Here is a 71,354-nt window from a genome sequence, read left to right as displayed (position 1 = left end):
GTTAAGCTAATTTCAATTCTATTATTACATTTCGAAGCTTAAACTTTCCGTCGGAATTTTAATTTCCATTAAATCGAGCGTGAACAAAATTTATTAATCTTGAGAGTTTTTATATGCTTATTTTTCATCCCTAAATTTTTGTATAACTTGTTTAGAATGATTTGTATGCAATCAAATTTTGGTAAATGAATTTTCAAATTGCACTGGGGCTACGACTTTGCATAGGGCATTGTTTGAAATGATGAAACACCCATTGGGTGTACTGGAAAATCAAGTTATTTCTTAAATTGTTTAAAATTTGTATTTGCATATATTGTGTTGACGTGAAAGAGACACTAATGTATGTATGACATCATTTTTCAAAAACCAGATTAAACCAGCTAATTCTATATGTTGAGAAAGAGCCATATCAACTCACCAATAGGTGTTTAGATGTAAAAATGATCAAGCAATCCTATCTACTCCAATATTAAAATATCAATGTGAAAAGACACATATTTTAACATTTAAATAAATGAAATCATTAATATTTTGTTTATATTCTTCAATTTCTTAAGATGAAGAGGGGAATTAAGACAAGATAAGGTACAAGTATATGATAGGGCTACTAGTCGTGAAATTTTGGTAAATAATAAAAATGTAATAATACTAATCCTTAAAAATTTAATTTACTCTTGCAATTGCACTTTCACTATCTTTCACCTATTAATTAAGTACAATTAATTATGCAACTTGCTCTTTCCATTTGATGGTTTGTAGATTGGATTTGGACCCCTCTCTTGGTCACGTACGTCATCAACTCATTTATTCAGTGGATGTCATTAATCAAAATTATCTTTTATTGCATATTTTCAACCATATGTGGATTTTAAACAAGAAAGATGACCACTTGCAGATTATGATGCTTCATTTTCTATTAACATTTTTTCTAAAAGGTCGATTATTATTATTATTACTAATATTATTATTATTATTAGTAGTATTCTTATTTATTATTAATATTCATTATTATTATTATTATTATTATTATTTATTACTACTATTTATTTTCTACTTAGCATCATGTGACAATTAAAACAGTAAATTGACCGTGTCTTTATATCAGCTTGAAAGGTTATTACTTATTATTTGACAACTTTAGTAGTGTGCTTGTTGAGGCTGCGCCACTATATTTAATAGTACTACATGATTATGTTTACGATAAAAGGTAAATTGTTTGCTACTAGTCTAAGTAGATATACCTTATCTCCTAATACATTTGTAACATTTCCTCCTTTTCGGCTGTGGCGACAATATTAGTAAATGTTTGATTTTTTATAGAATAATAATGCTTGAAATTTGTTTGATTGTAAACACGTTACTCATGTTTATGGAGTGGCCGAACGTCAATCAAGCAAAAAGTAGAGTAATAGAATGAGAATGATGTTGTAATTGTAATTTTATGAAATTAAATTTGAAGTTATAATATTTTAAATTAATTTTAAATTTTGTATATATGAATTAATTGATATAAAATTTTCATACACAAAATTTGATCAAAATTGAAATTAATTTTTAATTATGCATATTTTTAGTTTATTTTGTTTATATACATTATGTAGCTCTAAATTGTTTTTCTAGTAGTATTACATTTTATATTGCAGCGACTAGCGAGTGTGTGTGTGATGTGTGTGAATATCATTTTTTTGTGTGTAGTGTGTAACATTATTTTGTGTTCTGCGTGATTAATGTTTGGTGTGTGCAATATTGCGTTTCCTATATGTATGCAATGTGTTGTTGTGTGTATGTGTTTAGTGCTGTGTGTTGTGTGTTTATCTATATATGTGTGCGGTATGTTATCTAGTGTTTATGTGTGCAAGAAGTATATGTTTGAGAGATTATATACATTATAATTATTTTAAATTTTAATTTTGGTTACAAAATTTAATGGTAGAATTAATAAAGTTTAGAATTGAAATTAAAACACACACACGTTCATCAATTTCAAATATAATCCCCAATTTAATATTGTCCAGCACACTCTTGACACAAATTCTTATGATCTTGATGGTTATTCTCTTTAAAAGGAAATTTGGAGGAATAATATTTCGAAAAATGAGTGACGTTAATGTGTTTGGGTTAGGACTATTGTGGGTCTTGAGTTAGATGAAGGCGTAAGAAGATAGGTTGGCCTAAACTATTGTTAAATGTATGATATATGCCCCTTTATTAGTACTCCCTAGTTTAATAATAGTAGTATATATCTTTACGGAGACAAAATCGTTTAAATTAAATAACATTACAGTTTTTTTCAAATTATCATATTACAACTGTCTAAGTTGAATAATTAATGCCTTCATCTGATAGATGAAGGTATTATAGAATTAAAAGTATTATAGTAATCCATTAGTGTGAATAAAGTCTTGCGGCTAGACTCTCACCAACAGCCTTTGAATAATTGATTTTTTCGCAATAAATATATAAAACTAATTAATCAAGTTTTAAACAAAAAATATAATAAAATATCTATTCCCAACGAGATTTAGATTCACATGCTATATTAGTACTTTAGAAGAGATACGTTTATCTTATATTTTCGTGATCAAAGAGCCGACTACATATTCTTAATTATTTCTCATCAATATTTACAATTCTCAGGAACAGGATAGAATAACTCTTTTTTTCTTCTTCGAAATAATTAAAATAATAATAATTAAAACCATTGGACTTTAATTATTGCCACTACCTATATTTTTGGTATTGAATTTTATATTTCCTTGGACATTCCATTCCCTTGTTTGCGAATCAAGACTATCTATTGTATAAACAAATTCTACTAATTAATACTCCGTCCGTCTTGCAATAGGAGGAGTCCTATTTAGTTATGACATTAAAAAAAAATAAAAATAGATTGAATAAATTAATGAAATATTAGTCTCATTTATATATAATATTAATTTGATTGTGATCAAATGAGATTTATTAGGCTAAATGAGAAATGAGATGCAATATCAGCCACTCATTTTTATTAAATGAGTGGTCCAGATTTTGCCACACAAAAAATATTTTTAAATTAATTTATTATGAAAAGGTATAATGGTTTTTTGGTTTGGCATCTTGGGCGGTTTCTGTGATTAATCGTGGTAATTGATCGCGCAGGAAAGGTACTTCGATTTCGACCTCTCGTCGCCGGAATCCAAGTGATGCCGGTAGATTCCGTCGTAGATCTCTTTCAATTTCGCTATGGCTAGCTCAACGACGACGCCGGCGACGGCTCAGTCGTCGGAGAGGTTGAATCGGTTCCAATTGGATTTGAGGATATTCCGGCAATCGCTTAATCGGTTGGTTTCAGAGCAGAGGTCTTCTAATCTTCTAGAACTTTCTTCTTCGGCACATTTTGAAATTGGAACAACGATCGAGCGCGGCAGGAGACTCTGGCTTTGCTGCGGATTCGCTCGGATATGGGCGCTGCTTTTCCAGATTCAAGCCTTAAAGGTCCTTTATCGGAAGAGATTTCAAGGTAATTTGTTTTTTTGATTTGTTTTGAGCATCGATTTTATGTGGAAATGGCGGTTCTAGATCGGAATTCAGCTGAATTGTTGCGGTTTTTTGTCAATTTGTTGTTAATTTTAGCTAAAATTGAAGTTTAAAAGAGTAATCAATTTGATTGTAGTCTTCCTCAGCTACCTAATCTGGATCGTCTCATCTAAATCAGCCTTTATTGATGAGTTTCTGTGATTAATCGATGTGAAAAAGAAAAAGGAATAAGAGAAGTGAATTCGATTTGAATTTGATTGATGAATTTATACTACTACTAAATACCATTTGTTGTTTAATAAAAACATCATAAGGAAGCTATAAGAGCAATTACTATGAAGGTGTTCTTGCATTGCGAACAATAAGAAATGGAAGCACGTCAGAGGCTCTTAATGCACAGAGGTACAAAAATTACAACACATATATCATAGAAATTCATTTGTGAATAATTTGTTTCTGTGAATTCAGATTTGTTTATATGAATCATTTGTTTTTATTTGAAGAAAATTGCTTTATTTGGAAAAAAAAAATTGATTATTTTGTAATCTGTTTGCAATCTCAAGAATGTTGATTATTAGGATGGAGTAAATGTAGATCTATTGACATTTTATATAGCTATTGACATGCTGTTGACATTTTGTTTATGTGATTACTGTGGAAATTGCTAATTAGTTAAATTGGACCGGTCCAATTGTTGCTGTCTATCCATTCAACTCTGTTTTACTGTGATCACTTAGCATCACTTCTCTTTCTATTAGCTTTAATGCAACTTCCAGGGCAAAAGCTTCAGAGTCGAGATATCTTATCTTACTTTCAATATATTTTGGAATCAATCTATGATTTTAATTGGGTTGTTCCTATTGTTTTCGAAATTGTTTGCTTTGTTTGGATGTTCTATTTCTTTTCTCTAATTTTCATTAATTGATGAGTAGCATCTAAAATCAGCAAGAATTCGTGTGAAGCAGAGTATAGCCCACAATAGATATGAGTTTTGCATTCCACCTGTTCGACAAAAGTCCCAATAGATGTTGTATTGAGCCTGTACCTCTAATTCACTCCAAACCTAGTCCCCTGTTTTGCTTTATTTTGCTGTGGATAATAGTTTTTTCCACACCAAACCTAGTTGGATTTAGATACTTAGCATATACTAATAATACTTAGCTATTGTAAGTGTTATTTGTTAGTTGTTGACATTCGATATTCTGGTTATTGATATGTGAATTATAAGTGTTATTTGTTAGTTGTTAACGTTTTAATACGAGTTGTTGACATTCAATATTCTGGCTATTGATATGTCAATTATAAGTGTTATTTGTTAGTTGTTGACATTTTAATATGAGTTGTTGACATTCGATATTCTCGGTATTGATATGTGAATTATAAGTGTTATTTGTTAGTTGTTGACATTTTAATACGAGTTGTTGACATTCGATATTCTCGGTATTGATATGTGAATTATAAGTGTTATTTGTTAGTTGTTGACATTCGATATTCTCGCTATTGATATGTGAATTATAAGTGTTATTTTTTAGTTATTGGCATTCGCTAATCTCGCTATTGATATGTGAATTATAAGTGTTATTTTTTAGTTGTTGACATTCAATAATCTCGCTATTGATATGTGAATTATAAGTGTTATTTTAAGTTGTTGGCATGAAGATGTTTATTTTTTACATGAATTATATAGCTCGTTGACATAATAATGTTTGTTGTTGACATGAATTATATAGGTCGTTGGCATAAATTTTATGAAAAATGTTGTTGACATAAATTATATGTAAAACATTGTTGTTGACATGAATTATATGTAAAACGTTGTTGTTGACATAAATAAAATAGGTCGTTGACATGAAAATATTTGTTATTGACATTAATAATTTGTAAAATGTTGTTGTTGACATAATAGTTGACATAAATAACGTTTGTTGTTGACATCGTAGTTGACATGAATAATGTTTGCTGTTGACATCGTAGTTGACATGAATAATGTTTGCTGTTAACATCGTAGTTGATATGTGAATTATAAGTGTTATTTTTTAGTTGTTGACATTTTAATACGAGTTGTTGACATTGGATATTTTCGGTATTGATATGTGAATTATAAGTGTTATTTTTTAGTTGTTGACATTGGATATTCTCGGTATTGATATGTCAATTGTAAGTGTTATTTTTTAGTTGTTGACATTTTAATACGAGTTGTTGACATTCGATATTTTTGGTATTGATATGTGAATAGTAAGTGTTATTTGTTAGTTGTTGACATTTTAATACGAGTTGTTGACATTCGATATTCTCGGTATTGATATGTGAATAGTAAGTGTTATTTGTTAGTTGTTGACATTTTAATACGAGTTGTTGACATTCGATATTCTCGGTATTGATATGTGAATAGTAAGTGTTATTTGTTAGTTGTTGACATTTTAATACGAGTTGTTGACATTTGATATTCTCGGTATTGATATGTGAATTGTAAGTGTTATTTTAAGTTGTTGACATGAAGATGTTTATTTTTGACATGAATTATATAGCTCGTTGACATAATAATGTTTGTTGTTGACATGAATTATATAGGTCGTTGGCATAAATTTTATGAAAAATGTTGTTGACATAAATTATATGAAACATTGTTGTTGACATGAATTATATGTAAAACGTTATTGTTGACATAAATAAAATAGGTCGTTGACATGAAAATATTTGTTATTGACATTAATAATTTGTAAAATGTTGTTGTTGACATAATAGTTGACATAAATAACGTTTGTTGTTGACATCGTAGTTGACATGAATAATGTTTGCTGTTGACATCGTAGTTGACATGAATAATGTTTGCTGTTGACATCGTAGTTGATATGTGAATTATAAGTGTTATTTTTTAGTTGTTGACATTTTAATACGAGTTGTTGACATTAGATATTCTCGGTATTGATATGTGAATTATAAGTGTTATTTTTTAGTTGTTGACATTGGATATTCTCGGTATTGATATGTCAATTGTAAGTGTTAGTTTTTAGTTGTTGACATTTTAATACGAGTTGTTGACATTCGATATTTTTGGTATTGATATGTGAATAGTAAGTGTTATTTGTTAGTTGTTGACATTTTAATACGAGTTGTTGACATTCGATATTCCGGTATTGATATGTGAATAGTAAGTGTTATTTGTTAGTTGTTGACATTTTAATACGAGTTGTTGACATTCGATATTCTCGGTATTGATATGTGAATAATAAGTGTTATTTTTTAGTTGTTGACATTTTAAAACGTGTTGTTGACATTCGATATTCTCGGTATTGATATGCGAATTGTAAGTGTTATTTGTTAGTTGTTGATAGTTGTTGACATTTTAAAACGTGTTGTTGACATTCGATATTCTCGGTATTGATATGTGAATTGTTAGTGTTATTTGTTAGTTGTTGACATTTTAATACGAGTTGTTGACATTCGATATTCTCGGTATTGATATGTGAATTATAAGTGTTATTTTATTGAATGTTGAAGATTCGAAGATTTGAAGATTTGAATGTTGAAGATTCGAAGATTTGAAGATTTGAATGTTGGAGAGATTTGAAGATTCGAAGATTTGAACATTTGAATGTTGAAGATTTGAAGATTTGAAGATATGAATGTTGAGGATTTGAAGATTTGAAGATATGAATGTTGAAGATTTGAAGATATGAATGTTGAAGATTTGAAGATTTGAAGATTTAAATGTTGAAGATTTGAAGATTTGAATGTTCAAGATTTGAAGATTTGAATGTTGAAGAGATTTGAAGATTTGAAGATTTGAACATTTGAATGTTGAAGATTTGAAGATTTGAAGATATGAATGTTGAAGATTTGAAGATTTGAATGTTGAAGCTAGAGTTTTAGAGAGGATTTTAGAAAATGATTTCAAACACAATTTAATGAAAAGACAATTATACCCCCTTGTTGACATAATGTGGTATTTATTGACATTTTGTTAATCTTGTGGATTAGTGGCCCATATTGCATCTCATTTCTCAATTTAGCTAAATAATCTCAACCTAACAAGACCCATATTAATTTTATAAGAAAATGAGAGTAGAATAAGTTGGTAGAATGTGCGACCTACTTACCATTGAAAAAGTAAAAGTGAAATAAGACTCATATTGTAGGACGAATCGAAATGACAAAATATGATTTTTATTATGGAATGGACTGAAATGACAAAATTAGACTTTTATTGTGGAACGAAGTTAGTAGTAGTATATACACGAATTCAAATCAAATTAAATTAGGTCTAGTATTTTTTTATCCGACGATTTCTATGTTTCAAATTAATTAATCTGTTATATGTCCAACGTAAACTAAGAAAAATAAGAAGGTTCATAGTACATCAAATAAGTGGGCGCAGTAGAATATACTTATACTATTATATTTAGATAGAAGATTTAATTTGATTAATTACATCGAAATCAGGCAAATAAACGCCAGTTGCATACATCTCAGTTTCCAACATAGAACAATTCAACTTCTCTTTTTCCTTGATTCTTCAACCAACTTGCTACATAATCTCAATTCTCACATTCACAAACAATTCCTACAAAAATTTCACTTCACTAAAATTTTTGGTGTATGTTGAATATTGGAGTCGACATATACAAATTCAATGTTGCCACCTCCATAAATATAATTCAAAAATAGCCACCACAAAAATCAACATTCTCCAAGAAATTTGCGTGCTTAAATGACCTCTGCTTGAAACCAATGAAACATTCCCTAATCCCCCTCCTCCTATTGCCTCTCCACTTGATTTCTTGCTGCATATTCACCATCAATAATTTCGTTATTTATTAGTAAAAAAAATCATCATCCAACAATATAATTAGATTAATTGGTCCTTTATTTAAATCCAATTCGCAGAAAAGACACGCAAACAAACGATCTTGGACGGTGCCACTATTTTCAAGAATATTTATTTAAGCCATATAGAAAAATATACATTTGGTTAAAACCCATTTCCGATCTTAGCTAACTGTCCTATTTTGCATTTGAATATTAAACGTCAAACTTCAATTTCAAATTTCGATTTTAATACTATCTTAGATCATTCACACAAGTATAAATGCAAATACCATTTCAATGATTATGATTGTATCCTATTATATTTGACACCAATTAAACTACTATATTAAATCACATGACAACATATGACATATTCATAACCGCCCAAAATTGTGAAGGCATGAAAAGAGCGTGTAAGTAGGATATGTTTGGCAATAGCACATGGTCACAACTTAGATGCCAACATTTTGTTCACTACTTTTTTAAAAGTGAAGAATTTCTAAGTAGGGGTCGACAAAAAAATAGAACCATCGATATTAATTTATGAAAAAACTAATTAATATAGTACTAATTAGCTATTAAGTAGTGTACTATAATAAACAATAGCACATGTTACCCATCCAACACATTCGTCACTTTACGTAGTATCAAGTTTTAATTCATGTGGCAATGTTTGTATTACAAACATTTGCACAAATAAAAGACACTCAAAAGCCACTTTTCTATATGTGGATCAATGCAATTCATGTAGATTTATACTTTGACAAGTTGTTGAGTACTTAAGTTTATATTTGTGTCAAGTAGTGTGATAGTATTGATTAAATACATAAATAAAGGGTAAATTGCGGAAAAAATCATACCTGCGGGAAGGAGTTGGGCAGAAAGTGATAATATAATCGGCAGAAGCACACGTAAAAGTACTGGTTTTATCGTCATAAGCATAGCTATAAGCGCGGGGGCAGGCGTTCTTAAACACATGCGAATACTGGGTGGGCCCACAGGTTTCGGGCGTGGCGTACCCGCCAGAGCAGCAATACTTGGGATCGCCGAACGCCTCGCACGCGCTCCTGCAGGCCACGCATTCCGCTCCGCCGGCACCGCCAACCACCTTCAGCTCGGACGGGCACGACTCGTTGAGGTCGCCCACGCACCCCGTGCTCGAGCAGTTCCCTCCGCCCTGCGGGACCACGAGCATTGGCAGGTTGTACCCGTCCACCAGGCTGACGTCGTAGAAGTCGAGGCCGCCCGCGCCGTTGAGCGTGAACTCGGCCAACGTGGCGGGCGGCACCGCCCCGGCGCCGGAGCACTCCACCGTGCCGGAGCCGCAGTCGGCGGTGGCGCAGGCGAATTTTCCGGTGGCCGGATCCTGAGAACAGAGTGTCCTGCCCCAAATGCGGCCCGACCACGAGGCCGGGACGGACAAGGGGAAGGAGTCGCCGGAGCTGAGGGAGAATCCGGTGGTGGAGAGCGGCGGAGTTCCGGCGCCGGAGAGAATCCCCGGCCAGACTGTGTAGGTGCATTGATTTACCAATGTGAATGTCGCCGATAATGCAATCGGAGCTGTACTTATATTCAAACACACTATTGAATTAGAAAGTTATGTATATAGTAAATATCAAAATTGACAAAATTAAGAATCAAATATGTACCTATAAATATGAATGAAAGGATGAGAATGATGAGAGAAAAATGAGGTGGTCTGCCCATTTTACTAAATTGAAATTGACAAGACATTGAATGTATGATATTCAAATAGTAGTGTGTGTTTGTTTTTGGTAAGGAGGTGAAGAAAAAATGAGAGAACAGTTGGGATTAGGGGATCTACTTCAATTGTTAATGGTTGCAACACAAGTTAGTCAGTTTATATAGGTGAAAGAATGGGGCAGGGTGGTGGGGTGACCCCACATGATACTTATTGGTTATAAAAATCTTTTATTCACACTGCCTAAAATAATAGACAAAATCAACTCAAAAGACTATATATTCTTCAAAGTTGAAACATCATTTATATATATTCACAGTGGACTAATGTTTCTGTTAAATTTTGTTAGAGAAGTTGGTCATTTTTCCATCCTTAATCTACTTTTCATTTGTTTTTATTCTATACATATTTTTTTATATAGTGATGTCGAGGTAACAACATGGGTACTACGAGCTTTGTAAATGTATTGAATTTGTCTTATTTATGATGGTGATTTATGTGAATACGAATATTGGAAAAGCAAAAAAGAATAAAACACAGGTATAATATGGTGGCCCAAATGAAGTTTAGTTGTAGCCTGTAGCTAATGTGGGCCCAACTGTTTGCAATGGTTAAAACCTTTAATCCAATTGCAATGCTTATTTCCTAATTGACTATGTTCATAACTCATAGGAGTAAGTGATAATTTTGTCAAGCCCATTCAGTTCAGCCCTTTTTAATTTTCATAAATTTCCATTTTCATGTACTACTATTCTTTTCTATATCGTGAGTTTCAACTTTCAAGTATCGATTTCCATCAAAAGTTTTTCTTACAAAAATCATGAGTCGTCCTTTTCTATCCCTTTTTTCTAATGAGTTCTAGCACGTACTCCCTCCGTTCCATAGTAGTGGAGTTATTTTGACGTATGTTCCATAGTAGTGAAGTCATTTCTCAAGTCAACACAGTTCTTCTCCCTTACATCATTGTCTCTTCATCTCTCTACATTTTTCATTTTTAATCCACTTAATATAATTTTTCTTAAATCGCGTGCCGAAAAAAATGCCTCCACTACCACTCCTGTACAAAGGAACACTCGTTGCACTTTGAGTAAAGTATAGTTACATGCAATAGTTCGTAAATTATTGCATGTAATGGATAACAATCACGGGCTATGTATGACAGGTAAAGAATGAAAGTGAACCTAGAGTTATTGACTTCAAGCCAAATTTATAGAGTTTTTTTTGGCTCTCATGGACTGCCACCAATCTCACTTGGATCCACAATTGCATGTATGATGTTTGAAAGTGGCACAACATAAAGACAAAAACGGACCAAATTAGCTCCTTAAATCTAACACGTAGCATGAAAAAGCAATCACAAATAATCAAACATGTAAGAATTCAAAAACTTGTGCTCCTTCTGCGAACATATAGGGTTGCTGCCTTAAAGCAAGGTTCGCTTTTTCCGCATAAACTAAAGTTTGGAGCATTAGCCACAACAAATTAATACTGTTGTTAATGTTATTTTAGATTATTCCAAATCTCCCTCATAAAATTTGCCATCTGTCCCAACCCACATTTTTTACTTATGCTACTAATCCCAACTTTATAATTTATGCGGTTCTGAGATTAATTACGTATAAAGAAAATTTAAAGTATGGAGAAATATGACCAATCTGAACCTTCCAGAAATAAATGTGTTTTCTTATTAATAATTTGACATTTGAATAAATAATGCTAGTCAAAAATAAAATGTACTATGTATACTACTTTATGCAAAGCAAATGGGTGAAGTATTTAATAATGAAAACTTATGAGCATAGCATAAGCCCATAACTATTTAAGAATGCAAAACCAGATTTGCATATCCAATTTTGGATGAATAATGCGGTGGTTGGCTTTAAGGGAATTTATTTTGAATAAATAAAACAGTTGAAATTGAATGTGGATAGTCTACATACAGTTTCCTGGGCATTTTGTGAAAGGAATTTGGAAAGGATACCATGAATCTTAACATCTCAAAGACGTGGAAAGAGAGTGTATGATATACTCTTTTTGAGGCAAATAATAAGCAATTTCGCCACCTACTTATCACTGTTATTTACTTTTATCATTTTCAATATATTATCCTATATTTACATCTATTAATTTTCCATTCCAAATTTCCTCTCTTGTCCATCCTGAAATAATATTCAAATCGTTCTACATTATTTCCAACATGTAACGTATTGTTTATATTGAAACTGTAGGAGTATAAAGTGACTATGTACCAAATTTCAAATTATAATTTCCTTATAATTTAAAACGCAAGTCTTGCCGCTAAGCATGCCAACAATTCCTTGTACAAATTAATTTAGATATGCACAATTATACGTAAACACACCACACGATAACAAGGAAGCTTATGTATAACCAAATAATATGTCATGTGATTGGAGGCGAAAAATAGGAGATGTAGTGCTGCACTTAGGGCAAAGGCAGAGTTGCGATGGAGTCCGAGACATTTGGCAACTCTATTCCATGTTATGCAAACCAAACATATTTAACTAAGTTCGAGTACTTTATTCATTATATATCTAATCATTCAAAATTACATACTAGTATACTACTACTAGTTAATAATGAGAATGGATTTACCTTTTTTTTAAATTTTATAAAGAGATCTTCATTTTATTTATGTCTGTAGATTCTTTAATGTTTGGTGAATGATCAATTAGAGTTGATTTTGAATTTGGGCCTTTTCAATCCAGTAGTCATGTTGTATAGGAGCTGTTGGTAGGCTTAGGCCCATAAGTGATTTTCACTTTAATTTCTTTGTTATATTTAACATTTTCAATTAAGCAGGCAAAAAGATCGACAGGTCGACCGTCGATTTCACCGCTGTCCCATACGCCCTATGCATCGGACCGCTGATTGGCGCCATTGCAGGCATCATCCGCCAATCGGATGCCTCACTTTTTTTATTTATTTAAATTTATTCCTACATTTCACACGATAAATACTCTACGTCTCATCTCATTTCATTCACCGCTTCCAATCGTATATCTCTCTTTTTTCCACTCTATGCTCGAAATGAATCCCGACGGCGCCGACGAGCTTGTTGTTGCCGTAGAATGGGCCATGTTAGACTACGGTAAGCGTTATTACCAGCATATGATGTAGCAACAACGAAAACATCAGGAAGAACAGGTACTTAGGTCGATCTTCCATTGGGAGCCGGTCTTCCAAAAGAGCATGCCGTAGTCGCCGAACGGCTGATTGCGGACTACTTTGCCGACGAATCACGGTGGTGCATGACAGTTATTCACGGTGTTTTAGAATGCGGCGAAATCTTTTCTTGCGATTGCTAACACGTTGGAGGCACGTGATGAATACTTCCAGCTGCCTCCCGATGCTAGCGGTGGACCCAGACTGTCAATGCTACATAAGTGCATGGCTGTAATTAGACCGTTGACTTATGGAGGCGCGACAGATATATTTTTAAAAATTAATTCACTTTTATTAGATAAAAAAAATGATTTATTTGAGCGGGAAAAGGATAGTCAAATTTCTGTATGATCGTTGAATGGAAATGGTAATAGTTTGATCAAATCAAACCAATTGAAGTCTATTTACTAATAATGATGGTCAATTGACCGGTTTAGTCCCATTTACGAAACAATTATGCAATGATCCGTCAATAATCCAGTCGATCACATGTCCTATATTTTATGCATCAGAAGTTACAAGTATGAATTTAACCATGTTAAAAAAAAAGGTTATGATGAAAATGAACCTCAACATTTATACCTCCTCAAGTCTAATATGTACCCTTCCTTTTTAGTTCGTCCCACAAGAATATACACTTTTTAATTTTTTAAAAAAAATTTCTCTAATGAGGTGTCACTCATTCTCCACTAATAATACTTTAATTACTTTTTCTCTCTACTTCTATCTTGTTTTACCAATTTTACATTAAAACTTGTGCCGAACCCAAAATGCATATTCTTTGGGGACAGAGGGAGTAATATAAAATTGAGGTTTAAAAAAATTTATATCAAATTATTGAATAGCCTACTAAAAAACTAACAATCCGCAATGAATTGAAATACTATATATAAATTAAATGTTAAAACTAATCATATAAACTAAGGTGGATCAGTATTGAATCTTTAAAAAATACCAGTAATCACACAGTTAAAATGAAGCACTAGAGATTGAAATTGTAGATAGTTACAAACAATACACTACAAAATAATTGACAATGAAATACGAGTGAGACATGACATCAAATAGTGGAATTATTGATCTAATAAGTGGCTAAAAACCATATCAAGTGGTAACTTAGAGTAATAAAGACTTTAATAGGGATGTCAGTTCTATAAACGATTCGTTCCGTTTTGAATCGACCGTTATTATCTCAATTGTTAGTTTTGGGGAACCAATAGATTTGAACAATTTTTGTCCTTTTTTTTTCCAGCGATTTCCATGATTTTTACTCAGAGTTCCATGATATTTTTAGTGTGTCCGATTAATATTTTCGATTTTGGACTAAAAGCGACAGTTATCTATTGATTACTGTATCAAAGTTTTTGGAATCAATCAGATTCATCCCTTAGACAGTTAGAGTTCCAAAACCGAAACTGGCCATTAAATTTTAAACATGAGAACCAATTGTTCTGGTTTAACCTAAGACATGATATAGCATCAATAATCAATACACATTTCTCCCTTGAAGCTCATACTATTAAAATAAATCGCATATGAATACTCTGTATGCAATTATGTAATCCGAGATGAGCGAATATGATGAAATCTGTAATTAATGTGTGTATGTTTAATCTTTGATCAGATATGATAAAGATATAAATATAAATAGAATGAAAAAATTAGTACGTAATTTAAAACGGCCTTGTAATATGCTTGAAATCCGAAGACTCAACACACTCAATCCTACTCCTATACCCATTCAACACCTTCAACAACTCCGTGACCTTCTCCTTGGTCCCCTCATCGCTCCCAATCTGCAACACCAGCAACAGCTTCTGAAACGCCCCCGCTCGAAGCGCCTCCACCGCACTCTCCTCCTCCTCCCTCACAATCTTCAACAGAATCGAAACCGAAAACTCCGTTGCCATCTCCGAAACTCTCAGCACCTTCTTCACCAACAGCGGTATCATCAGCGCATTCTCCCTCGCCCTCTCCCTCACCTCCCCGTGCCCGCACATCCCCTCCAAAACGCCCAGCGCCTTCTCGGTAACGCTTTTATCCGACTCCACCGCCATTTCGAGAAGCTTCTCCACCATCCCCATCTCCATCAGAGCCACCGCGATCGCGCTACAATGTTCATGTGATTTGAGCAGATAGTAAATTGAAAGTAGAGACGCTTTCGTCGTCGTCGGGCAAATCGGCTCTTTGATCAGCCCGATCAACGCCTCTACCACGCCTTCCATCTCGACTGCAATTTGAAACGACAGAATCGATCTCAGCGCCAACACTGCATTTCTCCGCATAGACAAACTGCCAAATCTCATAAACCACACCAATTTCTGAACCGAATTCTCAGAGGAGAGGTTGCGGCTCGTTTCCTCATCCAGAACCGGCGTTAATGTAATCATCGCCGATAAGACCTCCGTTAAAACATCGGCGGATTCATCTGAATTCGAATTCGCTGCAAATGCGGCGGAGAGGATTTTACTGGATCCATTAGCGACGAAGCATCGTTTGTTTCTGTCGCTTTCCTTGGCCGATTGTTTGATTTTAGCGACGAATTCGATGCATCTCTTTTCGTCGGAGACTCTCGATAGCATCTCGGAGGCCTCGGCGGAGGTGATCGGGATGCGCGGGGTGGGGATCCGATCGACGCCGCGGGAGCGATTTTCGACGCACCATTCCTGGATGATTTTCCGGATGGCGTGGTTGGGGATTGGTTCAAGGTCTCTGAGGAGTTGATTCGTGACGGGGCAGGTTTTGTTGCCGGATTCGATCCAGGTCTCGATGCTGTGGCGGTCGTAGGTGGTGCCGGTGGACAATGTGACCGGATCTTTCATGAGGTGGAGAGAGATCGGGCAGAGGAAATGGTTGGGGATGGTGAGCTCCGGCGGCATGGCGACGGAGTTGCGGCGGCAGCGCCTTCTCCATGATTTGAGCATGGTGTTAGGTATTGTTTGGTTGTGTGATTTTGTCAAGAGCGTGTTTATTTATTTGTGTTGAGGGAGGAGACCGAGTCCAAACGCGCCTCAACTTTTTTTTTTTTCCAATGTGTGTTGCGTTTGTGAATGGATTAGAAAGTGTCAACCCAACCCAGGTAAATTATGGTACGAGGAAACATATCTCTCTCTCTATATATAGATTATTATAGAGAGATATTTGAATAATTTGAATGGGAAAGTTGGACTGGAAATCGTCAATGATCCGGCTGACTGCCTGACTGGACATGGAATAAAATATTATATTTATATTATTACAAATATATTTCCAAAAATTTAATGAAAAAAAAGAAGCTATGTTTTTCTATATAAAAATAGGGAGATCATTAATTTGACTAAAGATTGGGTCGCATCTTTTACTTGTATAAATTAGGAGGAGAAAGACCAGTCACTTTTAATGGGAATCAAATAATATGTAGAGTCCAAATTGGGATTATATAATTATAAAAAACGGAATATCTCATTTTGTTTTACTGGAATTAATCTTTAACTCTTTATGTTAGAATTACTTGAATTGCGTTTTTCTTCTTCTTCTTCTATAATTGATGACTTAATTTGATGATTCATTACATTATATAAGTACTAATTTTGTATTATTTTTCTTGTGACGTTTCAAATATTTAATGTTGGTTATTTATATGAAGCGAAGATGATGGGATGCAAAATTAGACATAGTGTGAACAAAACTTGAGTTGAAATGGTAAGTTGGTGAGAGTGACAACATGGAAAAATTGAAGAATGTAGGGCTTTGGTGTTTATTTCGTAGTGGCAAATGTGATGATTTTCATTACTATTAAATCTAACAATAATACAACAAATGAAGGCCAATAAATATTTCTGGAATAGACCGTTAAACATTTTGAATGTGAGCGGTGAATTGGAAATTAATGGATTACGATATTAGAGTAACGCGAATATTTGTAAATTTGATAAAGAGACAAAAGATTATGATTATGAAAGAGGAGAGTGGTATGCTATGACTTGAATATACAATGTGAATATATGTAGACACGTCACACGAGCCTAACGCGGAGGGCCAAGATTTCTAAACATTTTCAACACTATTATATTTTCTAGTTAGAAGCGTGTAACAAAATTTCTGGTGGGACCCCTGGATTTCTTAGCTGCGTTATTGAACAATTTTAGATATGAATAAATTTGACTCAACTCTACATCGTGGGTGGGTGTGGGTCACTCCCTCCTCCAAAACAAATGCAAATGATAAACACAACAAAAACAGGACAATTTTAGTATGTACTTATTCTTTTCTTTTAATTTTTTCATCGCTATGCATACTCTGTAAACTAATAAAAGCAAAATGGCCAGTAAATTACGGGAATTAGGGAACTATGACTGAAAATTAGCAGAAAGAAAGATATACGATTGAAAATCGAATTAAACACTATCTTATAGTAGTAATTCTATTTGCCTAGCTTAAAATTCGTGGGATGATATGAATAAATCGCTAATCTTGAAAGTAAGTGTTGAAATTTTTTAATCCGGTAAAATTTCATGCGCTCAATAAGCTCGTAATGCGAGTAGGGATGACCAAAATCTGATAGGCGATGGGCTAGTCCAATGGATTCCTAGATGCAATTATTATTTGTTCTCCTGTCTTATTTGGCAATTGATTTGAAATTTTAATGGTGATTTTGATAAAATGAATAACTACATAAAAATAAAATAAAATTATCCTTTATTTTATATTTAATATTATATGCTACATATATTTTTATTATTACTCCCTCTGTCTCTTAAAATTAACCTTCATTTTGGAATGCATCTTATACTATTTATTTATTTTAGAAAATAATTTATCCTTTTTTATATACATTCTCCTTTTAAAATTTAGTAGTACTCTTATTACTTTTTGGAAGGGTATATTTCCTTTTTGAGAAGGTAAATAGATCATTATATCTTTTCTATATACCTTATTCCCTTAACGATTCTCAAGTACAGTATATCACAATAAATAATAGTATTCCCTTAACCATGCTCAAGTACAGTATATCACAATAAATAATAGCACTCCCTTCGTCCCCCAATAAGAGTCACATTTTGTCATTTCAGATCATTACACAATAAGAGTCACATTTCATTTTTACAAATGGTAAATAGTTCCTACATTTCACTAACACACTTCACTCACACTTTATTACTATAAAAAAGTGGATCATATATTCAATACATAACTTAAATTTTTTATATTTTTTAAAACATGTGCCCACACCACCATTAAAGAATAATAAACAGAAATACTTAAACCAATCCAAAGATTTTAAAAAAAACATGCAAATAGTTATGAGAAAAAACCATACAAAAAACTAAAAGAATTTCATTTAATTTAGTATAATCAATTGATAGATTCGTATATACATACATGCAAGAGAGAAAAGATGGTCCAACAGCAGCAACAAACAATTTACAGCAAGAAACCACCTGTTGGTGTTAACGAGACCAACGCCCAAAACTATGCTGCAACTTAAGCCGAAACCATGCTCGTCAATACATCTTTTTTCGATGCTGATTACCTCTCGGGGTGACACTGGTCGAGCTCATACTCGCAGTTCTCAACAGCCTGCGGAATTCTGACAAGCTGATCTTCCCATCTTTGTCGATATCCGCTTCTTCTAGAAGCATGTCCATCGAACCCCTTAGCCCCGTGTGCTGTTGACAAACAAAGCAAGGGATCAGCATTATATATTGATTGCATAGGTGTATGGATTTCAACATCAACTAACCATTTTGATTTCCTCTGGTGTTATGTATCCATCTTTGTCAACATCGAATTTTTCAAAAGCGGCCTTGGACCTCATCTGCCATTTCTCTGAGTTGTGTTCCTCCAGCTGATTCACGTGAACGGTTGCAGCAACAAACTCCGAGAAATCTACTAGTCCATCGGTGTTACTATCAATCTGCTCACATCCAACACATGACATTCATCACTAGGAACTCACAACACTGCCACCAAGCAGACCATATGACTAAACATACCGCTTGAAGGATTTCAAGAACACGCGATTCTTTCAACTTCCAAGGGAGATCCTTCGCCAAGGCCTATGCCACGTAATATAAACACAAAAAAATGAATTTCCAACTTCACCAGGAACATTGAATGAAGTAAACACTAATTTATCAGTGAAGCCAAAACCTACCTGTCTCATTTCCTCGAGACTGATAGCTCCATTTTTATCCACATCTATGGCATCGAACTGATCTTGTAGATCAGCCAGCTCTTCCTTGTCAATTGTGCCAGCCAGTGCCTGGAGTATTAAATTAATCACAATGGACTAGTTTGAATAATTAAGGGCATTTACTTCGAGCGATATGATAGATTGATAAAACACAAGATTGGGTATTTTGAAAGAAAAAAAAAAAGAGTTACCCTAAGTGCAAACTGCTTCAATCTGCTGTACGTCACAAAGCGCCGCATGTTGGCTAGAACGGATATGTCTAGTGGAATATCTGAAGCTTCACCTCCTTCTCGTACCCATGGATGAGCTAGACAAGTTTGAAAATGAGTCTACTAATCCCATTATTAAGTATTTATTTCGCTCAAGAATCAGTATACATACATAAAGCTTGGGCGGCAGTAAGTCTTGCATGGGGATCTTTCACGAGCAACTTCCTCACAAAATCTTTAGCAGCATCGCTTATACTTGACCATGGTTTCCGCCGAAAATCAGGCTTGTTTCTGAGAACCTAAAAACATTAAATGAACATGTGTTCAAACCAATGCCGAAGGAAGCAATAAACACATGCATCATCAGTTTAAATAAGACAAATCATCTCTAAACACGCTACAGGGTAGCCAAAGAAAGAAACATCTTAACTCAAATACTACTATTAATTATCGTAAAATCTTTGCTGTGAGAAACTGAAAATCTTAGTATATTATAATAACAAATTATTAATGTAGATAACGGGGATCTAACCTCCTTAAATATGCCATCCTCAGTTTTATCCCAAAAGGGCCGACGGCCACAAAGCAAAATGTAAGTAATCACACCAATGCTCCATACATCTGATTCCGGGCCTGACCTGCGCTTCAATACCTCTGGAGCAACATAATATGCACTCCCAACAATGTCGTGGAACTTCTTTCCTACATTAATAATTAATTAGACAAATTACAAAACAATGAGCTTTGAATGAATGGCACAAGATAAAAGTATTCAACAAACAAAAACAGAGGATGAAATCTGCTAACCTGGTTTTATGAAGTCTGAAAGTCCAAAATCTGTAGCTTTCAATGGTGAATCCTCATTGGCCGACTTAAACAAGAAGTTCTGAGGAGAAGAACGGATCAGAAAATAAAGCAACATAGTACGTTACAATCTTAGCTATTTCCAAATACCTCGGGCTTCAAATCACGGTGTACCAAACCATGTAAGTGGCATTCCGCGGCAACTTTCAGCATCTGCCTTACAACAATAGCTGCATCTTTCTCTGCATAACGGTTATCTTTTCTGTTAAAGAGAATCGGGTTGAGTCTTAGAATAATGCTTTGCCAAGAACTTCCACATAACTCATATAACAACAGTTTAGGGCTTGGCTGTGCTTACTTAGATAATATACGGTCTAGTAACTCTCCACCCTCACATAACCTGAATGTGCAACCGCAAAAAAAAATAAAAATAAAAATTAATATAGTGATAACAAATTGATGCAGCAAAACAGTTATAGTAACAAACAAGCTACGAAAACTTACTCCATCACTATATATACATATGAATCATCGTCGAAAGCATTATGGAACTGAACCACGTTCTCGTGACCGTCTAATGCTTTCAATATCTCGACTTCTCTCTTCACATCCTCAACAGCAATTGGAAGAACCATCTGACATGATAAACATAAGCAAACTATTAACCAATATCAGATCATAACCAAAGCAACAAGTCCAACAAAAAGCTAAACTCTACAATCTTATTTCGAGATCAGCTTTACATAAAGGTGCACATGTCATACCGAGTCATCCATTCGTATCAATAAAAGTACCGTATTCTTGAAGCATGTTTAGAGAGCGCCTGTCCTTAGCTAAAAGGTCTTCTAAAGATGTGATCTTTACAGCCGAAAAATATATCTAAAGAAGCATCTAAACAAGTACATTGCTTGACAATCCACAATTATCAACGCAAAAACAGCACATTGTCGAAAACCTAATCCAACTATCACAATAGGCAAAACTAAACCATCACATTTTGATCAAAAGCATTACCACAAAAAGAATTGAGCATCAACAACAAATTCAGACAATGGGGGGAAAATTTCACCTTGTTCTTCTCTATTCTCTTGACAGCAACACGATCTCCATTGCTGTTATCAACCGCAACATAAGTATAGCCAAATTGGCCATGTCCCAGCAATTTCCCAATCGTATACCTCTCATTAAAATCCTTCTCGTACCCAAAATCGGTTCTTTTCCCACAAGGGATCGACAAATTCTGCCTTCTCGGGTTGTGCTTCACATTGTGCGGAGACTGCTTTTGCTTCTGCTTCTGCTTCTGCTTCTGCTGCTTATTCTTCTGATTATTATTATTATTATTATTATTATTATTATTATTATTATTATTATTATTATTATTATTATTATTATCCTTGGGTTTGTGATTGGAGCCCTCCTGCTTCTTCGACGTGAAGTGGGGGCGTAGCTTGGCGACGGGCCAGGCGGCGCTGCCTTTTTCGTGGTGGGCTTCTGCGGCGGCGGCGCTGCTGGAGGCGCTGTCCTTGGGGGTGGAATTGCAGATACCCATTTACAGATTTCCTATTCTTGGTCGGAAATCGAAGGATTGAAGGGAGATCGGCTGAATCATGTGGGAAAGAGAATGGGAAGAGGCGAAGATATATGAATAGAATAGAAGGGGGAAAAGGTTGTTGAATGATGAATTGAAATGAAATCCAGCGAGATGAGGAAGAAGGGAGGAAGGAGGTGAGGTGATGGTCAAAGAATGTTGTGGTAAAAGGGAGGGCAATTGTAATGAATCTCCTTCTCCGGTTCTTTCTTCCTAGTAATTTCTTTTTTTTTCTTCATTTGTCTTCAAATTTCCATTTTTGACGGCTCTATTTAAAACCTTTTGAGGGCTGTGTTTAATAAATTTTCAATTCGCCTACACCCACTGATTTAACTATGCTATAACAGTAATTTAACCTTTCATTTATTAATATTCATGACCAGTAGTGAGGCCAAGACTTTTACGATCAGAGCCCAATTTACCATTAATAGTAATAGGGTTTATTCGATGTAGGTGACATCGGAAGTTAAAAGAATTAATATTTTAAATTATTACAAAAATATAATGGATGAAAATGAACTTTTATAATGTTTAAATATCCACAATAACAAATTTAAAAATAAATAAAATAGAATATGATGTTTAAATGTCTAGCAAAGAAAATATAAATGAAAACATAAATTTTAACAAATAGAATAAAATACTAATTTTCCTTTAGTGTTTATTATAAGTATAATGATTAGCCAAATATTTTAAATTATCATAATTAATATGTAAAAAAGAACAAATATAAATTATGTTCTAAAAAATAGAAAGCAAAGAGAAACACAATAATGCATAAATAGTAGTAGTACTAGAAAAGTGAGAAAAGTTGCATAAAGCAAAGAGAAACACAATAAACACATTATATTGCATAAATAGTAGGAGCAGTAGAAAAGTTGTATCAAGAAGAATAAGAAGAAGAAGTCGCCAAAGGGATTCAGACTCAAGACATCTGTGTGACAAGACGACATCTGCAACCAACTGCACCACTGAAATCACGTGTAAATCAAAGTTTGCATATAAAATATATAACTAAACGGAAAAATGATGGGGACCATGACCCTTGGCCCAAACGTGGCTTCGTCACTGTTCATTACAATCTTTACAGTATTATAGGAGTATTATATCTGTTCACTATCAATAAATAGTTAAATATTGCATGTAGTAAAATATAAGGAAATGTAGTTCGAATATTATTACTATCTCCGTCCCTGAAAATTTGTCCCAGTTTACTATTTCGGTCCGTCCCTAAAAATTTATCCAATTTCACTTTTATCATTTTTGGTAGTGGACCTCATATTCCACTAATTCATTACTACTCACATTTTATTATAAAACTAATATATAAAAGTAGGACCCACAATCCACTAACTTTTTCAATCCACTTTTCATTACATTTCTTGAAATTCGTGCCCGGTCAAATCGGACGAATTTTCGTGGACGGAGGTAATAGTAAATTGTAGATAAATAGGAGAGGCGAGAAAAAATTACAGTATTAAATTGTGAAAGTGATATGATTCTCGTCTTTTGATTGATGAACAATAAGGAAACAATCTAAAAGTTTTGATACAGATCTTCTAAAACCGCGATTGAAGACTTGAAATGGATGGACGGATGACGCCACAAACAGATGGATGAACAATTTAATAAGTTGATGATAAAATGATTGACGACACAAACAAGTGAGAAAGTTCGTCCGATAAGTCAAGTCTCGATAAATTAAAATTTCAAGAAATAACTCAAAAGAGTATTAAAGATAAAAAGTCTAACTTTCATTCATCATAATGAAGTCTTTGTATAGTCACTAATTTTAAGATATAAGAATATAAAATTTAAAGAAAATAAAGAACCCTAGTATATAGATACAAGGAAATAGAAGTTAAAAGGAATTAATTTAGACAAAAAATTAACTAAAAAAAAATCATAATTGTAAACATAAAATAAAATATCAAAACTAATTAATATATTGGTCAATAGGGATGTGATCAAATGCAAACCATTAATATGATACAAACTCCAAACTCCAATCCTAGCCATTATTTTTTACAGATTTGTGGTTAAGATTGCGTAGATATTTGATGTCAACAAAACTCTTTAATTTGGCAACAAGGGTATTTTTGGGTATTTTTGTGAGATTATTTTTGAACGGTTTATGCTTCCTGATTTCTCTCCCACCTTCCAAAAGTGAAAATATTGAGATCTTAACACATAATTACTGCAAAACTTAAATTGATTTATACGCCAATGAATTGAAGAATTTAGTTTATGACTTTACCATCACCCCCGCCTGAATCTCATAGTATGGAGGTTTCCATAGCTGATAAAGGTAATGACTTCGCCGGATGTGATTTTGATTTTTCATTTCCAGATTCTTGTTTTCCATATGTTGAAGATTCCACATTCGTGATTCAAAATTCCCATACGTTGAAGATTGACACATTCGTGATAACATTGAAGATTGACACATTCGTGATTTCAATATATTGAAGATTTTTCATTTTCAGATCGCGTTTGTTGAAACTGTGTTAATAAAATTTCTGTTGAACCTGTGTTGAAACAACGTTGAAGTTTTTCATATGTTGAAGATTTTTTTAGTTGAACCTGTGTTGAAATTATTGGAATTTTTGTTGATATGTCGTATACTGATCCTATGTTGAAATTTGTAAGCTACGGTTGAATCCGCGTTGCAATTCTATTGACATTTTTGTTGATTCTATATTGATATATATTGTGTGAGTCCAAATTTTTTATTAACTGTTGACATTTGGCTGCTTTGTCTATCAGTCTCAATCATTTCAGAATGTAGATTATTCACAAAGAACTTAGTCGTTCTTTTAATCTTCGAAAGTTTTTTGGTCGGATGGTTTGTAGTGGTTGGGAGACGATCACCCTAATTGCCTTGAAAACGCACAATCTGTTGAAGGGTTTTTTTCATACTTGTCCCACCCGCATCAATAGATTTACCATTTCCTGCCAATATAACCATTTTCACAAAATCAACAAGCAATCAATAGAATTCCAGTACAAACTCAGCAAACCAAATTCAACACAAAATCAACGGGCAAGCAATAGAAATTCAGTACAAACTCAGCAAACCAAATTCAACACAAAATCAACATAAGTAATCCAACATAAAATCAACGGGAAATCAATAGAAATTCAGTACAAACTTAGCAAACCAAATTCAACACTAAATCAACATAAGTAATCCAACACAAAATCAACATAAGAATCAACAAAATTTCAGAAAAACCACACAATCGATTCAACACAATGTCAACAAAAAAAATTTCATAAAACTAAGACAGATTTTTGAATCAATATAGAATCTACAAGATTTCAACCCAAAATTCAACATCAACCCAGAATCAATGCAATTTCGGCGTAAAATTAAAGCAAGTTTTTGCGGAAAAAAAATTTAACTACTTGTTTGAACTAGGGTTTTGGCTGAAAAACTCACTCCTCGAGGACTCCTGCCTAGGTTTTCGTCCACCAGAACTCATTGCAACTTGATGCCGCTGCTGCAGAGACTATTACCACCGTCGTTGCTGCTTCACAAATAATCGTCGACACAGAGAGAACGGAGGGGGAGAATAGTCGAAAAGGATAGGGAATGAAAGGTTGGAATGAGGGAGAGTAATTGAAACGTTTAATTAACGTGAATTGTGGAACGATGAAATCGGAGTGGTGATTCACCCTATTACGAAATTGTCAAATATACCCTTTGTTGCCAAATTCATAGAACTTATTGAAATTTTAATCTAGCAGCTTAATAACTGTTGATCACTAATAATTAGTGGCTAGGATTAGAGTGTGGAGTTTGTATTAGATATATGGTTTTCATTATATCACTACCACCCTTGGTCAATAACTGTAATTCCATCTCTTTATTCGAATTAATTAGGAAAGCGTATAAATACCAAAACAACATACTTTAAAAATTTTAGAAATCAATTCATGGAAGAAAAATAAATCGAAGCTAATTAATGTCCAATCATATTTGCATTAGAAAGAAAGTGATAGTACCATATTACCAAGAATAAAAACAAACTAGTTGGTGAATGGAATAAAATAGAATGTATTAGTATTGGATTAAACGTATACTCTTTGACACGAATAACACGAAATTAGTGGATTTAGCTTAGACCTTACTGTGTCCGCATTCTTAACAGATTGAACCATTAGGTACCTGATAGTTTTGGGTTGAGTTCGAGATGTTTGGGTTGTGGCAGATTACCCATTAAAAGTAATACTACTATAGTTTTAATTATTTCTAAAAAAAATTTAAGTCTACATATATCCTCTAGATTTGTAAAAATAATATTTAAATCGTGTAAATTAGGATTTTTACTGTGATGTGCATGGTTATTATATCGTGTCGTGCGCCTCGTGTTTAGATCTGATGATTCCTAGAGGATAACAATTTTATCTTAAATCCACAAGCCACCTCTTTATAATTATACACAAAAGGGAATATATAAATATAATTTGAAGAAAATATTTCCATTTTAACCTAGAAAAGAGAGAAATTAACTTTGATTTCTTTTATCTTTCTTGATTGTTCACATGCCCAATGAACTTTTTCACACACAAAGTTGGACCACCTCAATTTATAATTAGTATGTGGTGAAAATTGTAAGAAGTAAAATATTAATATATGTTGCATCCACACAGACAGAAACAATAGTCAGTGAATTAATAAATATGTTCAATCACATATTGACTTTGACAAGAAAGTAGAGTCGAAGTGTCGTCTATTTGAATCTGTAATATAAACGCTTTTGGTCAATTCCAGCTGTACTTACGTCACAATAATTCATCGTCACATTTTACAGTTTATACCCTATAGGCTATAGCTTATTGGGCTTGGCTTTGTGGGTGAAAAGGGTTAGGGTTCAGGGTATCATATCAACTAATTGTTTCTTTTCATCATATATGGTGCTGCCATTATTTTATCAATCCAATCGATTTTTTTCGCTTGATACTTTTAGGTGTTATGTGAACATTTAGTTAAGACCGCAAATCGCAACACGACATGCGACTCGTTTGCACGGTGAATCGATTTCTCTGTACGGCTTTTTCCCCATTTTCAATCCCGACTTTTCCTTTTCGCCTTTTAAATTTGTTTTGGACCATTTTTTACATATTTTTCACAAAATGGTTAAAACCAATACTCCATAATACTAATGGAGAAGTAGTCACGCCAAATAATAAACTGAATAGGTTAAAACCATGCAAGACTATCCTCTAAAACCATGCAAATTCCAAGTATATCAGTGCGGCCGTCACATATGTTTTTTAATCTTTTAATATGAATTTGATTAAATTTTAGTGCATAATTTTATCTATATACCCTGACTATTCTCTTCAAGTCTTATTCCATTCCATTCTTACTTTCACTAAAATCTCCATGAGTTCGGACAAGAGCAATTCTACTTTGAAAGCGGAGGATAAGTTCATGGAATAGTATATCCAAAAGTACTACAAGGATACGAAAGTAAGGCTGCCTAGACAATTCCTTCACTGGGTGCGTGCACCGGGAGCATGTTAATTATGCCATTGAACGATTAGTCGCTGATTGTTTTATCGAGAAGCCATGGTGGGGCGCTGCAGTTACAGTATGCGTTCATACCTATTTCTACGCATTGCAAACACGTTGGTGGGACACACTATTCTGGAAGACCCGTGCTTTTGAAGCTGCAAAAGTTCACCGTGATAATTAGGCAGTTGTCTTATGGACGGGTGGCAAATCAATTTAATGAATACCTCCGTATTGCAAAGATCATTGATCGCACACATGTGAAGAAATTAGTTAGCTGCAATGCCAAAATATATTCATCTAAAACCCAGCCCATTATCAAGAAGAACCGATATCATTTTTTATTAAAACAGAATTTCAGATTTATACAGTAATTAGGGATGGGTGAGAGGAACAAGAAAGTATATGACAGGAGAATAGAGAGCACGAACGAAAAGAGATGCATCTATCATACATCCCCTCATCTGTGCTCTCTATCTTCTGTCAACAACACTTAGTCTCTCTCTCTCTCTCAAACACCTATATAAATACTACTTGTTGAAGAAAGCAATGACGACAAATACCAATAATGTACATAAAATATGTTTTGTATGTTAGGGAGTACATAACAATATTAAGAGTGGAATTACTTTGTATCAACATGCAAAAACTCTACGAAAATACACATGAAGGAGATAGAGAAGAATATACAGAAAGGAGACCATCCTTTACATATAAATAAACTAGAAATTGAAGTCCAATAATATAAAAACATGAAGTTTGGGATGGAGTAAGAGGGGTGATGAGAGAAGAATAGAGAGCACAAACGAAAGGCAAGATGCATCCATTATGCATCCCCTCATCTGTGCTCTCTATCTTCTGTCAACAACTCATCTCTTCTCCCTCCTCAAACACACACAAACAAACATTGATTATGTATATAATTTCATACAAAGTAATAGTATTAGATAATAGATTCAAGAGCAAGAATGTGATGGCAGAAGAAAAGAGAGCACAAAGATTGAGATACACCTATTTGTATTCTCATCATCTGTGCTCTCTCTCTTCTGTCAACACATCACCAATGCTATCATCACTCCTAAACAACATATGTTTATACATATAACCAAAAAATATACATAGCATCTTTAAACAAATAGCACTTAAAATATTGGACAAGCTGTTTAATTGGATCATAATAGAAGGGAGAAATGTTGATAGTATAGTAGAAGAAGAAGAGTGAACTAAGTTTGTAGTACGATTTAGAATGTTGAAGAAGCACCTCTATTTATAGTGCAAAACTGTAGCTTTGCTTACGTATGCGAAGATGTGTAGAATCAATCAAGCTCATGCAATTGGAGATTAAACCTTCATTTGTGTTGTATTAGCATTAGAGAAAATCCACTAGTTGCATATGAAATTCGTAGATGATTTGAGAAGAATATTTTGAATGTGGGGTGCGCGGGAAATATAATATAAAATGTATGACAATTGATATTTGGGGGCAGTGAGAATAAGAATAAATAACTTTCAAGTATATATTTTGGTGCATTAAAGAATCAACTTCATTGTGTCGATAGAGTTGGAAGCTTTATTTGTTTTATGTTAGACCACATCACATATTCCACACTTTATTCATTCAAGAGCCCAATGCATGTTACTAATAAATCACAAATACCATTATATATTTTGATTACGTTTAATTATTTTTTACAAGAAAAGTAGAAGCAGATGAAAGCCTTATTAATAACGTATATAGATGTAGTATGATTGAGAGAGGTTACTTGATTCCAAATTGAGGCAGAAAAAAATGTAGAAATGGTATGAGATTGGATTAGTAGTAAATATTTGGTGATGGGCGGAGAAGCACATATTCCTTATCAAGTATGAATGAGAGATGCTTCAATTTGGGGACTCATCTTCCACATGTCATCACCCCATATATTCACTTTAAATTTATTGATTCCATCCTCTATCCATCTTCATCTTACCACATTCAAACATTTTGCAGAATAATAAGATTGGATACTTATAGCTCAATTTGAAACTTGGGTTATGAGTACTACCACTACAAAAAACTGTCAGATTACCAGTGAAAATTAGTACCGGATATAGTATGTTGCTGTTAGTAGCGGATTGGCAGCGGAAGGTCCACTAGTAATTGTACCAGCGGAATTAGTAGCAAATTTATGATGAATTTTGATTTCACAATTACGGGTCATAATTAGCAGCGTATATAGCAACAAATTGATTGTCACCGGTATGTAGCAACGACCTTATGTCGCTAGTAATAAATTACCAACAATATTGCAACGGATTGATATTCACTAGTAAGTAGCAATAGACAAATGTCGTTGGCAATAAATTACCAATGGAATTACAACGAGCTACTTTTCGATGGTAAGTACCAACGAAAAAATGTTGTTGGTAATTTATTACCAACAATGTTGCAGCATATTGATTTTCACTAGTAAGTAGCAACAGACAAACGTCGTTGGTAATAAATTACCAACGGAATTACAACAAACTAATTTTCACTGGTAAGTACCAACGAACAAATATCGCTGGTAATAAATTACTAACAATATTGCAGCATATTGATTTTCATTAGTAAGTAGCAACAGACAAATGTTGTTGGTAATAAATTACCAACGAAATTACAACAGACTAATTTTCACTGGTATGTACCAACGAACAAATGTCGCTGGTAATAAATTACTAACAATATTGCAGTTGATTGATATTCACTAGTAAGTAGCAACAGACAAATTTCGTGGGCAATTTTATTACCAACGAGACTATAGCAGACTACGGGTAAGTAGCAACAGACAATGTCATTGGTAATAAATTACCAACAAATTAGCAACGGCGAATGATCTGCGACTAATTAACAACAAAAAATTCCACAGGTAATAACTATTTTAATAGAAAGTTACAAAATATTACTCCCTCCGTCCCAATAAGTATGAAACGTTTGCTTTTTGGCACGAGTTTTTATTTAGTGTTGTTTTTGTGAGTTTTAAAAAAGAAAGAGTAAAGTAAGAGAGAGGGAAAAGTAGAGATAATGTTATTTGAATTTTAGGAAACGTTTTATTTTTAATGAGACAACTCAAAAAGAAAAACGTTTAATTTTTAATGGGACGGAGGGAGTAATTAATAATAACTCTGACTTATATTATTATTATGTTTGTTCATTTTAATGTAAATTAATAATAATAAGAAGAAGACATTTTCAATCATACTCTCTCATTATACAAGTGATTGATTTCCCTTTTATGTTTGTCTAACCACCAATGATTGATTTTGATATTTCGCAAAAAAAAAAATACATTACTCTCTTTTAGTTATTTTATTCTTTTTTATCTCTACTACTTTTATTTTCTCTCATTTAATTGAATACGATTTTCTAAAATCCAGTCTCGAAGAGAAATCAATCAATTGTAATAGTCACAAGACATTTCTACTGTCGGTAATAAAATAATATTATGAAATCTATTAATACTCCCTTCGTCCTAGCTACTCCCTTCGTCCTAGCTCAAGTGATTGATTTCTTTTTTGCCGTTGTTTTGCGAAAATGATAATAAATAGTTAAAGTGCAGAGAAAGTAAAGCAAGAGAGAGAATAATATAGAAGAGAGTGGTATCTACATTATTCTCTTACTAACTTTACTTTCTCTCCACTTTAACTATTTATATCGTTTTCCCCAAACATGTGCCGAAAAGCAGTTAATCATTTGAGGTGAGACGGAGGGAAGTATTAGTTAATTATGAGTTTCTCTTTTCTTATTCTTTCTAGTTTTTGAAGCTTTTTGAAGCATTGGTAATATAATTAGACACACAAATTAGCATTAAAAAATGTCCTTATCTTATTGTAGTGAATTGATAAAATTTAAATATAATATAATGACAAAATAAACTAAAATCTTTTAATAAACCATTGTAAGGAAGAGAAGTGATTAATGTAATATACTTATAAAAGTAATTCGGTAGAAATTTGCCGGTGGAAATAAAATTGTATTAAAAAAATATTGTTTGCATTAAACTAATGATAGATAAATACAAAAATAATGTAAAATAATTTAGAAGCTAGTGAAAAACATATTTTGCAGAAGAAAACATTTTCTATTAGCTGATAAAAATACAGAAGAAATTTGAAAAATAGCAAAGTTATGTAGGCCTAAACAAAATAAAATAAAGTGTCCAAATTAATAAAATTAAATCCAATCAAGATGAGCCTAAGAGGGAGTATGTCTTGAGCCCAAAGACTCCTAATTATTTTTTATTTTCAGCGCCAGAGATCTTCTTCCTTCTCACGCAAATTTGCAGAATAATTGCCTACAATAGAATAAATCAATTTAAATGAATCAACAATTACTTCCCTAAATCACTCACGCTCCAAAACACGGTTTTGTACCCTAATTTGTTCCGCCTCCCTCACAAACACACACACACATACAATATTCTTTTTGCTTTTCACAATCACAAAAGAAGTAGAGAGAATCAAGATAGAGGCCAGAGAAGAGGAGACACTACTTTCAATTCTTTCTCCTGAAATTTTCAAGTTCCGCCAAAGGTAATCACTATCACACCATTTTTTTTCTCCCTTCCTTTTCACAACAATTAAAGGACTCCCCACTCCTTAGGATTTTCGAGAAGAACAAGCCTACTCCCTTTCGATCCTAAGTTCAATAAACTAGAGAAGGGAGAGAGTAAGAAGAAGATTACACTTTTTTTATACTAGTTAATAACATATGGACACATTGTGCTATAAAAACTACCGTATATCTGTGTTGGTTTGTTCGCATAAACTACAATCAATTTTAACTTTTTTTTGGCTATTATGCATTGATGGAACCAGCAAATAATGTGTATTAATTTTTTGTATTTATAATCGGTATTATGTTTGTATATTAATTACTAAATCTAGTTTATTTTACAATATCCTTGTAATTTATTTGTATTTGTATTAATTTATAAATGTACTAATCTATATTTACTTCGAATCTATAAATTGATAATCTTGAATACCTTTGGATAAAGGATGGCCTCTCCCAAAGATATGAATGCGGCATTTAAGGATGTCAATCTCACGAGTGATGATGGGAGGCTCATCATCTTCCGCAGCAAAAGCTCCGAAGTTGGTAAGTGATATATATAAAAATTCTCATAGTAGATTTATCATTTGTAGTAATGTTAGTCTTATTATATTTTGATAAATAGGCGGCAGAAAAAGGTGTTCCTGTTAGTGGCAGTGTGTATGAATCGTTCATGGCACAACACAAGAAGTGAAGACTATAACAGAGAGGATCGACCAATATATGCCCCAATAGTCCCAACACTCGAGTCACTCTAATGCTCGTCTAGTCGTGTTGATTCTACAGAATTAGAAGATTGATATTTTTTATTTTCACATCGTTACAATTTAAACTCGTAACAACATCAGACATCATGTTTTTTTGAATACATTATTATTTATCAATTACTATATTATTTTTGTCTACAAATTAATTTATTTATTTGATAATTTGTTGGTTTGTTGTAATCATTTTGTTGTAACTGGATTAGAAAGCAAATAATTGTAACAATAATGTGCAACTTAAGCTTTAGATGCCTATTTAGTGCCGAAAATTTTAGGACATATTAAGTGTGCTCCTAATCCGTTGCTAACAATTTTTAACGGAAAAAATTTGTTGCTACAGGTTTCGATCCCTTTTTAATGCCAATAATTTAGGAGCGGATTTGGTGCATTGTTAATCCGCTGCTAACAATTAGTAACAGACTGGATTTGTTGTTAAGTTTTCGATCCCTTTTTAATGCCAATAACTTAGGGGCAGATTAGTTGCGTTGCTAATCTGCTACTAACAATTAGTAACGAAATGGATTTGCTGTTAAATTTACGATCCCTTTTTGATGTCAACAATTTAGCAGCAGAGAAATGGCGTTGCTAATCGGCTACTAACAGTTAGTGATGAACTGAGTTTGTTGGTAAAATTTTTGATCCATTTTCGATGCCAACATTTACTAACGGACCCGTTATGTTGCTAGTTCGTTACTAAAATATTAGCAACACAATTTTGCCATTGCTAAAATTTAGCAGCGAAGTATTTAGCAGCGGGACAGATCTGTTGTTATTCCGTTGCTAATCAATTTTACCAGCGGAATTATGATAATTAACAACAAGATTTTTCGCTAGTAAACCGACAGTTTTTTGTAGTGTACAGACATATGTGTCTTTCTTGTAAGATGACTTTTTAGTTTGAGTCGTATTCAAATTTTGTTAGATAAGTTGTGCGATTATATATAATCTTTACACATTTGCCCACAAATTTTCGATTATATTACTCCCTCTGTATGCCATTTTTAGTCCATTTTGTAATTGGTACGAGTTTTAAGAATTGCAAAAGTGAATTGAAAAAGTTAGTGGAATGTAGGTTTCACTTTTAGGGCGTGTTCACTATAGAACATTTCCATATCTAACATTAGGAAGAATTAAATTTTCCAAGAATTGAGACATAATTAGCCACATAATTGATTCTTTACCCCATTGTTTAGTATCCTAGAATTGGCCCAAATATTCAGAAAAAATAAAGACTTTGACCTTTCTATTATGGAAGGGCAAATATACTCCTCCACTCCCAAAAAGGAGAGAGAAGATAATGAGGTGGAAGGGTGGGACAAATGAGTCATTCCAAGTCCAATTCTCGGTGGAGTCTTCAACGCAAACCCAATTCTTACCTATTTCGAAAGATTCAATTCTCCCCCAATTCTTTTCTACGGTGCGGGCCCTCTGCCATTTGGGAGGCCTCCAACAATTAATTGGTGTATTGTTAACAATCATAATACCAAGAATTGACCAATTGTTCCATAGTGAACACGCCCTTATATTATATTATTTGTATAATAAAATGCGAGTGAAATAAGTTAATAGAATGTGAGATCTATTTACCATTTATAATAAATCGAGCAATAAATGACAAAAGTGAACAATGAGTGAAAGTGAGCAATAAATGAAGGACGGATGAAAATGACAAAAGTGAACAATGAATCGTAAAAGCACCAAACAAACTGCAATTTAAAGAAAAATAAAAATCAACCAACGGGTCGCAGCACAGTTGGCAACGCGGAGCTGTCGTGACCTTATGGTCACGGGTTCAAACCTTGCCACTCGTTGGGAGACTTTTGGCTTTAATCCACAAATCCGGTCAGACAGGATTAGTCAGAATTTGCCAAAGGCGTGTTTGGTACGCCTGTTCAAATATATATATAAAAAAATCACAAATATATAAGTGCACAAATATACCTCATAAAAGTGTCCTTCATTTAGTTAGTTAGATATAGGCTAAGCCAATGTCATTCACAGAAGAGCTAGCTGGTATGTACAACAAAAGAACTAAACCATATCAACTCACAAAATAGTTACCATCAAGGCATCAACAATTTACGAAAGATATATCGTCGACAATTTTGAAACAGGATGTAGCCTACGACCTTTTAAAATGTTTGTATTCACCATGATCATTTTTGTCCGAGAACATAAAAAAATCAACTACTCTATTTTGTTGAAATTATTCATAACCATCTATTAAATTTTAATATTCATATTGAGCATTTTTAGGTTTGCCTCCATATATACATATTTCATATTCGCCTTTTAAAGTTTGTTTAGTATATCTGCGGTTCAAAGTGGAATGATGCTTAGCTTGTGCATAAATTGATGTGTATGTCATCTTTTCTTTGACTTGTATTCAACTCAAATCCAATAATTTAGCGTTAGCATCAATACATGAAAGGATCATGAATTCTGTGGAATATCCCACCTTTTCCCCATACAATTATCTAAGGAATAGAATAAAATTTAACACCACACTTTTAAGTTAATCTATAGATATGAAATAGGATTTGTCATTTCATGTCTATACTTTTTTGAATAATTAGTCATTCATAATTGCATATATGATGTATTCAAAGCAAATGCGATGTCATTGTCATTAATATTTGAAAAGCATGTAGTCTTATTTGTGTGCATCATACACAGGAGTAGTTAATCAAACTCTAAGGTCATTCACAATAAGGACGTGATTCCCGGCCTTCTTGCAAGACTCATTCTTTTCCAGCCGCATTCCCAGTGGTCTGCCCGGTATCTTGGTTGTTTTTCGGACCTTATTGCAAAATCCACAATATTATATATCAAATTAAATATCTTACCATGATATTTAATATACAAGGCATGGTATATTTTATTATGCATCAAATTGCTTGTATTGGAAAAATAAAAGAAAAAATGAATATGAGAAATTTGGATAAAAATTGAATTCCAAAATCTCTGAATAAGCCGCAATAAACTTCATTGAAAATAGAAAAAAAATTAGATAGATGAACTCTAGAAAATTACCATTTTTTTCTTGAATCACTACTTGAATCGTCATTCGTCACAATCTCCATTGTCATCGCTGTTAGTGTTTTTGCTATAGAATGAGAAGAAGTGAAAATTAGGAAGGTGGATTTTCTCACTATTATTTTTTAGATTTTGGCCCTACCCATATTTAATTCAATTGGATCATTTTATGTTTGACAGGAATGCACCTATAATGGGGACTTTGGCGTAAAATTCAATCTTTCGCATCCAATCTATGTACTACTAGTATAATTTCAAAATGGTGTATTAAGTCATTTGGATCTTTATATGTTAAATATAATAGGAAAATAGACTATTTAAGTATAATTAATTGTATGAAATCAGTAGCTTTTACAAAAAAAAGAAAGAAAAAGAAAAAAAGAACTCAGAAATGTTTCTGTAGTGAAATGGGAGCATCAATTTGAGATGCAACACCAATTTTACTAATCCTGTTTTCAAATTTATTAATAAAGCCCACTATGACTTTCGATAAACGGCCTTAAACCTTGTGAATTGTGATTCATGCAACTTAACTATTACCTGGATAAAACTTATTATTCATTACTTAAAAGTATAGTTACCTTCACGATTTCAAAAATAATTTATTAGTAGTAATATCCAAAACACCAGAGCACCCAAAAAATTTAAATAAAATATAGTAGATAAACTTAATGTTTTTCATTTTAAAGGTGTAAACCGCCGACGCTATGGAAATATTAGTGTGGCGGATTTTTTACAGGACTAGTTGCCTCCATTTTCAATTTTCACGCAACCTTCCCATTTCTTTTTATTTTACAATTTTTGGTCTCTGCCACATTAAATTTTAAAGATCTCCATTCTTTCAAAATAGACTACATTTATCAGTTAAAGAATTTTTTTTCTCATTAATGAGATGGATCTCATTCTCGTACTAACAATACTCCAATCACTTTTTCTTTTTCTCTCTTACTTTATCAATTGTGCATTAAATCCGTGTTGTTTAAAATGTTACTTATCTATATCATATTAAACTCGCTTCCATTTTAAATATTCATACTACCTTCCCAATTTTATTACTAGTACTTTATTTTTCAATTATTGGTTTTTGCCATATTAGTAAACTCGAACTTTATCGAGTACACGTTAATATTTTATCACATTTGCAGCAGTTGAATATCCATTAATTCCAGTATTTTTATTACAACGATATCCTTCATGATAAAGATAAAACACTAAGTTATAGATATTGATAAACATTTCACTATCTTGAAATAATAGCAAATCGGAACAGTGAAACATTTAAATTCTGTACAATATTTAAGGCATACCGAAAATAGAATGTCTGCCGTAAATCGTAATATACAAGGTGGTGGGCACATGAATGCATAATTGTGTATCTTGTACGTCATGAAAATAGTAATAAGAAGGAATATGATTTTCAGTTAAATAACAAAATCCCCCGACAGACACACGAGCCTAGTGTCATAATGCCGCAATCACCATCACACAATGCGGCAACAAACAACCATTTATGCAATTTCTCTCTATCTTTATCAAATTTTACTCAACATTCATATATGTCTCCTTCAAGGGATCGATCAACTACTATACATCTACTATAGCAACCAAAAAACAAACATTTTAAAGAATAAACAACTTATTGACAACTCTCACCAATCGCCCATGAAAATCTCAATGCTGCGGAGGTGCCACCATGAGGCGCTCCTCCTCGGTGAGAGAGTGGCGGAAGTGGCAGCGGTGGCCATAGGGGCAGACGTCTCCGGCAAGCACCATGCGACAGACCTCGGTCTTGTAGCGCGGGTGCCTTATCACCGGTCGCAGCTCGTTGATCCCGTGCGCGAATTGGCAGTTCTCTCCGTAGGGGCAGGCACCCGTCTCCTGCCACTTGTTGCAAAGCTCCGTTTTCGTCATTCCTTGGTTGTACACATCCAGCTCCTCCACATTTTCTGCTGTGGACCCACCCACATACACTCTTTGCTGCTCACGCTAATCACAACAACACCAACACCAACACATAGTCATACACTTAACTTAATTTCCGACCCTTAATCAATTTTCAATCTATTTTTCAGTCACAAAGAAATAGGAGATGACTTCAAGTTCAATAACACCGTAGGATTTCCGTAATACCAGCACATCACAAAACAGCTGAAATGATCGGATTTCGGCATTAGATCAGATTCAGCTTACGAGACATTTTAATTCAACACAATGAACATCGTTATACATTAAATTAGCCTGTGCATTTATTGATTTTTGCATATATGCGAAGAAAACGTTCACACATATCAACATTGAAAATATACATATAGAGCATCGATTTGTACCAATTTCGATTCCAATCCACTGTTACCAATCGTTGATTAGGTGTATACACAAAATGTGCCAGGTTTAAGATACTCCAAATCAAATATGAGACGATCGATTTTACACTATTTAACATAATGTGCTATTGATTGCGACTAATCAAAAAGTTGCGATTAATTAAAGTTGATGAGCGACTCACCAATTCAGGAGTGGGTTGACTCACTACTTTGTCGCCAGTTGTGTCTCGACCTGGCCGAGTCATCTTCAGGAAACCACTAGTGCGCACAGAAATGCTCTTCGGAAGCGTGACTCTCTCAATACTCCTCCGCTCGACACGATTGAGTTCGGCGAGAGGCTGAGTCAGGCTCAGATGAGCGGCGGCGGCCGAGGGAGAAGCGACGTTCAGGCGGTTGAAATCGGATAAGAGGCGACCGCGCGAGAATAGCAAGGCAATCCGGTGCGTCAGATCCGCATTGGAGAGGCGGAGAGAGTCGTTGTCGCGGCGGAGCGCGTCGGCCTCCTCGATCGCGTCGTGGAGCTGAGCGAGACAGAGCGTGTAGCGATTGTAGAGCTGCTGATACTCGACGACGCAGCTGGCGTCCTGGATGCGTCGATCGGCGTCGTCGCCGCCGTCGAAGGAGGCGGTATCGGAGGTGGTGCTCGACGAGTGATTCTGGAAGAGCGAGGAGTAGAAGGAGGCGTCTGAGTTCACGTAACTCGGCGACGTCGGAGGAAGGAACGGATTGGTGAAAGAGAATAGCAGCGACGCCGCCGCTGATTTATCGGCGGCGGAGGAGGCGAGAAGAGAATCGTATGAAACATCCTCTCTCTGCATTTTGAATTGAGATTCAAAGAGAAAGGGGAGAAGAGAATTGAAACTGTAGAGGAAACAGAATGCAGTTAAGCAGAAATATAAAGCAGGGGAAGGGAAATACTCGTGTGTGCGCGGGTGCAGGGGGTGTGTTGCGTGGAATTGAATTTTTGGCGGGGAAAAATTGCTGTTAGGAGGAGGGACACAAGGGTAGATGTGGAACCGTTAATAGGAAAAGCGTAACGAAAAGGAAAGGTGGTGACAGTGACATCACTGCCAAACTCTGCAGTTTGTTGGAATGAGTTTTTAACATATAAAACCATTATTTAAGTTCTTTTTTTTAATTTAATTCTATTTATTATTATTATTATTATATTTGAATAATGTGGCGTGGGATATAAGATTAGTAAGGTGAAGAAGCTGCTTTCCGACACTAGTCTTACTTAAATTGACGATAATTATGATTGAGAATATGAGGTTGATAAAAAAAGGCTTTCTTCGCTAATTTAAGCAACCACCTTTCAGTTACCATATTACTCTAATATGATTTTATTCAATTCTCTGTGTATGTACGCAAATGACTATCTTATGTAAAGATAAATTAGTTCGTTTTAAAAAATCAGTAATATTTTGTCTAGTCTAATTTAATTAGTGTTTGGATTTGGTTTTAATATTCATAGCTAAGGCCTAAGGGTATGTTGTGGTATTGACCTATTGTGTGTAGAGAGAGATAGTTGCTTGGTTAATACTACTCTAACTAATTCAACAGATTAACCTCCATATATCCCTATCCATATGCATGTATGAATTTGTGGTAGGGCCTTCTCCTTGTGGGCTTTGTCATGTTTGTTCTAAACTTCTATTAGAAAAAATTATTGTAATTTACTAATACCTCCAAAAGTCAAATCCACCAAATTTAGTTTGTCAAGGCCCCGCTTTTAATTCTCCAACTCCAACTAACTTTGTTCTCAAAGTACTAATCACTTCGTTCATAATAAATCACACAACAAATTTTAAGTTCAAATGTGACTCCTATTTTCATAAATTAATTTATACTATTAAAATAATAAAAGTAACTGAAAATTAATACAAGATGAATCTTACTTTTCTTTCTCTTTCCCAAGCTAAATATGCGTATTTTTTACTATGGCATCAAACTAGATGATACATTTCCACTCTTTGATCCTTAGTGTGGTTCATTTACATCTCATCGATTATAAAATTTCCGGTCATCTTTATCATAAACACTCCTTTATCACATTATTTTTATATCTAAAATGTGTTTTAAAGACTTTGGTACGCGTGGTTCATATATGAAAATTCAAACCACGCATAACAAAGTAGGATGAGCAAGGTCTGGGATGAGCAGGGAAGATTTAGTATGCGTGGTTTGTATCCAATAATTTTAACTTCTACATTTTTGTCCTCTTCACTTTCATCCTTATTTCTTTTTTCTGTACGTTTTAATTTTGTAAAGTTTTACCACTCGCACGTTTAATTACATTTCAATTTATGTTCTACGATTTTTGGTGACATGGAGATTCTTAGTTGCAGCCCAGCCACAATATATCGCAAGAAACCTAGTCCCACAAAAAAGCAGAATAAATAATCAATAATTTTATTGAAAGTTATGACTATTAATTTAACAACGTTGTCGGCTATCTAGGTTCTACTTTTGCACGAAAATTGCGTATATATGTTTTTAAATCATCTTAAGAGTCCCTTCTTTTTTTTATGTAACATATTTAATCTTATATCATTGAAATGCCACGTTGATCTACCTTTTTTTAGAAAAACAATAAACAGAAAAGAAAAGTCAAACAAAATGTTTACATCCTTGGATTAATAATTTGAATGTCTGAAACTTATACTATAAACTAGTCTCAATTTGAAGATCGTATTATTCTTCGAATAAGACATTAAATTTGCGTTACAGTATGATTAAATTTTCTGAACCAAAAAAATAAGTCTCATCATATTCATATTGGCCCAACCAATTTTGACTGTAGTTTAAAATTCACGTGTGGCCCAAAAAGAAAAAAAAAAGGTGCTGCCATCAAATGATTCAAATTCATATGTGGCCCAACCAATTTTGACAACTATACTTCGAAATTCATACGTGCCCAAATCACTAACGAATCTTAACTTCAAAACATATTTTATCTTGATATATACACGACCTCTGTAATTTTTATAGAAAATATATAAATTAAAATATAGGACAGGTGTATGTGCTTGCCCGAAACCATTAGTCCACGACCACAAGTATAGGTGTCAGTGTTTCAGTAACTATAATCATGATTAAAATAAATCTTATGGAATATATGAATCCTGATTAATATTTTCCACTACAAATTAAAGCTTAAAATTATTAACAAAACTATTAAATTTTAATTCTAAAAATAGTCATACATTTGGTTATAATGAATCCTACGTCATAGTTGTTATAGTATTAGACTAAATTCATTCCAGAGTAATAATTTTCGTGGAGCGAGGTGTTTTTTTCTTCATAAAAATTTATTATTGGAAAAAATGTAAAATGAGTCACACATTGATTAAACCTTCTAGGAGCTAGATGAGTAATAGTCAACAATCATAATGAATTTGAAATTAATTCCATGAAAGCAACTATACTCATTTCGATTTGCAACATATCGCAGGCTATGTTTGAAAATTGCATCCTAAAGAAAAAGATAGAAAAGTATATTACATGAAGTGATGAATGAATTCTTACCTTATTTAATAGCGCTAGTTAAACGTTGCTTGAGCATGTGATTAGGTTAGGTAGACTTAGAGTAGTGCCAACACTAATTGAGGTATACATGATAATTGAGTAGATGATAGAGGACTTCTTATTTATCTACTCGGACAAAGGAGATGAGAGATTTTCTACAATCTTCTTAGAAATATTCGGGGCATATGCGACATGAATTGATGTAGTGGTGTGGCATGTGTATATCGAGCCTAATTCGGCCATGAATTATTTGGCAAGATGCAGGTCGTTGGTACAATAGTTGAGACATGATGCAAGCATAAGGAGCCATCATATATCGAGGTAAAAAAATTGTTATTTTATCTAAAATTATATACAATGAATGTCAATGAATATATTGCAATTTATATCTCCAGAACTATAAATATGTTACCTAATGCAATAAGTCACACAATTCCAATATAAAAATACAAAATAAATGTATACCTACAACGGTTGGGTGGCTCCAAGAAACAATACCTTTATTATGAAGAAGCATTAAAAAAACCAATTTAATTATTAATATAACCACTGCACATCCTACCTATAATCAAGTCACTCCAACAATCACATCCCTCAACAAATTAATCAAATCCCCCAACAAAAGTCACTTGCAAGAAAACAGTAAAAATAGTCATATCCATGATACAAATCAGATATTCAATCCCATTAAGATGATAGTAGTAGAAAACATGATTTTAACATGACAAAATATTTGCAAATTAATTAAAGGTAGAAGGTGTGAGTGACTACTTGTTGTAGCCGAGTTCAAGCGAAGCCACCATGGACTTATAAATCTCGAGCACGAGGCGGTTCTCGAACTCGGTCCTCGAATACGCCATGGGAGCATCCCGGATCCGCTTGGCGCCGAAGGCCGTGTCGGCTGCGCCCGAGGTGCCTGCGATGTTGGCGAATTTAAGCATCATCTTCATGTACGCGTTCTTGAATCTGCACCACAGCTTCATCGGCGACGCCAGCCTCACCAGCCGCAGCTTTGGGGTCAGCCGCAGCCGCCATGACCGCTTTGAGCTGTTCAGCCTCACCACTTTCAGGCTTCTCCGGTTTGGCGGGGAGAGCCGGTTGTATCCTCTCTTCCTCCACCTCCTCGTCACCGGGCTCCCGTTGAACGCCGTTATTTCCATTGCTTTAATTTGTTTAGAGAGAGAGAGAGAGAGTTTGGTGAAGATGAAGGTGAAGTTTGAGGAGGGATTTATCTTGTTTATATGGGAAGGGAAATTGTTGTAGGGTTGGTCTAAGGTTTTAAGTCAAATAAAGCCGGTATAATTTATGGCTGAATTATTGTTTTTAATATAGATTATATTTATATTGTTGCGTACCAATATTTGTGGAAGGTCTAATTCTAGAATTGGGTTTACCAATTACATAAAAGTACTTCGTCCTTTTAAGCATGAGGTCCTTCTGTCCATGTGAATGAAGCAAACTATTTGGCCAGTTCCCGACCGCTTATTGCATTGACTGTTGGGATGCGCGAAGAATTAGTCATCTGGTTGTTGGCAAGAGGGTTACTTTGGGGATACCGAAAGATGAAGAATTGGATTCAATATAAAGAATTAAGTTTTCTTACAGTTTTAATTTGGAAAATTATTGGCTTTACAAGTTCAGACTGAATAGGTTTTCTTGAGTCGTTCATTAAGTATTTGCATCTTATTTTAGTCAAGAAACAAAAGCATGATATTTTTTGGTGGCGTGGAGAAGTTGAAGGGTGGAAGTAGAATTTTCAATTATTCTATATTAATTTAGTTCAACTCCTAATAATAAAATTAGAAAGATCGCATAAATTTTGGTTTTAGAAAAATTCAGAAGCCCAGAAAAAATGTAACGGGAACACGTGGGTGTGAAAACTTGCTATGTAAAGTTTTGAGGTTGAATATTTTCTATTCAGCATTTATTTTATTTCTCATTTTGATTTGTACAAGTGCAGTCAAATTAAGCATATAGTATCATCCCCCATTCAAACATTTATACAACGAATCATGAAAAACATAATAAAATAAACAAATTACAAACGGCGAGGATTTTCCGGATGAAATGGGTCGCGATCACCATACGGAAGTCAAGTTACGGTGGTCAGAGCAAATTATTATTGTATTATTGCTTACTTATCCTTTATATATTTTGTTTCTATTGTGTAGTCACCCATGACGTTCTGAAAAACACGTATATATCTACATTATATGGGTCTAGAATAAATTATAATTTTTTGTCAGCATCTTATAATTGAGTGTAATTAAGAAATTAGTTTGATGAATTTAAACTGAAAATAACCAACCACCTAAAGCTTTAGACCACTCTTATTTTAAAGTAATTAACTACAATCAATGACCAAATTTTTTAATAATAACGAGGCACATATTGAATACTTTAATTTCATATGATTATAGAAAGGTTTCAGATACTTAGTACATAAATATAGTTTCAAAAAATTGTTCTAGATGAGATGCAAACGGTACTTCTAGCTAGCCTATTGTTGAGTAGATTAATTCATCTTTACATCATCTAAATTAGTAACTTTTATGATCATATAGCCATTTCTCAATCAGTTTATACCTCCTGAACTATGAACTAGTTTTCTTGTGCAAAATACCTTAAATAATGGAATATGAAGTGTATACAACAAAATATTATTGTTGTTTGCTTTAACATTAATCAAGAACTATTATACTAGGGATAAGATAGTGGTTGTATTCACCTAATATTAGATATATCTATATTTATAGATGGTGGTAAAGCAATAATGAATTACGCGGCTTTATTTTAATTACATGCCCTGCAACTACTAGAAGTTATTATAAGTATAAAAGGAAATAAATGCGGATATATATTTAAATGGAGCTTCTCGAATCTGGAGCATCAAATTAGATACGGAATGAATTACTAGCTGGAGAATAAAATCACAAGTCGGCAAAGAAGTAGGAGCACACCAATAATCAACAATAGTATTATCCCAAAATGAAAATGGCGAATAAAGATTAAAGAGGACAAAATTACTTTTAAAGGTAAGAATGGAAAAGAAATAAGAGTGAGAATTTCTTATCCATCATTATCCCTCATATGTTACTACTAGCTATAACCAAAGTGAATGCAACCTAAGGTTAGTAATTAGTAACATAAGATTATATTTATGTAAAGTGAAGATTTTTAGAGAGAGAGATGATTAAAAGTGAAGATTGGGAAAAGTAGATGAATTAATTCTTATGATGAGAGCCTAAAATATGTACTTAGGCGAAGGAGCTGACAGATTAGTGATGAAGGAAGAAACATATTTTTACGTAATTAGCTGTTAATCTTTGAAATTAGCAGACCGATTAGGAATTTAGGCACTTCCATTGTATTTGATTTGATTCTCGTGCTATCATTATGCCATAGCAAAAGTTAGATAAATCTATAGTATTGGGGAATGGGGATGATGCGCAGTCATGCTTACAAATTTCAAACTATGATTTAGACTATTAAAAAATGTTAATCGATGACAAAATAACAGAAAAAGAAATATCAACACGGTGTTAACATAATGTTAATACAATATCAACCATTAACACTATAATGATATTTTTGTTGATATTATTTGTCATCTATTGACATTTTCTAACAATTCAGATTATAGTTTAGAGTTTGTACAATATTTGAAGTTTGCGTTTGATTACATTCGATAAGATATCTACTTACGCCCAATTAAATACTAAGACATTGCCCAATTAAATACTAAAACATAAAAATGTCTTTTTTCAAGTTTGACTAAAATAATTTTATATATTTGGTAATAACAAAGACTAAGAAACTATTGATTCTTCACCCGCCAAAATGGAATGTGCATCGTCTTTCCCTTGACTTGCAAATATTATACAACAAGAAAAGGAATAAACATCAAAATTAGACATATTAATTGTTCATTTAACATGTCACACTCTATACAAATGTGGTATCAATTTGCATTCAAGCACTCTTCCAAAATAGACAGTGGATACTGCAAGCCATTTTACTCCAAATCCAATATACAGAATTCAAGATCCTTGAGAATTTTTACATACCTGGGAATCTGCAAAATCAAGAATTCAACAACATATTCAATTTCGAGTGCCTGTGTCTTGCTTTGTCAGCTATCTTAAGCCAAACGCCACAAAAATTGGTGGTGAACACCCTTGCAGTGTCAAGGAAGCGAATCTTGCGACTTGGATGTCATGCTACCCTTGAGTAGACCGGCATCGTCATCCATACACAGGTCGACAATTTCCACCTTATGTGCATTCGAGTCTTCGTTTTTGATCCCGTTCAAAGCATCCAGCACTTCTTGCATCGAAGGTCTCATATCCTTCTCCTGCTGCAGACATCTGAAAGCCAATTCTGCAACCAACGTAACCATCCTTCTCACCGAGCCATTCGTGTTGAGTTCCAGGCTTGAATCAACCAGCTCGTGCAATGTGTGGTTTTGAATCTTGTTGATAGCCATGTTTGATAAATTGATGTCATGGCGATGCCTGTTGGTATCTACTGCCGGCAGTGATGATATGAGCTCAATTAGCACAACCCCAAAGCTGTACACGTCGCTCTTCTCTGTGAGTTGGTAGCACTGGTAGTACTCAGGGTCCACATAGCCAGGAGTCCCTTGTGGAGCAGTCGACACATGAGTTACGTCGTTGGGGAATAGCCTCGACAACCCAAAATCAGCAACTTTTACATGGAAATCATTGTCCAGAAGAATGTTGGTGGTTTTCACATCCCGGTGTATGATATCTGATTTATGTAGATAAGCTAATGCATCAGCTGTTTCCACGGCGATTTGCAGCCTAATAGGCCAAGATAGCAAGCCCGATTTGGCACGTTTTCCATGCAGATGATCTGCCACTGTCCCATTCGGTATATATTCATACACAAGCAGTAGCTCCTGGCTTCTCCTAGAAGTGCAACCATAGAGTGTTACAAGGTATTGGTGCCTTAACCGAGTCAGAATCTCAATCTCATTTATGAACTGCTCTGCACGCTTGAAATTGTTCTCGTATAAGCGCTTAACTGCAACTACTCGACCATCAGAAAGCACCCCTGTTTGAAAATTGAAAGTCACATTTTCAGCTTCTGCACTTAACAAAGAGAAGACTATTTTTTTTTATCATGATGATCGCGAAGGATGGGATACGAACCATAGTATACAGTACCAAATCCACCATCTCCAAGTTCTCTAGAACGATCAAATTTGTCAGTGGCTTCTTCAAGTTCGGCACAGCTGAAGACCTGCACCCCAAAATCTGAACTTTCCCTACCGAATTCCGACTTGGTAGATGGATACGAAGGTATGCTCTTGGTGTAATGATTCGAAGGCAAGGAAAGTAGGCCTCTCATGGAAGGAGAAGAACGAATATCCTTGCTTGCAGTCTGAGAGGACATCAATGCAAGCTTCTGCTTCCTCTTTTGCCTACAATGGAAAATCAACCATCCCAGGCCAACACCGGTAAGAATTGCACCAGCTATGAAAAGACCTGCACACGCACATAACGAAAACATATTAAGCTTTTCTATCATTAGACATTTGTGTGAAAGAGAATAAGTTCTACACTTCTGATGGCAGCGTACCTATACTCCTTTCCGTATTTCGGTTTCCTGCAACAACCAAGAACTCACAAAATAAGAGTATGTAAAGAATTCTAAGAACCTCAGGATTATACTACACAACTAGGAACGAAACTGGAAGTTAACCGGCTTATATAGACTATAGAATAATAGAGATGAAGAACATCTATACTCTAACAATTTACATAGCAGCACAAACAATCAACAAGTTTATAATCTATTCCAGAGTCATTACAAACAAACGAATTTTCAAAAAATGGCATTGCTATATAGTATGTACCTATCCCAACTCTGCAACTACGATTCTACTCACATAAACATGTCATTCACAGTGATTCAAATAACAACCATAACATCATGTCATTATCTACAAATTCAATTCAAACAATTCCTCCATGAACATGACCAATCAATGACACAATCTAACTACCTAATTCACCAATTCCAATCAAACACACACATAATTACCGTCTGGAGCATCCTCAGGACTAGGTGCCGGCGGGAGCGTCAAAGGAAAAGGACAAACCCTACCGCCGCAAATGCAAATGAGCTGATCCGTAAACCCGCATTGCCCGCCCAAATTGTTGCATTGGGAGCACAATCTCTCATCCCGCACGCTGTAACTGACGTTGAAACCCTGCATCAACGCCTCCCCAAGGCTCAGCGTCGAGTTCGTCAGCCGATTGCCGGCGATCTTCAACATCGGCACAATCACACTAATGTTACAGGTCATGATTTTCAGAATCGGATCGATGGGAAGTGGGCCGACCCAATAAAACGCGCTGGAGAGATTAGAATTAGTGGAATCGCACTTGATGCGATTGTCTCGCTCGAGGATCAATTCGGTGGTGTTTCTCCCCGTGGAATTGAAGGCGGATGTGTTGCAGCCGTATACCATAGTGAGCTGCTCGTTTTGGGGGAGAGTGGTGTATGTGAAATAAGAGGCGTTTAGGGTTAGGTTGCGGAATTGGGAAGGGCAAGTGTTGTTGTAGAGATCGGAGCGGGCGAGGAGGAGCGATTTCTGATTCTGATCGAGGTGGAGGACGCGGAAGGTGGCGGCGAGCTCGGTGGTGTTTCCGGTGCGGCAGGTGAGGGCGAAATCGGGGATTCCGCAGTGGGAGGGGCGGTCGCCGCCGTGGAAGGGGAATGTAACGTTGGTGATGGAGCCGCAGGAGAAGGTGCGGTCGCAGTTGGGGTAGGTTTCGAGCTGGCAATGCGCCGCGGAGAAGAGGAGGGCGGCGAGAATGAGGAGGGGGGGCATGGCGGCGGTGGAAGAGTGAGAGGGAAGGAGTTGGTGAGTTTTTAGGCATGGTGGGGAGATATTTGAACGTTGAATTTCAAATGGAATCGGAGCTTAGCTGCCTTTTGTTGACTCTCACGTCGTTTTCGGAATCATACGGATTTATTTATCTGTAAATTCGCGACTTTCATTAGTAGCAAATCAATCTCAATCTTACGTCGCTGCCTTTCATATTATTATGTTTTTGTATCTAACGATATCCAACTATTATATGGTTGTGGGGTTCTATTTGTTAGGCAATATAAATATTTAGGTGAAGTAACTTAGCAAATGCAAATCCATAATTGATGGCTTCTTCTTTGACTCATTTGCTGACATAGAAATTGCATTGAATATTTGATTTTACGGTCGGTGGTGGGTGGTGGGGCAGGGGAAAATAATCATGAACAAGGCCTAAATAAATGGTGGTGGAATAATCTAAAAAATAACTATCATTATACTATTCCCTCCGGTCACCAATACTTGTCACAAGTTGACTTGATACAATCATACAGGTTTAAAATATTAGTAGTAGAATAATGATCCTAAATTTAAATATTAATTACTATTTCCGTCTCCCAAATATTTGCGCACTTTGACAAGAGAAATACGACTCAATTTAGTTGAGACGGAGGGAGAAATAAAAAATAAGTGTGACAAATATAAAATATTGGTGGATCGGCTAAAAAGAAAACTAGTGATAAGTATGGCAGACAGAGGGAGTGGTATTTAATATGCATTCTTCTAATATTAGTACAGTATTTTCTAAAATCAAATTCTTATTTAAAATAATAATAATAAAGAATATTATAATTTGTAAAATATTTCTATTAAAAACTATTTTTATTTTGGTCCGTTTTCTTAATATTAGAAATTTCTTTTTAAAAAAATATTTTTTCTCATAAGATGGAATCCATTATCCACAAATAATACTTCAATCATTTTTAATTTTTGTCATTCTCTTAGTGTATCAGTATTATAATTCATAACATTTTAAAAGCTTCAATTTTTTAAGACTAGTAGTATAATTTTTATAAATTTTGGAATATTCATTTCGTCTCCCTCGTTATAGATTCTAAATCCGCTACAACATAAAATACATGGTATACATGATTTATATAGTAAAAAGATGAATATATGTAAGACTATGAAATCAAGTTATTATATAAATGAAAAAGTAGTTACAAAATCAAATAATTATAGGTTGATCCTTAAAACAATGACTTTAAGTTCGAGTCACTCGCTCGGTGTTTATGAATGTAAATGTATACCAATGTAGTATTAAAGTGATCAGAGTGTTAGTGATATGTCGTTTTTGTCCACACGATATCTTTATCCATGTCAATAAAAAAAATGAAAGTACAGATTATATCAATATAAAGACATTAAATTATAAGGTTGATTTAAAAAGTATTCTATTTGAAAAAACTTTTAGAAATTTTTTGTTTGGCATGAAAAATAATACTCTCTCGATTCCATTTTTATCTTTTTAATTCAAATCTAAATACGTAACTTTTACTCATGAATATTTTTTTCTTTTCGATGAGACGAGACCACCTTTATCGGAGCCCTCCCTAGTCACTCCTCACTACTAACTACTACCTCCGTCCCCAAAATTTGCTACACTTTGACCCGACACGGGTTTTAAGAAATGTAACGGAAAGTGAGTTGAAAAAGTTGGTGGGATGTGGGTCCTACTTTTAAAGTATTAGTTTTATAATAAAATGTGAATATGAATGAGTTAGTGGAATATGAGGTCCACTACCAAAAATGGTAAAAATGAAGTGTATCAAATTTTTAGGGACGGAACGAAATGGTAAACTATGTCAAATTTTCAGGAACAGAGGTAGTAAAAAAAAAACAAAATTGAAAACAAGATCTCTCTCTTTGACAATAGTCGACGGGTTGGGTTAAAGAGACCAAATGGTCTCCCAATTAACTTTTTTTTATTGATAAATGAGGTTTGCACCATTTGTTACAATTTATTTGTTAATAAAATTTTATAACAAAAATCATAATTTTTTGTCATCTATAAATAGAGACTAAATTTATTATAGTTCTTTCCACAAACAAAGAGAACTATGCATATCTCTTATCTAAGCTCAAGAGTGTCTATACAAAGCCCTTCTCTTCTTCACTCAAAGAGGCAATGCACCCTTTCTTTGATCTTTGAATGGTACTTGATTCATAAAGAATGAATCTTTTGAAGTTATACGGACTTTCTAAAAAAAATGCTACGCTCCGCGTGTCACGAGATATGGAGCGTTCTAATCGAAGAGTCATACCTCTCGGACTTATTACAGTAAGGCCAATGCACCAGCCAGCCAGTGTGGTGGCGGCGATATTGCTTGTTCCCTTCTAATCAAATCAGATTTGTTTTGATGTCTATCCAACAGATGAGTGTTAGTGGGAGCAACAGTAGTCCTTTAACGGACGGTAGCACACTACTTTAAACTCTTTAATTCACCGTATTGGTATTACCTTGTTCACTTTCATAGCTGCTGTCTGATCCATTGTTGTCTTTTCAGGTACCTTGGATCTATCGAACAGAATGGATAAATGTGACAGGTCGAGGCATTGTTGGTCACCCCGTGAGGAGGCGATCCTTATGACGGCACTGAAGGAGTTGGTGGCAACCGGATGGAAGTCGGACAATGGGTCCCGATCGGGATATCTAACTCGTTGCTTGGAGGCTCTTAAGTGTGAATTTCCAAAAACTGATATTTGTGCTCAACCTCACATCTACTACAATATTACAACCTGAAAAAGGAATTACTACTCGCTAATGATGATCCTTGACCGTAGTGGTGTTAGGTTCAATTCTCACGGTGATTACAAGATCGATATTGACGATGTGCAATGGTCCGAAGTCGTTCAGGTTGGTTGTTGAGTTGTATTCTCATAATGTAGCATATTTTGTAATTAGACTACTGACTGTTTGTTGTTGTTAATGACTTGGACAGAAAGATATCAATGCAAAGTATATGAGGAACAAGTCTTGGCCAATGTTTGAGGACGAGAAGGAGGTCTTTGAAAAAGATCGTGCAGAGGGAGCTCGGAGCGTAGACCTTGGGGATTATGTCAACAAAATATATGGTGCAACGGCTGTCGCGAACGAGGACTCGGGGACTAATGACTACATGACATTTGAAAAACTGTTCCCTGATGAAGTACTGCCCGACGGTATTCTTCCCGAGATGATTGGCGAGAGCCCATCACCATCTGAGCGAGCTACTAATAAGGTGTCACCGAAAGTAATCAAGAAGAGGAAAGTGGAAGACAAGATGGATAGAGTCCTCAATTTGATGAGTCGTATCCACGAAGATACAAACGGGAGCCTAGAGGAAATTTCTTCTAGAATTGGGTATAATTATGATCTTAGCACGAAGAGGACCGAGATTTTCCAACAATTGAAAGGGATACCCGGACTGACCATGAAACAACTGTTTTACTTTTCGAAAAAGCTTGTGAAGGAGCCCGAACTCATGGATCTCTTCAGGGGATTGGATGAGGTTTCTCGTCCAGCCTTTGTTCTAGACCTCCTTGAGGACGATGGGCTGATATGAATGCACTCGCTTCATTCGCTCGTGCCACATTTTGTCTTATATATAAAAATATCGTGTTAGGTGCTCTAATATTTTGCCACTGCACTATGGTTTGTCCAATACAGTTTATGTTGGTGGTCTTATGTAAACTTCTATTCAGGTACGCTAGGCTTTGTGAAGCGAAAAACACTTATGTATTTTGATAAATAGTACCCAAATGTGCCTTCACTGAATTTGCAATACGCAAGTCAGACTTTCTTTTTGGTAAATGCTTTCTTTATGGTTACTTGGTATATTAGGGATTCATTATTCTAGTTCTATTAGTCATTACTCCAATCCATAACCATGCTATTCGGAAGGCACCATGCTTACTGACTTTGTTTATATACTTACAACTTCTTTTTTAATGTGCTTCATGCGAATTGATAAACAAATCAAAGAATAACTTATGCAAAGGTCTATTTTAGTTACTTAATACTTGCTCTTAAAATGCACACCACCAAAATACTTTTACACATACAAACAACGTCCCATTACATAGACAAAAGACAACCGGCCTATGGGGATACTAGCTACCCATTTGTTCCACATCAAAACATATAATGCTACAGTCGATTATATTTCCTACAATACCATCGGTGTGCAAGCCTAATATATAATACTGCATTTGAAATGGGTTGGTGAACTGACGGAGTATTACCATCCCTTTATAGTGCTGTTTTGCGGGACGTCAGAAGTGGACTCCACGAGGCGCATGACGACCCTTTCGGCGACGAACCATGCACTATGTTTTCCCGGATAAAGCGAGAAGGCAACTTGGTGGAAGAGTGTTAGTCGCCGTTGCACTCAACGTCATCAAACAGCTTGCGGCGAACTCGTGTGCCTGCACCCGGTATAGGAGAGGTGACTTCATCCGGATCTACAGGTAAGGCATAACCGCTCCCATCATTAGGAACATTTGGAACAACGGAGTCCGATACCACGATCATCTATGTGTTTTCTGAAAGGTTTATCACTTCGGTAGTTTCCTCGACCTTAACGTCGAAGTACCCAAATATTGTTGGCATAAGGTTAAACACTGGTTCGTCCCGGTGGTAGTGTGCGCCGGCGTAGGGGTTCCGCTGCAAAGTACCCACAACTTGTTAGTTCCACATAATCCAATGGTGGCACCCGTTGTGGAGAGAATTTGGTGAAACGAATGTGTGCAGTATACACACCTCAAATATGCTCTTCCATACTTCATCGTCGGCGATTACTACCTTGTTCACATATTCCCATCTCACTTCGTGCGTGCCAACCATATCCTTGAACGTGGTATACCGATGTTTAAGCAGCTTAATGCGATCACGAATATCACCCAACGTGAGTGCTGATCCAAATCAAGAGTTGATAAGTTTACGAACCTTTTGAAGCACACCCACGAGCATACTAGCATCGTCCCACCCATGCTCATTCCTCTTCTCGATAATAGTTGAAAGCAACAACGAATTCATCATTTGAACCCATTTTCCTTGATAGAAAAATATTGCCTGTTGAGGAATGTGAGAGTTCATTTTTCAGATGGTGTTGTAGTTGAGTTAAACTAATTAACTAAAATGTATAGAACCCTAAATCACAACTACTACTACAAATTATTAAATGGGAACGGCTCAACAATTGCACCTCGGTAGATATTTGTCAAATGTAATAGGGCTTAGTACACAACATCACGTCGACGCCGCCCTACACCTGTGACTCCATCCATGCTTTCATCTTCATATATGTGTTGTGGGACGATGCAGTAATATCACAAACGACACTCTGTTCAATATATGATTTATTTTAATCAATGCTAATCTCCTATGGAATTTTTGTGTCATTTCGTTGGTAATATCAATTCTCTTTTCCTAATAGAATATATTCAGCTACTCATTTATTTATGTTTATTTCATATAGTGACCAACATAATTGATTACCAAAAACTTGGTATATGTGGTTATGAAGAAAAGAGTAGATGCATTTATTTTCAATTAGTTAATAGACCGACAAATTTGCTAATTGATATACACAAATGTGGTCTTATATACATCTACTCATTTTTTTCGTTCAATTCATGTGTTGACCGACTGAATTAGTAGTTGAAATTATTAACTTTTGTCTAATACCCAAATAATAAATAATGTTAGATTCAAAAATTGGCCGACATAATTCATTAATATTTAATTGGAAAATGTGCTTATAAAGTTTTAAAAAAACCTTCTTTTATTGTAAATGCGTTTATTGCCCGACAAACTTTATAATTCATTTTTTGCAAATGGTCTCGTCTGTACTTACACTCATTTTATACCGTTCACTTCATATCATGTCCGACTGAAATCATACAAATATTTGGTAAATTTCCTCATAAGTTAATTTCCCTACTATATTGAACTAATAAAGTATTTATGGTAAACTTATTATGCACTATATTCGGTATATTTGATGTAGCCATTACTTAAAATATGTCAAAGATTCACTTGACCTATTTTTTTTTTCTTTATTAAGCATAAAAATCTCAACATAATATGGACCATGCATCTTCCACGAACGCGTTGGCACTAACATGACTTCGGGTGATTCTAGATCCCTAATATCTTGTATTATCTCTGTGATATACTGCAAAAAAATAAAGGGTCGATTGAAAAGGAGTGAATTCTCAACAGTCGGAGTAGTCAATATTGGATAGGTAACGTATGGTAGCAGCTCAAATACTTATTGCGTAAACCACCTCTTCTGCATTCATCAATTCATCCCACCTTCTCCCCATGCCAAATCTTGTCAACACCAGTGCACTAGAGACATCTACTTGAGCCATTAAATATCACTCTACAAGAACCTTAATTAAGCAACCTCTCTCCATAAAATCTCATACCCGGTACGTATGGCAGTCGACGGTATAAACCCCAATCCAGACGACGGTGGCAATTATCTCCGACTCATCTCCTTTATGAAGGTGATCTCCGGTGAACGCATCATGGAGGAGATGGTATGAAACGTTTTATCTCAAAGACTGGATGCCCCCCGGATGGATACCGAAGGTCAGCTTCTATTCAACTCTCTTGTCCTACCATCTAGCATTTGTTAACATACTTGAATACACGCATAACTATTTGACATCGACGAAGCAGATAGTTACCCTGACGTCGACACATCCAATGGCTATGAGCCCTCGGAGACTGAAACTGACTCGCCGGGCGACGAAAACAAGGGTGTGCTAGGTACCGACGGGTATCTAGAGTTTGTTGTGAAGCTCACAAGGTCGCACCTGCATCGCACTCTAGAATTACTTTTTCGGTTTTGACAACGCTATATTCGCATGGGGGCTCTTCAAGCCCCTGTGTATTTCTTGGCCGATGGGAAAACATGGAAGATTGTCCTCAGCCACAGCTTATCCAAGATATGGGTCAAGCGGGGATGGAGCCGTTTCAGAGATGACAATCGTCTAGCCGTGGGAGTTCGTTGCCATTTCATGTTGGTTGATGCCGACGATGTCCAGGTCTATGTTTGGTTTGATCGTGCACAGGGGGTCCATAATTAGCTTAGTTATAGTTCGTCCTACTAATCTGTTGAAATTCCTATATTATATCTTAACTTGATAGTTGTTGTATTTTGTATCCCCAAAGTTATGTGCCAAATTTTCAGCCTCAATTGTCATGGTCACACAAAAGCATATTAGTAAGCAATTTCCACTTTTGTTGGAATATGGAAGTATATTATTATGGCATTGCAATAGCTTAATTATTTGGTTTGCAAGATTTATGTCGGTGGTAAGAGCAAGAGTAATCATATTTCGTATGCAAACATATCAACCACCAAGAACTCCTTTAAATAAACCAAACACAATTTGTTACAAAATATTCCAGGCAAGATGGCAAGAGATCTATGTTCAGAAGGTCATTTTTTTATCGAATTTTAATTATTATGCAGACAATTTACTTTTGTGGACATAAAAAATGTGTTTGTAAATCACAAATATATAATTTAGGCTATTATTTCAATCAAGTAACAAGGTTGAAGCTAACAAAAATAAAATACGACAGCATTGTGCCAACATTTGATAAAAATATATAGTTCGCCCAAAAATGTCACAACACTAATGAAATCATATCAATCAGTGAATAAAAAAGTTATAGTCGTACGTAGACAATAACATAAGTTCAAATGTTTCAACGTGGAAATCATGGCAACCAGTTTAAGCATTAGTCAAGCATTATTTTTCTCTGCCACATAACCTCGGCGAGACCATCCATCATCTTGTTCCAAGATGCTGTTGGGTTGACACTGCTGATGTGATCAACAACTGCTTCATCATTTTCACTCCCATAACCTTCCTCATTTTGACCACCCAACGATAGGATCTACCTCCATTTGACTCCGGATAAAATTGTGAAGCGGGAAACAAGCGATAATTAAACCTGTTTGAATGTCGATTGGGTAGAAGTTGGGACTGCGAAGAATTTCCCAACGCATCTTCAACACTGCAAATGACCGTTCAATTACATTCCTGGCTTTCGTGTGCTTCAAGTTGAATAGTTCTTCGTGGGTTTGGGGCACTTGGGTTTCAGGTCCCCACTTCTTAAGATGATATTGAACTCTTTTGAACGGTGTGACAAATCTCTCACTACTTTAGTAACCGTTGTCACAAAGGTAGTAGCAACCTAAAAAATATAGAAATAATTCAACAAACTGCAAACTTGGAACTATGATATATGTTTTACTTTTAGGCACTTTAAGTCCAAGTGGCCTGCTAATTGCATCACGTAATATCCTCAAGTCACCTATAGATCTTTCCCAACCAGACAACACATAAACAAAGCGAAGATGTCGATTACACACAGCAAGTGTGTTTATCGTGATATGTCCTTTCCTATTTCTGTAGCGGGGTGCGTCGGCAAGAGGGACCTGTACATTGATATAGGTGTCATTCAAAGCCCCTAGACAACCCTGCATCATCATCATTGATGAGGTGTAATGAGCATGTTCATTAGAATACAAAAAAATACAACACAAAAAGATAACATATGACTTCTATACTACCTTGAACCACTTCCACCTTGAATCATTGCAATCATCATCAATCGGAGTAGGTTTCACTAAAAACAAATCATGGAGACTAAGCACACCACGAAGAACTGTATGCATGTATTTCGACATAGTATGTGAAGATCGCATGAAATCATAACCGATAATTTGTGTCTTTTTATGGTGGGATAGAATGCACAGAAACATGGAAACTTGTTCCTCGATGGTAACAAATTTCTGGTCAATTAAACTTACCCGGTCTCGCATAATGCGAAATAATTGACCAAATGTGTTTCTATCCATCCTTAAATTGTCTACACATGATTGATCTGAGATGCACACTAGCCTATCTAACTGCTTCACATGAGCAAGAATTGTATCCATCAAGGGCTCGGCTGTACCTCTACCACCTCGTTTCCTTTTACCGCCTTTTGGTCGTATCAATATGAGTAACAAGCTTATAAGAAGGATGTTTATTCGATGGTTTCTTAGAATTTCCTCAAGCAAAATCAGTGTCGTCGTCAATGCATGACGTTTCTGTTCAACCTATATGGACAAGCAACAGAAAAGTGCTGAATATGTACAGTTTAGAGGTAATATGCATTCATTCAGTTATCATAGATCAACAAATCAAGGGTTGTGCATGTTATTGCAATGAAACACAAGTTATGTACACCATTTTAATCAATTCCCCTTTCTGTAAAGCGGTGCATGAGCATTAAAATCGTTTGTGCAGTTACAGACACCACTTCCTTCAAATTACCAAAAAAAATTGGAATGAAACCAACCTTCTCATGCACAATCTTCCACCCAATTTCTAAGATTGCATAAGAAAAAACTTTCTTAATTGGATTTCCACGATTCACATCCATATAAAGCAAGAAAACCTAACAAATTGGGAAAGCAACTAACAAAAAATTACACATAATTCGGTATATTTGCTTCATCGAAACCCAATTTCACTCGTTACAAATAGCATTACCTTGCTAATTTCATCTTCTTTGTCCATGGCGCCTCCTCCCAAAACGACGGTCCTTCCAACTGGACTAAACCTGAAAACCTAAGAAATGTGAAACGCAATTAGCCCAATGTTCTAGAAACTATACCCAGCAAGAATCGGCTGATTTCAATTGTTCTTCGAATTTAGAATGAGCGTTGTTCGTCGTTCAATTGATTTTGGGATCTTTCGGATTTGATTTTGTGTAGTTGTTGGTTTGTGGAGGCAATAATTGCAGGGATAATTTAGTATGTACAAGTAGAATCGTATATCATGAATTTAGAGATATTGGACAATCGGTGGCTTTTGGGGGTTAGTCATATGCGAATTTTTTGGGCTAAACAATGTGAACAGTTCCAGGTTTGCTTGTTTATACCAGGTCATAGTGCTAGATTCTCATGGAAAACAAACGCTCAACAACCCATGGATAAGATGAGATATCTAGGATTATATAAGCAAACAAACCAGCCCTTAGTGGTCTGAGGAGGGAAGGCTAGCAAAGTTTAGCAATGTTGCTATCGCCGAATTAGAAGCAGTTGCTCGCTAATGAGTTCAAGGCTGGTGTTATTTAAGAAGATATAATTACCTTTTTAAGAAAATAAATGAGAAATATATTTTTTTCAATTACTTTTCTCCTTTAGAGATCCTCTTAAATAGAGAGGTAAATGAAGAAATAAAGCCTTATAACTGCCATATTTATATATTTTTTGTTAAAAATCATTCTTCAAGGAGAAAGGAACGTATTTGAGAATTATATTTTCCTTCTATAACTATCATATTCATATTTGCCTTCTTTTCATGAAAAATCATTCTCAAAAGAAAAAAAATATTTGAGAATGTATTATACTCACCTTTTGTTTTGGAATGCATCTTATACTGTTTATTTATTTTAGAAAATAATTTATATTTTTTATATATTCCTTTTTCTTTGGAAATTTGTTACTTTTTGGTAATTTACATTTTGTATAAAAAATCTTTTAAAATTTATTACTTTTTAAAAGAATATATGCCTCTTCTATATATGTTGCCTAAATCTAATCCTTGGATATGCTCTAAAAGGTTATGATGTGATTTGGGGTCAAAATAATTAAGTAGGTCTCGTTAAATTGAATAAATCGTGGGGTTTGTATGTAAGTCGATAATGTGCTGATTCATTAAAATATACTAACTAAATTATGGGCTTTGTATGCTAAGTCCAGAATGTGCTGATTCATTAAAATAGCTTTTTCCTTATAGTATTATTTTCACTTGGCCTATATATTAATTTGCTCATTAAACTTAATTTACAGTTAAGCTTGATTAATAATCCATATTTTAATTTAATAAAGATATTTCAAGTTAATCAGTTTGAATTCTTCTTCTTTCGATTAATTTTTTAGTAGTTTAATCGCAAGTAAACTATATTATATCAGAATATACAATTTGAGAATCATGCGAATTTAAAATTGGTCATATTTAGCCAATTCATAATATATGATAGGCATATTCAATCTGATTTTTTTCTAGAATTTGTTTGTTTAGCAGAAATATTTTTTATAAGAAATATAATCTTTGCGAATATGATATCTATGGAAAATGATTTATGATGATTGCAAATAATATGTTTAAGAAACTAAGAAAATGTTTTCAGGATTCTGAATTTTATATTATTAGCGAACAATAATTAAATATAAGTGCTAATTTAATATGCATTTTTTCTGATATACGGATAGTATTTTCTAAAATGAAACTCCTAACTGAAAATAATCATAATAAATATTATAATTTGTAATTTAATAATTAATGTAATAAAAATATAGTAATAATTTGAAATAAAGTAATGCAGAATGTGTAAGTAATTAAAAAAATCAACTAAACACAAAATCAACTAAAATCCTTGCCAAATAAATATGCCCATTAAAATTTGTGTTCAGTACATAATAACATAAATACTCCCTCCATCGCCCAGTAGAAGTCACATTTTATAATTGAATGTGAAACCTACTTATTGTTTATGGTAAAAATGAAATGTAACTCTTATTCTGAGACGAATTGAAATGGCAAATGTGATTTTTATTATAAGATGAATGACTATATATAATGACGAAGCTGGAATTTTTATAATGTGGCCCAATGTTAATAATTCCAATGTATTTTTATAATGTGTCCCAATGCTAACAATTCCAATGGATTTTTGGCACTACGGTTAATATTTAAGAGATATTTTTCGGTATAGTAATAAAGGTAAGAGATAAAGCGCATTATGAAATAATGATTTTTTAATTTGCATCTTTACGCGAATTTATAACAAAAATGTCTTATTTTCCATAAACACGCATCATACTCCCTTTAAGTAAATTATAGACGGCGATCTCATATATTGTGAATCAAAATTCAAATCTTCTAGTTAAAAAAATTCATAAACCATAACAGAGTTTGCAAAAATCAGTGTCAAAATTGAAACTATGATTTAACATTTAAGAACAACTGAAAAGAGAAATGGATCATATGGAGTAGTATATAAATATGTTAGCAAACTTGGCTTGGCAATAGAAGATGAAGAGTAAGAGAAAAGTGAAAAGTGAAAAGTGAATTTTCATTACCAAACTGCAACTTGGATTCTAACAATGATGTGAACAAAAGTGAGAAGGCAAACTCAACCCAACCCCATGCATGATACCCGTGTGTCTCCCCACCAACACAATATACAAATAGCAACATCACAAGTTGACAATGCCCTGCACCTTCGTCTCCAACACCTCCGAGCATATCTTCCCCATCATATGGTAGAACGCCGTCAGATCCGACAACTGCTCCACCGACATCTTCCCTATCACATTCCGAGCCTGCTTCTCCCTCTCCTCGCTCAGCCTCAGCCTCTCCAAGTACGACGATGCATTCCTCACCGTCGCCCCCATCTGCTTCAGCCTCGTCTCCTGCTGCACGCTCAACGCCCTATTCGACTGCATCCAATTTTTCCAATATTAGCTACTACATATAAACACAATAAGACAGACAATCTAAAAAGGAATACGACTGACTATACCTCAAGAAACTCTGCTCCCGCCTCGAGGTCTGATTCCTTGGCCCCACCCCCACCTTGATATAAGTTCCTTGCAAGTGAAAAGCTCCTCACAATAATGTTCCTTTTCTTCTCCATCTCCACATCAAGCTTAGGAGCACTTGTCATGCTATTCAGCTTCTTCTGATAAGCCAAAACCGCCTTCGCAAACTCCTGCAAATGCAATACCATTTTAATCACTCAAATCATCATATATACCAACAATCAAAAGTAGATGACACACACCTTATAAGCAAAAGGGCAGCCAGGGTAGTCGAATTCATCGGAATCCGGCTTCCTCATCCTCTCGGGATGAAACTGCAGCCCCATTATAAACTTCCCATCCTCCGGATTATAAGCATCCGGATCGTAAAACCCTTCGATCAAGCCATCCGGAGCAAACGCCATCGGCACAAACCTCTGCGCCAGCTTCTTCACCCCTTGATGGTGGTAGCTATTCACCCAAATCTCCTTCTCACCATCCAAAGAGTCATTAAACCATTGATGCAGAGGGGTTCCGTCCACGATCCTCACCGGATGGCGGTGGCCATCGTAGTTGTCATAGTCCATGTGCACAACCCTCTCATCCTGCGCCACATTTCTCGACACCTCCTTCCCAATGTCTTGATACAAGGTGCCGCCGCAGGCCACGTTGAGGATCTGAGATCCCCTGCAGATTCCCAAGTAGGGAATGTTCCTCTCGAGGCAGAGCTTGGCTAATCCGAGCTCGATTGCGTCCTTCTCTTTGTCAATTGCGGTGTCGCTGGTGTGTAGTCTCCGGATTTCCTCCAATTCCTCCGGGGAGAGGTTGGATGCGTCGGCTTCGTAGTGAGAGGGATCGATGTCCTCGCCTTCGCAGAGGAGGACGCCATGGATGGGCTCGAAGCTCTCCAGAAGCATGTTCACCCCCGTCACTCGCGGCACGATCACCGGAACCGCGCCATAGCTCACTATCAGATCTAGATGGTATTCCCCTGCGATTTGGGGGAAAAATTGAATTCAGCAAATTCATTCCGCCCTAATTTTGATTTCAATTTCGAATTGAAGAAATTGTGCATGCATGTTACACGATTCGAGAATGAGAGAAGCGGATTCATACCGACGAAATCGACGAACTTGTTTTTACGAACGCTGCGTCTGGAGACGATGAGAACGCGAGGCAGGATGACAGAGAGATCAGCAGCAGCCATGCGCAGAAGGAAAATACGCCGAGCAAAATCAAATCAAATGGAGAAAATGTGAGAGAAGATTTTGTGAAAATCGGAAAAGGGTATAATTGGAAGAAAAAAAAGGGGAAGGTGCGGATTTGAATTTATTTATGGAGAAGATGAAGAAGAAGAAGGCGATAGTGATGAGTGTGGAGAATTGGAGGCGGTATTTATAGGGAGCAGCGAATTGGGATGCTATTCAAACGGTAAGTCGGACACGTGGCAAGAGGCGGCAAAATGAAATCGGTTGCGACTGAGGTGGGTCAATCCGAGGCTATACTGACCTGGATTGTATGGATTAAATGCTAATTTGGTGGAGGTCTTATCTAAAATTATACAACCAAATTCGCTTTTATTTTTTCTTTCCTTACTTAGCAATAGCATTCCAATTTGCATGCATATGGATCTACACACATTTTCGTTTCCTCACCACTTAAAACCTGTTTCTTATTTTACATATTTTCTTTTTCTATTTTACATATTTTTTCATAATTAATTATGACATGCTTTCTCTGCTTTGGCCTTTGAGTAACAATGAATTAGAAGTCGACCGCGGGACACGTGATCTATGTTTTTTTTTTTTTTTTTTAATTTTATCATATGTAACTTTGGTTATTTTTCATAAAATGTTAGTAGTACAGTACTACCTACGTGCCTCACATGTTATACGAGTTATTTTAGAGTTGGAAACATGATTTAAGAAAGTGATTTAATGATTAAATAAATAATAGAATAAAGTATTAAATGAAGAGATAGCAAAATGGATTGATACGATAACAACAAACGTTTGATATTACTCAAGTCAACTAAATTCGATTTACACAATAAAAACCTAATATATACAATTAAAATACATTATTATATGATTAAACCTGATGTTTAAACTTAATTACATTATGAAAACCTAATTTACATAGTAAAAACGGATTCACAATTAAAAAAATGATATTATATGATTAAATCTCATGTTTATACTTGATTTATATAATAAAAACCTGATCTATACGATGTAATCACATTTTTCACGAATCTAGAGAATAAATTAAAGTATAACTTTTTTTTCCAAAAATTATAGAAAAATATTTTTAAACGGATTATCCGAAATCAACCCAAAAATTATTAGGTAAAATTTGATCCAAACTTATTATTTTACGCTTATTGATGACAAGTTTTCATGTGTCAAAACTTCCATCTTTGTCCCGATATATACTTAAATGGCAGAGATTGACAAAACATAATACTAATAAGATTGAGTATTTCAAAGATAACATGATCAATAAGTTTAAGAACAACCACATTAAAGTTAATGATGAATTATTAGATTTTTTTTTATCAATTCATCAATCAAAGCTAACTCCGCTTAAAAATATTTATGTTGGAAAATATTTTTCTCTGTAATGGGATGATGAGCTCGATTATCCACTAACAATACTATAATCCTTTGTTTTAATCTCTCTTTATTTTATAATTGTACACTAAAATTCGTAATTTCTAAAGTTTTAATTTTTGAAGAAAATTGCATTTGAATTTCGATATGCAGTACATGACACATCAAACTGCAAATTCTTGATATGGTATATACTATATCATATTCATCCTTTACCAAATAATTTATTCAATGAACAGTGGGCAGCCACCAATTTTGGCATGCGTTTAGCATATACTATATCCGAGTTAATTATTCCAAATATAATTAGGTATGCAAATGGCAAGTCATGTTGGTCAAGAAGGATGAGTTGTACATATATATCCAAATTCAAAGAGAATTAAGTATGATGAAGATATTGTATTAGGACTTAATGATAACATTTTTAAATATGTTACTCTTAATAAAAAAACATTTTAAATTATAGAGGAAAACTGTTTGGATACGTTTATCTACTAATTAATAAAAGTTAATGATAATTACGAACTTCTTAGTTTGATATTCGCAAATAACAGTGCACAAACGACTCATGACATAACCGAAACAAACTATCACATCTATACCAAGGTCGAATATCATCATAAATTAGGGAAAATAAACATGCAATCCAAATTGAAGATATTAACCTTAATTAGTTGTATTTTTTTCTCTTCACTTATTTATTTATTGGAAAAAAGTAGGTGGTTACTTCTAAAAAACTAATGGATCGGATATGGTTGACAACTAATTAGGAGTACTATTTAATACGGAGTTCTCCATAAAATTAATAATTTTGAAATTGAAAGAGAATAAAGGGATGTTTATATCGGATACCACATTTCTGATTTCCAATTAATGCATTATTAACATCCCTAACCACTACTTGGTAGTATTGAACAGTACAAAATCTATAATATACTACAGGATTAGATGAAATGAAGGAGCCATGTGCACAGGATTTGGGTTAGGATGATTACCGCATACCACGAATTAAGCTTTAATTATATCCCAAATAGAAACAAATCATTGTTAACGAATGTTTCAAATAAAAACATAACATTATTAATAGGACGAAATGATACTATAATTAGGCCTTTTCAAATAAAGCGTGCGACTATTACAATTAAAATAATGGGAACTAGAGCGAAATTGTAACATCATTGCCTTTTAGTCAAAAGAGCGTTTCTAATGTGTCACACATTAAATATCGATAATGTATTTAAGGTAGCCTAGGGATGAAAGTGAGAAGTTTTTTTTTTTTTTTTTTTTTTTTTTTTTTTTTTTTTTTTTTTTTTTGAAAGTGAGAGGATCCTCGCGTTACACATTTGACATTTAAAACGTAGGCCATGAGGTGCACAAATATGCAAATAATTCAAAGTAGTGCACATTTTATTTTATATAAGAGCACGTTTTATTAAAAATAAGATGTCAACATTTATAGAATTTTGAGGCAGGGAGCAAAGTTAGTGGAGAAAGCTTTTTCTTCGATAATTACTTTTGTTAATTTAATTAATAAATGATTACCAAATTATAACAATATTATACTGTATCAAATTTAGTTATTAAATTTTAATTTGTATAAAATAAGTATTAAATTTATAGTACGGAGTATATATGATTTGAGAGTTTAATTTAGTTTGAAAATTGCTTATCTTGAGAGAGTATGCGATTTTAACATGATCGTCCCAATAAATAAACGTCCCAATAAAAATGGGTTTTTGAACATTAACCAGCGGTTGTAGTTTAAAGCCGTCGTTTTTAGGTGATTTTTGCTGATTTTTTAATTACTAGTTGTAGTATTTCCTATGAATTTTTTTTTTTTATGGTTAAATTGAGGTATAATTCAATGTAACAGTTTAAAAAATTCCATATTGGAACCGAAAATGATATTGCAGTTTTGATTCAATCCATGAATGAGAGACGGTTTCGAGTTTCGACCAGACAATTCCTATCTAGCTACCATCCAACTTTGTTTAAATGATGATTTTTAAAAGAAGATATGTATCATTTTAGATCTTTTTACATCTTCTCTTTTATCTTGCATGTTTTGAAAATTTAGCAATATTTGTTTATTGGAAGTTTGTAAGTATACCCCCAATACTTAAAAAAAAAAAATTATCTTTATTGTTTTGGTGCAACTAAAATTAGGAGATACAAATAGAATTGTCATAGAAAAAGCGAAAGAGTAAAATTATTTGTCCTCAACTTAGTGATGCATCCTAAATTCTAGGAGTAGTTATATTTCTAAAATTTGCCAACACAAGTAATTACATACCTGTTTTTATGCAAGTTTAGTGCAAAACTGATAAATATATAAGAATAAAATTAAGCATTTGAACGATAGCATGAAAAATAAACATTATTCACACTGGGAGTTTATCTATGCCAGGTTCATTGTATTTTATGCCTTTAGTTAAGTGTCATCATAATTATGTTGCATTTGAATTTCGAGTTGCAGATAAGATACATCAAATTGGAATTTATTTTAAGTCCTAGTATTTTTGGAGCAAAATTATTTATTTGATGAACAGTCGGCAACCACGATCTTGGCACACGTTTACCAAATATTACTGATTTTCGATTTAATCATTTCAAATATAATTAGCCAGGGTAGTGATAAAATGCAAACTCGTATATTGTACAAACTCAAAACTCCTCAACACAATTTCAACATAACTCTTTGACATTTTCAACACAATTTCAATACAATATCAACACAGTGTAAAATTTTAAGATTTTAATGTCAACACAGCATCAATCATTGACTACCGTTGAAATTCTGTTGACATTTTCATATTGATATTTTTTTGTGATCCGTTGACATTTTTCAATAATTCAGATCATAGTTTTGAGTTTGTACAATATTTAGAATTTTCATTTGATCACATCCGTAGCAATGCAAATAGCCAGTCACGTTAGTCTTCGAAGAATGGTTACATATCCATATCCAAATCCAAAGAGAATATGTACGCATGATGAATATATCGTATTAGTATATAATGAGAGGAGTAACATTTTTAAATATTGTTCTCTTAAAATAACATAAGTATATATTTAATTATGCCCCAAAACTGTTTGGCTACGCTTTTCTACTTATAATTTTTTTAATACAAATACGAACTTGTTAGTTTGATATATGATGTATCTACGCAACTCTTTGTTATTGTTTAACAATCAATAACAGTGCACAAACTACTCACATAATCCAAACAACTTATATAACAAGGTCGAATATCAACATAAAATTGGGGGAATATATGCAGTCCAAACTTAAGTAATTAGTTGCATTTTTTATCTTCACTTATTCATCTATTGAAAATAGATAGCTGACTCAACTTTATTTTACCCAAATAATATCCGCAAGTGTATGGGGTTATCGTAGCAAATAGCAAACAAGAGTATATCGTATCCCACAGAGACAATTAAGTGTAAACCTAAGTACCACGAACAAATTTCAACTACTATCCAGATGATCAAAAGTTTTGGGTTTTTTTCTAACAACTACTAAAAGCAAATAAAAACAGAGATTAAAATAAGAATTTAAACAAGAAAACAATTAAGCAAGTTGTAGAAAATGATAGAGAAATATGCAGAATTCAAGGATCCGATGCACAACTCATAGCCTAACCCAATTGAAACCGATTTACCATTTAAAGTCTCCAGAATTGTTGAATCAATCACAAATATAGATTAAACCCCCTCCCGAGGTGAGAAATCCGTAGATTAGGTGTAATAATTGAAGTCCCCTTCTTATTCTTAGACCTAACTCCTAATAGTTCGATTAGATTAAAGATCTCACTCAAAACCTCAACTCTCCCGAGTTTTATTGAATTAAGGTGTGAATTATTCTTCTTTCAAGGTTAAATATTTCATCTCCCGATTATTCTAAGAAACCTTACACTCCCAATTGGTGATCAAGCAATTGACAGGAAAAAGCACAAGAATAATTCAAACAATTGCAAGAGCAAGATAAAAATGAAGTCAATTGGATTAAAACTATAAATCAATGCATCTTCACCAAGAATTCTACATGAAAAGGTTAGTTACTCATGTTCATGGTAGAAAACAAAAAGAAACTAAGCAAAACAATGGAAATCATGATCCGAATTGCAATTGGCGGAAGAATTGAAGCTTGAATCTTCAATCTTCTTCCAAGAGTTCTTCACAAAGAGAGAGATGTGTTTTGTCGCTTGTAGAGAATGCCTAGAATTGACCTAATTCTTCCTTCTTATTCCCCTCTTCAAAAATAGCGTTTCTGCTTTGAAAAACGTCAGATTGACGGACCCGGCCGGGTGGGAATTCTTCGGTACTCTCTGGAGTCTCGCAAGCTTAATTACGCCACCCGGCCGGGTGCCGGGTGGAATTATAGGGTAATAATTCACCCGGCCGGGTGGGAATTTCTGGATAGCGCAGTGTTCGTATAACGGCCATAACTTCTTCTACCGAACTCCGATTGAGGCGTGCGAGATACCCACGCGAAGCTCTTTCGAAGACGAAGAGATTGATATGCATTAGTGGCTGATTGGACTTCAAAATATCCAGTAAATATTGTCTCAAACCAAGGCTGCTGCACATCCACATATTTTGTACTACATTTTTCTTCACATTCTTAACAAAATGGTCAACATACCAACATAATAGAGAAGTAGATATAAACACGTCCAATAATAGACAAAATATGATCAAATTCATACATAACCACCCTCTAAAACCATGTAAAATCCAAATATGTCAATAGCTGATTTTATATCGCATACACATTTTCGATTAATACAATATTAATACTCTAACCATTAGCTACTTGGGATTGACCAGTACTAAATCTATAATAGTGCTGTAAATATACAGGCTTAGATGAAAATGATGGAACCATGGGTTGGGATGTTAATCGTATACCACTAATCAAACATTAATTATTTCCCCAAATAGAAACAAATCATTGTTAATAAATAATTCATATAAAAAACATGTCATTATTAATAGGACGAATTGAATCAATTAGGCCTTTTCAAATAAAGCGTGCGACTATTACAACTAAAATAATTGGGACTAAAGCGAAATTGTAACATCATTAGTTTGTGTAGAATTGGGATGAAAGTGAGAATTTAAGTAGTGTAACACTAATTAATACTCGAGTTCCAAAATTTTTGATATTGAAAAGGAAAGGTTATTTATTCAAGGTAGCCCTTGGTGTTAAGGAAGGGGCATATGACTTCAAAGACTGATATGCGTGGCAATTTTGTTGTGCCACCGCGTGATTGAGAATCCGACGTCAGCAGCTAGTATACCATATTTTACCATCAAAAGGAATGAAAACATAAATTAGTGTTCTACTTTCATCATATGCTCTACTTTTATATGGTTAGGAAGGTAATACAAATGCTCTACTTTTATATGGTTAGGAGGGGGAGAATGCTTCTCTGAATTCTTCTTGTCAAAATGGCAAAAATGGTTAGGAAGTAAATAGAAAGCTTCTTCTTTGGTTGTTGCTAGCTTCTCGGAAGTTCTTGTCGAAAGGGCAAAAGTTCCTTCTTTATCAATATAATTGTTTAAATGAGAAGAAATAGTTTAAAGGGATATGATTGTTTATAACGAGAGTAATGAAATTTTAACGATTCAAACCCTAATAGTGTGCTTCCAAAGATACCAATTAAGCAACATAATTAGCCCAGATACACTCGTGTTGTATTTGAGCTTATAATTTCTATCAAACACCTCCTTAAAAATAAGTAAATACTAATATTCAAACTAATAGGACAAGTATTAACAGTATTAAAAAGTAAAGTTAAAAAAATAGAAGTACTGTAGTAAAAAGTTCAATTATTAAGAAAGTGAAATCATTGAGAATTGAACACGTAAATTTGTTGAAAAATCACTCATGATTAGAAGTAAATTAAAATAAAATAATCATATTATGCGAGTTCGATTAAAAAGATAAAGAGAAGTATTATACGGAGTAGTGAAAGTTCAATTCTAATTAAAAAAATATAATTTTACTGTTTATTTATTTTAGTACAAAAAATAAGATGTATTATGAATAAACATAAAATAAAAAAAATAAAGGAAAATGATACATTTAGTCTATAGATTTAGTATTCACATTTAAACAAAATAAAATAATGTCACGAAAAATTAGGAAAATCACTCCTTATTTGAAGAAAATTAAATTTAAAATATGCATGCAAATTATGTGGATGTTTGATAAGAGTTTATTTAGCTAAAATATGGATCCGTAATAAATATAAAGTATAAATAGAAGTAATTTAGTTAAAGTTCAATTCTCATAAAATACAGTTTTTATTGCAAATTATGTGGAAGCTTGTTAAGATTTTATTTAGCTAACGTATGAGATCCGTAAAAAAAGTATAGATAGAAATAATTTATTTAAAGTTCAAATATTCTGATAAAATACAAATTTTATTTATTTTAGTGTATATATAAGATGTAGTGTGATGAATCAACATAAAAATAAAATAAAGAAAGTTGATACACACTAAGGGCCATGCATGCATTAAAGTCCAACATCTTGTCGACTGAATAACTCTACTATTATTTTTGTGTTATTTATTGAACAACAACATATTTATAGAAATGGAGAGGCGGAAGTATTTGTTGGCTCGATAATAAGCTCTCTGAAAGGACAGGGGACTCAAAATAAAGGTCAAGGTCAAGGTCAAGAGTCATAAAACATAAGCTAGACAACCTCGATGCAATATGAGCGAAAATAAAAGAAAACAATCAGAGTCATGTAATGGCACAATTATTGTTAGAAATAATGGGATAAAATTCTCAAGCCGTGTACAGGCGGTACTCTAACTATTACAATCGAAGGAAGATAACAACAATAAAAGTGGAATGAAAATTACAACGGAATTAATAAAACAAACCGAACTATAAGTCGAGTCGAGGGAAGCCCTCTTTCCGCAAGACAAATTACGCCCCGGCTAGTGCTCACGGAATGGCGTATTGCCCCCAAAGATAAAACGACTTCCTTCTAGCGTGAAGAAGCACCTCAAACCCGCTAGGCACCGGCGAACTTGATGGAGTTCTGAGAATCGAGATATGCAATGCTCCTAAGATGCACACTATGATGTAGAGCTTGAGAGAAGATGTAATGCTTTTGTTGGTGTATTTCTAATCTCTCAAACCCACCTATTTATAGGATATTAGAGACCACTCCAAAAGTCTCGGCATTAAGGATCCTCATAAACCACTTGGGGGTTACCTTAACTTGAAAAGCCAAAAGACTTTAGAAAATGAAAGGTTTGAAATCCTTCCAAATTCTCACATTTCCAACAATCCCCCACATTGGTTAGAGCAAAGTTATCCAGGGGCCTTCCCTGGTAAACTCGATAACCCCCTTGTGATCAACGCCTCACGGTTTTATGTCGCCCGAATGTGTGAGACTTACCATTGTATAAGCCACTATGTGCCCCGCTATGGGCCGTTGGCTATCAGGGTTGATCCTCCCGCCCCTTTTTCCTTAAACATGGAATATCTTTGG

At 34.4% G+C, this 71,354-nt stretch overlaps 8 protein-coding genes across 11 annotated transcripts; 1 reads left to right on the top strand and 7 right to left on the bottom strand.

Moving 5' to 3' along the window:
• Positions 1-3,101: 3,101 nt before the first annotated feature.
• On the top strand, positions 3,102-7,077 carry LOC125215691. 4 transcript variants are annotated; one of them, XM_048117191.1, is made up of 3 exons: positions 3,102-3,499; positions 3,858-3,918; positions 7,018-7,059. In XM_048117191.1, exons 1-3 carry the CDS (start codon positions 3,223-3,225, stop codon positions 7,037-7,039), a joined length of 360 nt encoding a protein of 119 aa, XP_047973148.1. In that variant the 5' UTR covers positions 3,102-3,222; the 3' UTR covers positions 7,040-7,059. The 4 variants fall into 4 exon arrangements, with proteins under 4 accessions (XP_047973148.1, XP_047973149.1, XP_047973147.1 ...); XM_048117192.1 differs by lacking the exon at positions 3,858-3,918 and having other exon boundaries at positions 7,018-7,077; XM_048117190.1 differs by lacking the exon at positions 7,018-7,059 and having other exon boundaries at positions 3,858-4,745.
• Positions 7,078-7,998: 921 nt separating this feature from the next.
• On the bottom strand, positions 7,999-10,145 carry LOC125215904 (thaumatin-like protein 1b). The gene is made up of 3 exons (XM_048117487.1): positions 9,975-10,145; positions 9,186-9,885; positions 7,999-8,300 (listed from the first exon to the last, which is right to left on the bottom strand). The coding sequence occupies exons 1-3, from the start codon at positions 10,057-10,059 to the stop codon at positions 8,147-8,149; spliced, it is 939 nt and encodes a 312-aa protein (XP_047973444.1). The 5' UTR covers positions 10,060-10,145; the 3' UTR covers positions 7,999-8,146.
• Positions 10,146-14,782: 4,637 nt separating this feature from the next.
• Positions 14,783-16,292, bottom strand: LOC125215903 (U-box domain-containing protein 21-like). Its single transcript, XM_048117486.1, has one exon. The coding sequence runs from the start codon at positions 16,135-16,137 to the stop codon at positions 14,887-14,889; it is 1,251 nt and encodes a 416-aa protein (XP_047973443.1). The 5' UTR covers positions 16,138-16,292; the 3' UTR covers positions 14,783-14,886.
• A 2,217-nt stretch (positions 16,293-18,509) lies between these two features.
• LOC125212115 (calcium-dependent protein kinase 28-like) lies at positions 18,510-22,229 on the bottom strand. Its single transcript, XM_048112180.1, has 12 exons — positions 21,471-22,229; positions 20,906-21,036; positions 20,760-20,801; positions 20,552-20,663; positions 20,405-20,483; positions 20,130-20,299; positions 19,770-19,896; positions 19,580-19,695; positions 19,350-19,457; positions 19,189-19,251; positions 18,936-19,109; positions 18,510-18,861 (listed from the first exon to the last, which is right to left on the bottom strand). Exons 1-12 carry the CDS (start codon positions 21,948-21,950, stop codon positions 18,697-18,699), a joined length of 1,767 nt encoding a protein of 588 aa, XP_047968137.1. The 5' UTR covers positions 21,951-22,229; the 3' UTR covers positions 18,510-18,696.
• Positions 22,230-37,282: 15,053 nt separating this feature from the next.
• LOC125212180 (zinc finger CCCH domain-containing protein 9-like) lies at positions 37,283-39,099 on the bottom strand. The gene is made up of 2 exons (XM_048112275.1): positions 38,390-39,099; positions 37,283-37,869 (listed from the first exon to the last, which is right to left on the bottom strand). The coding sequence occupies exons 1-2, from the start codon at positions 39,023-39,025 to the stop codon at positions 37,555-37,557; spliced, it is 951 nt and encodes a 316-aa protein (XP_047968232.1). The 5' UTR covers positions 39,026-39,099; the 3' UTR covers positions 37,283-37,554.
• A 3,403-nt stretch (positions 39,100-42,502) lies between these two features.
• LOC125209642 lies at positions 42,503-42,895 on the bottom strand. Its single transcript, XM_048109230.1, has one exon. The coding sequence runs from the start codon at positions 42,893-42,895 to the stop codon at positions 42,503-42,505; it is 393 nt and encodes a 130-aa protein (XP_047965187.1).
• A 2,681-nt stretch (positions 42,896-45,576) lies between these two features.
• Positions 45,577-48,669, bottom strand: LOC125213743 (LEAF RUST 10 DISEASE-RESISTANCE LOCUS RECEPTOR-LIKE PROTEIN KINASE-like 1.4). Its single transcript, XM_048114452.1, has 4 exons — positions 47,805-48,669; positions 47,340-47,366; positions 46,910-47,245; positions 45,577-46,811 (listed from the first exon to the last, which is right to left on the bottom strand). The coding sequence occupies exons 1-4, from the start codon at positions 48,595-48,597 to the stop codon at positions 45,922-45,924; spliced, it is 2,046 nt and encodes a 681-aa protein (XP_047970409.1). The 5' UTR covers positions 48,598-48,669; the 3' UTR covers positions 45,577-45,921.
• Positions 48,670-60,751: 12,082 nt separating this feature from the next.
• Positions 60,752-62,589, bottom strand: LOC125213744 (putative glutamine amidotransferase GAT1_2.1). The gene is made up of 4 exons (XM_048114453.1): positions 62,337-62,589; positions 61,484-62,211; positions 61,223-61,411; positions 60,752-61,139 (listed from the first exon to the last, which is right to left on the bottom strand). Exons 1-4 carry the CDS (start codon positions 62,425-62,427, stop codon positions 60,897-60,899), a joined length of 1,251 nt encoding a protein of 416 aa, XP_047970410.1. The 5' UTR covers positions 62,428-62,589; the 3' UTR covers positions 60,752-60,896.
• Between the last annotated feature and the right edge of the window lie 8,765 nt (positions 62,590-71,354).

Source organism: Salvia hispanica, chromosome 3 (genome assembly GCF_023119035.1).
Source record: "Salvia hispanica cultivar TCC Black 2014 chromosome 3, UniMelb_Shisp_WGS_1.0, whole genome shotgun sequence".
NCBI classification, from domain to species: Eukaryota; Viridiplantae; Streptophyta; class Magnoliopsida; order Lamiales; family Lamiaceae; genus Salvia; species Salvia hispanica.
Note: the sequence above shows the minus strand (reverse complement) of the source record. Positions and strands in the feature narration are given on the sequence as shown.

Bases quoted from the DNA above. Each gene is read 5' to 3' on its own strand.
- LOC125215691 (XM_048117193.1), top strand. From the start codon at position 3,223: ATGGCTAGCTCAACGACGACGCCGGCGACGGCTCAGTCGTCGGAGAGG. The intron at 3,500-3,830 runs GTAATTTGTTTT...AAACATCATAAG, and splicing joins TTATCGGAAGAGATTTCAAG to GAAGCTATAAGAGCAATTAC.
- LOC125215904 (XM_048117487.1), bottom strand. From the start codon at position 10,059: ATGTCTTGTCAATTTCAATTTAGTAAAATGGGCAGACCACCTCATTTT. The intron at 9,886-9,974 runs GTACATATTTGA...ATATAAGTACAG, and splicing joins CCTTTCATTCATATTTATAG to CTCCGATTGCATTATCGGCG. The intron at 8,301-9,185 runs GTATGATTTTTT...GTGAATATGCAG, and splicing joins TGCCCAACTCCTTCCCGCAG to CAAGAAATCAAGTGGAGAGG.
- LOC125215903 (XM_048117486.1), bottom strand. From the start codon at position 16,137: ATGCTCAAATCATGGAGAAGGCGCTGCCGCCGCAACTCCGTCGCCATG.
- LOC125212115 (XM_048112180.1), bottom strand. From the start codon at position 21,950: ATGGGTATCTGCAATTCCACCCCCAAGGACAGCGCCTCCAGCAGCGCC. The intron at 19,897-20,129 runs GTTAGATCCCCG...TAATGTTTTTAG, and splicing joins AGGATGGCATATTTAAGGAG to GTTCTCAGAAACAAGCCTGA. The intron at 19,110-19,188 runs GTATGTTTAGTC...GGATGTGAGCAG, and splicing joins TTCTTGAAATCCTTCAAGCG to ATTGATAGTAACACCGATGG.
- LOC125212180 (XM_048112275.1), bottom strand. From the start codon at position 39,025: ATGCAGAGAGAGGATGTTTCATACGATTCTCTTCTCGCCTCCTCCGCC. The intron at 37,870-38,389 runs GTGAGTCGCTCA...TGTTGTGATTAG, and splicing joins GTCAACCCACTCCTGAATTG to CGTGAGCAGCAAAGAGTGTA.
- LOC125209642 (XM_048109230.1), bottom strand. From the start codon at position 42,895: ATGGAAATAACGGCGTTCAACGGGAGCCCGGTGACGAGGAGGTGGAGG.
- LOC125213743 (XM_048114452.1), bottom strand. From the start codon at position 48,597: ATGCCCCCCCTCCTCATTCTCGCCGCCCTCCTCTTCTCCGCGGCGCAT. The intron at 47,246-47,339 runs GTACGCTGCCAT...GTGCGTGTGCAG, and splicing joins AAATACGGAAAGGAGTATAG to GTCTTTTCATAGCTGGTGCA. The intron at 46,812-46,909 runs GTTCGTATCCCA...ATTTTCAAACAG, and splicing joins ATTTGGTACTGTATACTATG to GGGTGCTTTCTGATGGTCGA.
- LOC125213744 (XM_048114453.1), bottom strand. From the start codon at position 62,427: ATGGCTGCTGCTGATCTCTCTGTCATCCTGCCTCGCGTTCTCATCGTC. The intron at 62,212-62,336 runs GTATGAATCCGC...CCCAAATCGCAG, and splicing joins CAAGTTCGTCGATTTCGTCG to GGGAATACCATCTAGATCTG. The intron at 61,412-61,483 runs GTGTGTGTCATC...TTGCATTTGCAG, and splicing joins GCTGCCCTTTTGCTTATAAG to GAGTTTGCGAAGGCGGTTTT.